General features: G+C 41.0%; 5 protein-coding genes across 10 annotated transcripts in view; 4 read left to right on the top strand and 1 right to left on the bottom strand.

Annotated features, from left to right (window-relative positions):
* The first annotated feature begins 11,665 nt into the window (after positions 1-11,665).
* Positions 11,666-29,402, top strand: LOC137296083 (queuosine 5'-phosphate N-glycosylase/hydrolase-like). Of its 5 annotated transcripts, none has more exons than XM_067827748.1 (11): positions 11,666-11,742; positions 11,976-12,120; positions 13,119-13,244; positions 14,227-14,321; positions 14,565-14,697; positions 16,622-16,771; positions 19,348-19,471; positions 19,782-19,896; positions 22,016-22,086; positions 23,252-23,319; positions 27,783-29,402. In XM_067827748.1, exons 3-11 carry the CDS (start codon positions 13,143-13,145, stop codon positions 27,945-27,947), a joined length of 1,023 nt encoding a protein of 340 aa, XP_067683849.1. In that variant the 5' UTR covers positions 11,666-11,742; positions 11,976-12,120; positions 13,119-13,142; the 3' UTR covers positions 27,948-29,402. The 5 variants fall into 5 exon arrangements, with proteins under 5 accessions (XP_067683849.1, XP_067683847.1, XP_067683848.1 ...); XM_067827746.1 differs by having other exon boundaries at positions 11,668-11,742; positions 11,976-12,127; XM_067827747.1 differs by lacking the exon at positions 11,976-12,120 and having other exon boundaries at positions 11,672-11,742.
* A 2,019-nt stretch (positions 29,403-31,421) lies between these two features.
* LOC137296302 (cyclic GMP-AMP synthase-like) lies at positions 31,422-43,936 on the bottom strand. Of its 2 annotated transcripts, none has more exons than XM_067828068.1 (2): positions 43,586-43,936; positions 31,422-32,930 (listed from the first exon to the last, which is right to left on the bottom strand). In XM_067828068.1, the coding sequence occupies exons 1-2, from the start codon at positions 43,642-43,644 to the stop codon at positions 31,613-31,615; spliced, it is 1,377 nt and encodes a 458-aa protein (XP_067684169.1). In that variant the 5' UTR covers positions 43,645-43,936; the 3' UTR covers positions 31,422-31,612. The 2 variants fall into 2 exon arrangements, with proteins under 2 accessions (XP_067684169.1, XP_067684170.1); XM_067828069.1 differs by lacking the exon at positions 43,586-43,936 and adding an exon at positions 42,475-42,686.
* Positions 43,937-48,047: 4,111 nt separating this feature from the next.
* LOC137297307 (uncharacterized) lies at positions 48,048-49,484 on the top strand. Its single transcript, XM_067829319.1, has 2 exons — positions 48,048-48,166; positions 48,743-49,484. Exons 1-2 carry the CDS (start codon positions 48,048-48,050, stop codon positions 49,482-49,484), a joined length of 861 nt encoding a protein of 286 aa, XP_067685420.1.
* Positions 49,485-55,324: 5,840 nt separating this feature from the next.
* On the top strand, positions 55,325-57,445 carry LOC137297000 (ninjurin-1-like). Its single transcript, XM_067828933.1, has 2 exons — positions 55,325-55,526; positions 56,393-57,445. The coding sequence occupies exons 1-2, from the start codon at positions 55,440-55,442 to the stop codon at positions 56,738-56,740; spliced, it is 435 nt and encodes a 144-aa protein (XP_067685034.1). The 5' UTR covers positions 55,325-55,439; the 3' UTR covers positions 56,741-57,445.
* Positions 57,446-67,648: 10,203 nt separating this feature from the next.
* Positions 67,649-72,089, top strand: part of LOC137296343 (acid-sensing ion channel 1-like) — a 15,007-nt gene continuing 10,566 nt past the window's right edge. Inside the window, exon 1 of the mRNA XM_067828118.1 lies at positions 67,649-67,884. Within this exon, the coding sequence (XP_067684219.1) occupies positions 67,721-67,884 (164 nt within the window). The 5' untranslated portion in view covers positions 67,649-67,720. The remainder of the gene's footprint in view (positions 67,885-72,089) is intronic.

A 72,089-nucleotide genomic window follows, 5' to 3' on the forward strand; every position in this document is an offset into this window, starting at 1 on the left:
GTGACGGTCGGTTTTACAGCAGAAGCCTAAGTATAATATTGGCATCTGGAGACTATGGCAGCCACAAAATGCCATTTAATGTCATTTCCTGGCACACACAGTTGTTTTCTCCAATACCTATTTTACATTCATCACTGAAGTCATTTTACATTCATCACTGAAGATGACTGTGTTCCATTCTGCACTAATCCTCCATCGAAGTGTTCCTGAGGCCCAAGGGAGGCGATATCTCACTTTCACATCTTTAATCTGGGTTTTCTTTCGAACGACACGTCCATGACAATCATTTTCGAATAATTCTCTTTGAATCGTGCACTCGGAGACAGTTTAATCCTACACTGATTAAATCTTGAGGTGATTTCCAACAAAGGAGAAATCCGGCTGTTTTTACCAACTTTAAGCGTTGACGAGTATCCAGTGCAGTCAGTGATCGACGGTGTCCAGTTCTTGGGCGATTTTCTGTGCTTCCACGTTCTAGGAATCGCTTTACCAAGATCCCTGGCAATTTCACTGTATTTTTGGTTCTATCATGGCAGTAATCATATCTTTCGCTCGAATGAGCTTGACACATGAGAATGTCTAAGAATGAGTATGTGAGTTTAGTTTTACGCCGCACTCTGCAATATTCCAGCTTTATTGCGGCGGTCTGTAAATAATCCAGTGTAGACCAAACAATCCAGTGATCAACAACATGAGCATCGATCTGCACAACTGGGAAGCGATCTATTATTTGCGACAAACAGATGGTATATAAAGATCGTTTGATATCATAGAAGACAATCCATGTTCTACATTTATTGCAGATATGCGTATAACGTTATGAATTAGCACATAAATCCATTTCCTATACACTAATGTCGTACTGAAAGTGCAATCGAACTGATATGGCCATTGTGCTTACTTTTGTTCAACCGACCTTCACCTCAAAGAAATTGCCTATTACAACTAATGCAACTACCGATGACCGATATCTTTTAAAATTCCGGATTTTGTGAGGACTCTCCTTGATTCAGCGATCTTTGGTACATAAGTGTGGGATGTAAGTTTGACAATCTGGGTATGTTCTATGTTTTTATTGTTTACATTGTAATTACAGAAGAAGCTCGAAATATTGAGAAGTACCGTTGTCGTTCAGCGTGATTTTGCGTTAGTCATGGCGTCATGCTGCAAGGAAACTTTGATAGTTTTAATATGAATTATCAAATTATTGTTTTGTATAAATTTCTAATTTGCTTTTTCTTTCTACGATACTCTTCTCATGAATATTCTAAACATACTGGGCCACTGTAAGCAATGTTTCCGAAAGTAGTGTAAAATCGGAATTTCTTTTTGTTTACAAGCACAAGCTTTCGAGCACAGCTTTCGTTTTCATACCAAGTATATTTCGCTTCGTTTTACCTGGACCGTTGGTATTGGTGACAAAGACCATTTGTAGTTTGATTGTAAGATGTTTGGGGAATTCAATGATACATTTGTCGCAGCTGACTATGAAATATACATGATGTAATGGGCGTCTCGATACCGGCCTTCTCGAAACTTGATTTTGTAAACACTATTCAATATGGCGGAAAGCGCACTTCGGTGTTCGTGTAAATGTATTTTCGAAAATATCGCAACCGATTCTGGGTTCATCGGCGACGTTTCAGAATTATCATTACTGGTTACATGAAAACTTCATATCAGTGATCATTAATATGTTATTTTTGAAATTCAGTACTCCCAGTAATTATCCGATTTTCACATCTCAAAACACACAGCAAATAACGCTCTGAATCGCGATTTTGTATAGAATCTAGTGTGAAAATGGCGACATTTACAGCGATGCCTATTTTGAAAGGCAATTTTAAGTCTGAAATAATAGTGGATGGTATCAATAAATAGGAAATGTTCCGCAGAATTAAAAAAAACTGTGAAGTATATATATATGTGTGTGGTATATTTAGGGTTTTATTGGACTTCAAAGTGAGGGGTGAAGAGGAAGGACATACATGTATATGCCCCTGTGGCATCCAGGGGGTTAAACATAAACATGACTCGTGTATGAATAATTTACCTTTCTGGTTGCCTCAGGACCATAGTCTCCAGTAGTGCAGGATCGGACATGCACTACTAACCCAAATGAGCAAAATACCTTCATGTGTTCTAAATAGGAATGTATTGTACAATGCAGCGAACTGAATCCTTCCCTGGATATCAAGTTTACAAGCTCCTTGAAAATCTGTCAAACAACATGCACAATACATACTCGTAATTTAAGTGTTTACATGGATTGATTTTTTTCTACTTCAGACCTTGTTACCACACAACAAGCGATATGTATTCGCCAACTGCAACATCAACGCCGACAAAAGCAACAGCAGCAAAGACGTCGCCGACGTTAAAAGATCAGGACACATCGCGGTCAACAGTTGGCGGCCTAGCATCATTTTCCAGCCCTAACTGTCTTCCAGCCGCCGGTCGGAAGCTCCAACGTTATGTCAATGTCAGGCCGGCAAAGAGTCTTTCCTCCTCCACCACTACACAGCGTCAAGCTTGTGTCACCTCTCTACGTGCGGTAAATAAACTGTTAAACATGATTCAGGTGTTATTAATTCTCTTGGGCCAACAGGTTTTGCCTTGAATCTTAATTTAAGCTTCTGCACCCATACCTGAACAGCTCTTGACTTAGTGGTCGGTTTCCATGTATGGGTATACGATCAACACGTATGAACTTCTCATCGTATTTGTGTGTCAAAATGTATGAAATAATTGAAATAATTATTTTTATCAAAATATTGCTTTTTCAGGTGAGTCACAGTCACGTCTACCTTCCCCCAACACCCCTGCCAACTACGCCGCTTCATGTGCAGGAATTGATACATCCATAGACATTGTACTCCATATTCACCTCACTGCATACATTATTTCCTTCATCTCCATATGCTGGTATCAACCCCATCTGTTTTATGTCTAGAGGTGGCACTATCGTCCACTTTCAAATCCTCCATGGATGTCTTGTGCGCACATACTGATGACTCTACAGCTTTGAGCTGTTGAGGGGCCTTTCATATTACATGGCTCACATTATTGCGTGAAATGCCCGCTAACACCTCTTAGTTGAACGATGATTCGGATTGTATTCTCAAGCATATTCTGGGTAACTTGTATTTGAACATCTGTGTGTGACTGAAAAGGTTATAAATTACCTCAACAAAATCAGTCCGTATCCATCATAGTATGAAATGTTATTCATCACATTATGATGTTGACATCACGTTTCCTCAAAGATGACTGAACGCAACAAATTCATAAGGTGAGTTTCATACTGCTCTTAACTGATTTTTCAACAAACATTAAACTTACTGTTCCCAGGAACATTAAAATAAAATAAAATGTCCAATGCTTCAGCCTTCCTTCCAAAATGAACAAACCTGATAAATGTCCTTGTAAATATTTGTTCTTAGCGATTTTGAAATGACACTTAATCAAAATCTGTATATTTACAGGTTGCCTTGGCACAGCCATGCACACCACCTAAACGATGTTCACACCACACCTATGTTGAGTAATAAAGCCCATATTGCTGCAGTTTAATAAATAAGTCTCAAAGACAGGAAATGTTTCCACGTATGTTGCAATTGCATTTATAAACAATATTTACCAAAATCACCATTTATATCGTACATATATATTATCACACGAGAGTATCTTCTCTTATAAAGAGATTGCCTGCAGCCAGCCTTCACCTTACCCACCCGCTGACCTTTCAGTTCTATGTGTGCCAACTTGACCCCTACTTTCTGCTACACCTACATTTCCTACGATCGTGTCGTCCCTAATGCAGGGTGTATAGCTCTGTTCCATACTGTCAAGTAGACAAACGCCAGTCCCAAATGTGATTACCTGTCAGCGCGTATCATTCTACCATCCTCTTTCCTTGTATGTTCAGATCCTATATTCCCTTAACATTGCTCACTACAGCAACTTTCCCCCAACAGTTCAAACATTCACTCTGAACCTAAAATCAGTTGGTCAACACTGTACTCAGCTATATTGAAGCTGTATAGCAGATGAATGATACCGAATATATACAAATAATACTGAGTTTTGTTTTGTTTTCAGATACCAAGACAATGTGGCTTCTCGAACGCCTCTGTCACCTAAACCGCGCGCTTCATGTGGAGGAATTCATTCCCTCTGAAACCCATTGTATCCATGTCTAAGTAATCAAAAGCACTTTCCCTATAAACTATTTTATTGTGTGTCAGCTTAGACTGCTTACCATATCAGATCCACAATTTACTAATTCCCAGGATCACCTCAAGATTACATTCTAATCCAATCGTTTTGACTGTAAACGTTGAAATGATCCACCACGTACAAACCCGAGCTGGTGTCCCGTGAGTACCTACTGATGACTCGGCAGCTTTGAGGTGTTGAGTGGCCTTTCATGTTTCATGGCTCACATTCCTACCTGAAATACCCGCTAACACCTTCTAGCTGAACGATGACTCGACAGCTTTGAGGTGTTGAGTGGCCTTTCATGTTTCATGGCTCACATTCCTACCTGAAATACCCGCTAACACCTTCTAGCTGAACGATGACTCGACAGCTTTGAGGTGTTGAGTGGCCTTTCATGTTTCATGGCTCACATTCCTACCTGAAATACCCGCTAACACCTTCTAGCTGAACGATGACTCGACAGCTTTGAGGTGTTGAGGAGCCTTTCATGTTTCATGGCTCACATTCCTACCTGAAATACCCGCTAACACCTTCTAGCTGAACGATGACTCGACAGCTTTGAGGTGTTGAGTGGCCTTTCATGTTTCATGGCTCACATTCCTACCTGAAATACCCGCTAACACCTTCTAGCTGAACGATGACTCGACAGCTTTGAGGTGTTGAGTGGCCTTTCATGTTTCATGGCTCACATTCCTACCTGAAATACCCGCTAACACCTTCTAGCTGAACGATGACTCGACAGCTTTGAGGTGTTGAGTGGCCTTTCATGTTTCATGGCTCACATTCCTACCTGAAATACCCGCTAACACCTTCTAGCTGAACGATGACTCGACAGCTTTGAGGTGTTGAGGGGCCTTTCATGTTTCATGGCTCACATTCCTACCTGAAATACCCGCTAACACCTTCTAGCTGAACGATGACTCGACAGCTTTGAGGTGTTGAGTGGCCTTTCATGTTTCATGGCTCACATTCCTACCTGAAATACCCGCTAACACCTTCTAGCTGAACGATGACTCGACAGCTTTGAGGTGTTGAGTGGCCTTTCATGTTTCATGGCTCACATTCCTACCTGAAATACCCGCTAACACCTTCTAGCTGAACGATGACTCGACAGCTTTGAGGTGTTGAGTGGCCTTTCATGTTTCATGGCTCACATTCCTACCTGAAATACCCGCTAACACCTTCTAGCTGAACGATGACTCGACAGCTTTGAGGTGTTGAGGAGCCTTTCATGTTTCATGGCTCACATTCCTACCTGAAATACCCGCTAACACCTTCTAGCTGAACGATGACTCGACAGCTTTGAGGTGTTGAGGAGCCTTTCATGTTTCATGGCTCACATTCCTACCTGAAATACCCGCTAACACCTTCTAGCTGAACGATGACTCGACAGCTTTGAGGTGTTGAGGAGCCTTTCATGTTTCATGGCTCACATTCCTACCTGAAATACCCGCTAACACCTTCTAGCTGAACGATGACTCGACAGCTTTGAGGTGTTGAGGAGCCTTTCATGTTTCATGGCTCACATTCCTACCTGAAATACCCGCTAACACCTTCTAGCTGAACGATGACTCGACAGCTTTGAGGTGTTGAGTGGCCTTTCATGTTTCATGGCTCACATTCCTACCTGAAACACCCGCTAACACCTTCTAGCTGAACGATGACTCGACAGCTTTGAGGTGTTGAGTGGCCTTTCATGTTTCATGGCTCACATTCCTACCTGAAATACCCGCTAACACCTTCTAGCTGAACGATGACTCGACAGCTTTGAGGTGTTGAGTGGCCTTTCATGTTTCATGGCTCACATTCCTACCTGAAATACCCGCTAACACCTTCTAGCTGAACGATGACTCGACAGCTTTGAGGTGTTGAGTGGCCTTTCATGTTTCATGGCTCACATTCCTACCTGAAATACCCGCTAACACCTTCTAGCTGAACGATGACTCGACAGCATTGAGGTGTTGAGTGGCCTTTCATGTTTCATGGCTCACATTCCTACCTGAAACACCCGCTAACACCTTCTAGCTGAACGATGACTCGACAGCTTTGAGGTGTTGAGTGGCCTTTCATGTTTCATGGCTCACATTCCTACCTGAAACACCCGCTAACACCTTCTAGCTGAACGATGACTCGACAGCTTTGAGGTGTTGAGTGGCCTTTCATGTTTCATGGCTCACATTCCTACCTGAAATACCCGCTAACACCTTCTAGCTGAACGATGACTCGACAGCTTTGAGGTGTTGAGTGGCCTTTCATGTTTCATGGCTCACATTCCTACCTGAAACACCCGCTAACACCTTCTAGCTGAACGATGACTCGACAGCTTTGAGGTGTTGAGTGGCCTTTCATGTTTCATGGCTCACATTCCTACCTGAAACACCCGCTAACACCTTCTAGCTGAACGATGACTCGACAGCTTTGAGGTGTTGAGTGGCCTTTCATGTTTCATGGCTCACATTCCTACCTGAAATACCCGCTAACACCTTCTAGCTGAACGATGACTCGACAGCTTTGAGGTGTTGAGTGGCCTTTCATGTTTCATGGCTCACATTCCTACCTGAAATACCCGCTAACACCTTCTGGCTGAACGATGACTCGACAGCTTTGAGGTGCTGAGTGGCCTTTCATGTTTCATGGCTCACATTCCTACCTGAAATACCCGCTAACACCTTCTAGCTGAACGATGACTCGACAGCTTTGAGGTGTTGAGTGGCCTTTCATGTTTCATGGCTCACATTCCTACCTGAAATACCCGCTGACACCTTCTAGCTGAACGATGACTCGACAGCTTTGAGGTGTTGAGTGGCCTTTCATGTTTCATGGCTCACATTCCTACCTGAAATACCCGCTAACACCTTCTAGCTGAACGATGACTCGACAGCTTTGAGGTGTTGAGGAGCCTTTCATGTTTCATGGCTGACATTCCTACCTGAAATACCCGCTAACACCTTCTAGCTGAACGATGACTCGACAGCTTTGAGGTGTTGAGTGGCCTTTCATGTTTCATGGCTCACATTCCTACCTGAAATACCCGCTAACACCTTCTAGCTGAACGATGACTCGACAGCTTTGAGGTGTTGAGTGGCCTTTCATGTTTCATGGCTCACATTCCTACCTGAAATACCCGCTAACACCTTCTAGCTGAACGATGACTCAACAGCTTTGAGGTGTTGAGTGGCCTTTCATGTTTCATGGCTCACATTCCTACCTGAAATACCCGCTAACACCTTCTAGCTGAACGATGACTCGACAGCTTTGAGGTGTTGAGGAGCTTTTCATGTTTCATGGCTCACATTCCTACCTGAAATACCCGCTAACACCTTCTAGCTGAACGATGACTCGACAGCTTTGAGGTGTTGAGGAGCCTTTCATGTTTCATGGCTCACATTCCTACCTGAAATACCCGCTAACACCTTCTAGCTGAACGATGACTCGACAGCTTTGAGGTGTTGAGTGGCCTTTCATGTTTCATGGCTCACATTCCTACCTGAAATACCCGCTAACACCTTCTAGCTGAACGATGACTCGACAGCTTTGAGGTGTTGAGTGGCCTTTCATGTTTCATGGCTCACATTCCTACCTGAAATACCCGCTAACACCTTCTAGCTGAACGATGACTCGACAGCTTTGAGGTGTTGAGTGGCCTTTCATGTTTCATGGCTCACATTCCTACCTGAAATACCCGCTAACACCTTCTAGCTGAACGATGACTCGACAGCTTTGAGGTGTTGAGTGGCCTTTCATGTTTCATGGCTCACATTCCTACCTGAAATACCCGCTAACACCTTCTAGCTGAACGATGACCTCGACAGCTTTGAGGTGTTGAGTGGCCTTTCATGTTTCATGGCTCACATTCCTACCTGAAATACCCGCTAACACCTTCTAGCTGAACGATGACTCGACAGCTTTGAGGTGTTGAGGGGCCTTTCATGTTTCATGGCTCACATTCCTACCTGAAATACCCGCTAACACCTTCTAGCTGAACGATGACTCGCTTGTATTCTCAAGCATCACCAGGGTCGCTTGTACTTCACGAACGTCTTATTGTTTTTTCAAAGCTGTTTGCATGAAAAGACTTTACTGATGTATTTCACAGAAGCCTCTTTAAGAATTACAAATTACCCTTTGGCTCAAATCACAATGAGAAGTTACTTTATCATGGTTAATGAGTTGGATGCACTTGTTCCCAGTCATGAGCGGTACTACGGCAAGGTGTTGGGTATATGAACAAAATCGATTGATAAAGTTAGTATGGAAACTGCACTTAAGTATATAAATAGTTGAAAATATAAACTCCCGCCTTTCTACTGCAATTGTGTACACTCCAGTCTGTGATGAATGTCGAAATGATAAGCCCGACAATCTCTGAAAACACATGAATACTACGAAATTCAGAAAGATCACGGTAAGTGACCTACACCCTTGAAACGTTGATAAATAACCTCAATTATCCAAATCTATCACCACAGGGATGTGTTCATTATCACTGAAAAGTATGCTTCATGCTTCTATTGTATGTATTATTTCACTCAACAAATTGTCACCAAGCACAGCAGTTCCAACAATGAACCCTTCAGCTCTTATCTGTCACATCACTCAGTAATATTTCATCTAGAACTCGTCACGTATCTCTGATCCATCATATCTCCCCAACAGGCATTTCCTCCAAGATCAAATCTCCAGGAATGGCCGGAAACAGCGCCATGCTGCTCGCACCTATCAGTAAAGACAACAATACTACAAGCATTATCACTATCAGCACGATGAAGTTAAACATATCAACTTATGTCAAACGCCTTGAATTCAAACTCCAGTTCCTTGTTGAATTCTATATTGCAAGTAGACATAACTGTTGTGTACCCCAAGGAGGATCTCTCATAGAAAAGAATTAACTGTTGCTAACTTCACGTAACAATTACCCTTTTGGCATAACTAGGACATCAGCCTTGTCAGTGCAACCCTATTGTTTGGCAGCGCTAATTACCCATGTTACTATTTGATCAAAGTGTTACATAAAGTGTATTACTGGTTTGTATAGGATGGAAAGGGATATATACAGCTGTAGTAGAGCAATGCTGCCCTTGATGTATAACCCCAAATTTGAATAAGCAGACTAAACGTCAGTGTTTCTCTAATGTGAGGAATTTAATGTCCAGTTTAGTCTTTAAGCCTGCAAAGGATCACATACAGTCCCAAGTCAGTGTCGACTCATTGATCATAATTATAACACTTTATTTGTTAAATTGTTAAAAAATACACTGCAAGTAAACTTACCTTTCGCTAATTTCAACGTGACAATTACGCGCTTGGCTTTAGGACACCAACCTTCTTGTACCTGTCACATAACACAATCACAATATCGCAACCTTATTGTCTTTCAATGCCAATTGCCCATGTTGTGTTACGATTTTCTCAAACCGTCACAATAAGTGACTGTATATTGGTCTCCATCTGGGGAATGGATATATACAGATATACTAGTAGTTGAGCCAAGCTGCCCTGGCTGTATACAGTCCAATTTAAATAAGCACAAACTAAAGGTCAGTGTCTTTTTCTCTAATGTTTAGAATTTAATGTATACTGTAAACTTTATGTATGTACAGGTTTACATAAGTCCCAAATTCTTCCTTCATGATCATTATAACACTTTATTTCGACCTGTGTCAGAAACACGAATGTATACATGTATGTGGTTGAACCAGGCTAGTATGGATCTATTCGTTTTGATATCTAAGGCCAAACATTGGAATTGAAGTTGGGAGTCTTAGAAGTCTTGCACTATCCAAGTCAGTTTCCTGAAAATATTCATCAGATCTGTTAACATTTTTCTATTGTATTTAAAATACAATCGCCAAAGCTGAATTCAGATGTTTTTTCTCTTAGTCCCATGAATGTTGAGAAAAGTGCGTTCAAATGCATTTACTTTAGGGCCCACTGAAAGGGTGACATGCTGTAGGAGATTCAGCAGTTGAACTTCGTTAGTTTACACTGTCAGAGATCTGTACATGTCGATGTTTTTTTAAATCTACTTAAAGCAACGCCAAGCTTATTTCTTTGTCTTTGACTCGTGTTCAGTCTTAATGTTTGCCAAACATGTTGCCTTCTGTACGTATGAGTTTTATCCCATTGTGCTAAACCTGAGTAACACAACAAAAAGTGTTGAATAGACGTCTGTATGCTACATATCGGATTGGTATTTGTACATTTTGTTTAAAATAAAGTTTAATGATTATAAAGCCATCGTTTTGTCAACTTTTCACCGGGTCACATGTCATATACCGGGATCCGTCGGTCGTCAGGTCGCATAACAAGCGTCACATCCTCACTGCTCGGTATCCTTGTGCCGAACCTGTACGAAAGGCATCACCACAGAACTGTTGAATGCATAAAGATACGACTTTATGTTGTACACAAGAGCGTCAAATTAAGTTATCTATAGCCAGGAAATAACTAGGATCTATATAGGATACATTTTTTCAGTGACTTAAGTTTTTATACGCCGCTTCTAGCAATATTTCAGGAATCTCGCACCGGTGGACACCAGAAATGGCCTTCGCACATAGTACCACGTTGGGAATGAAACTCGGCTCTCCTGCATCACAAACGTACACTTTAACCACTAGCCTATCCCACCGCCAGGAACAGTCTGTTATTAAAGTAAAAACTGGATGCACAATGTATCACTGATGTCACAACGAAAGCCCAGCTATAATTAAGCCGCTCCTCCCACACCGCGTTTGTTTTGCATTGGCATCAGTGCATCACACAGAGACGTGTGTGACATGCCAGTGCTTCTAATATTGTTGGAATGTTACTCACACTAATAGTGTTATTTCAAAATCGGGAAGATATGTGAAACATTTTTTATAAGTAATACAAATTCAGTGGGATAGATTAGCAACATTTATTTTTCACATATAGTGGACAAAATTAGTTAGGGATATTTGTAAATTTGGAAAATACGAATAATGACACATTTATTCACTGATACACTGATAAAATATCAGTCATAAAAATACCAATATCTTTAAATTTTGTCCACTGTATAATATATTTATTAAACACCACGGAATGGGGCAAACATTTCTATCGGTGAAATTAACGTTAAAACAAAAACAAGGATTTGTTTTAAATTTTGTATGGCGATTAGATTTGCTTTTGAAAACAAAATATCGAATGATATGATATGTTCCTTGCATTTAAGGCGATACTAAGCGGTAAATATCACAAGAGTGTGTCTAGATTTATCTAGGTTCCGAATCTCTGGTCTCACTAGAGTTCTTCTCAGTTTAAATGGTTACATTCTTACATGCAAAATTGTATATATATTCAGTGACTAAGCGTAGGTCTATAATTACTGTGCCTATTTTTTCAGGAACCTTTTCCGTGAATCTTTTGGTGACTTTCTCTCCTACATTCAAGTGGTGCAGGTTTCTGATCTAAGGGAGACAACTCTGAAACAGGACAGACAACTGGTGATTGTTCAATGTGCTGTATGCTGTGGAGGCAGACCGGCAACTGGTATGTATCAAGACAACTATCTTTATGCGATGCATAATGCATCAGCGTGATTGTGACACCCTTGACGACACAGTCATACTGATGACTCATGTAAACAACGTTCCCAATGACAGTGAAACAGGGTGGTAACAACGCGATCTAGATCAGCTGTAAACATGGTCCCTAGAGCTCCAGGCACGCGATAAGGTATCTTTCCTGACATCGATACGTATCAACGTTATTTTCCATTGCAGTAACACCAGCAGAGGTCGGATTCAGGGTCGACAGCCTTAACTGAGTGCTCGCCCTTACTAGACGTATTCACCAATCAGATCTACTACACACACAACAGTACGACCCTTGGTCTACTAAAACAACCTCACACAGACACTGAGACAGGTCAGAGGTGAGACGACAGATAGCAAACTGATTACAGTCATATAAATAACCTGCTGATAAGGGACCGTTCATAATTTATGGATATAAGGGCTGGGGATGTGATGATTTTTACGGAGAGGCATGAGCTATGTGAATGAACCCCCAAACATTTGTGTACAAATCAAGCGACCCTCCCTGCATGTCATGTCCAAAATCAATAACCCTCCCTCCCCCTTCTAATGATTAATTTCTATAATCTTAAGCATCATTCATCATGTTTTATTGTTTATATGTACAAAATTACTGAACACATGAACCCACCTCACACCACCCCACCCTACCCCCTCAACACACACACACACACACTCACACACACGCCAGGTTAGAATTTGTCAACACCCAATCAAGCGCCCATGCTTGTGATTACAGGTGACCATTGGGATTGGGTGGTCAGGATCACTCAACTGGTTGGAGTATCTTATCTTGATTAACTGCGTAGATCAATACTGATGATGTTAATCACTGGATTGTCTAGTCCGGACTCGGTTATTCACCATATAGCTGGGATGTTTAATGTAATATATGTTTGTAATGTTGAATGGTATCATGTTATTATGACTATTTATGGCACCTTTAGCATAGCTAGCCATTTCATTATTATTTGGACCTTGGAATTGGCACCTTTATCCATAAGTAGAATAGGCCTCAACCCATGCTTGCCATAAAAGGCGACTATGCTTGTCATAAGAGGCGACTAACGGGATCGGGTGGTCAGGCTCACTGACTAGGTTGACACATGTCATTGGTTCCCAATTGTACAGATTGATGCTCATGTTGTTGATCACTGCATCGTCTGGTTCAGACTCGATTATTTACAGACCACTGCCATATAGCTGGAATATTGCTGAGTGCGATGTAACACTAAACTCACTCACTCACTCACTCACTCACTCACTCACTCACTCACTCACTCACTCACTCACTCACTCACTCAATATATTTGTTTCTGCCGATTTCAGATCACAGCAAAGTGTCAGTATTGCATGATGTCAGTTCTCTCACCGCGTGAGTCTGGGAGATTTATAGCTGAGACAAGCAAAGATGTGACTGTCAGTCTGGATGGCATCAAGAAGTGTGCCAAGTTTGTGAGTGTTTTCCTTGATCTTACTTTTGCTGCTGAATCAAGAGTCCAAAGATGTCCTTTGTTATGCTGCAGCAGGATTTTGAACAAACTGTCCCTGGATCTGAAGACATAACTTTCTCTACTTTCAAATCTGGGCTAAATACAAGCAACAACCCTTTTCACATTGTCACTTGTCCTTGTCACTGCTAGAAACTGAATCTAAGGTCTGATCCTAGCTCACGTCATGGTGACAGATACTTTGCACAAGTCACACATATGCAAACAAGACAAGAGACTTATCAATCATAGTACCAGTAATATGAAAGAATTGTATGATCATTATTTCATTTGATGAGTACATTACACCTCTTTTAGAGTGACTATTCCTGTATGTTAAAGTTCATTCATGTATTTGAGTGAATGAGTGAGTATGATTTTATGCCACAATATTCCAGCAATATCATGGCAAGGGATAGCGGAAATGGGCTTCACACATTGTGCATTGTGCCCATGTGGGGAGTCAAACCCAGGTCATTGGCGTTGTGAGCAGAAGCTTTAACCACTAGGCTACCCCACCGCCCCCTCAGTGAATAGAAATATGTCCGTTCATGCACTCAATTCATTTTTCATGATCATGTATTTACATATATGTTTAAAAGCATGTTCCTACCAACTAGTTTTTACTGTTTATACTTCACAAACTAGTGTGTTGTTATCTGAATTAATGTAATATAAAAAGCAGTGTTACCGATCATGATGTTGCGGAACTTGTTTTTAAGGAGACCCCCTGCTGGACTGACATGGATAAGTGACACTGTTTAGGATCGCTTCCCTTTTCTATTTTGTAGAAAATATCATTCACATGAGTTAATAATCGTATACATTAATGTATATTCTTTTAAATATTGTATTCGCTTTTCAGAGTTTTGTTGCGGCATTAATATGTGTATATGTAGAATGCTAATTTTTTCTGAGTGTTGTCTGGTCTTGCCTGTCTGCTCCAGGTGTACGAGGAGGTGAAGAAGACTGGGTATGGGGTGAGATCTTGGAGGGAGAACGAACTCCATCCCAAGACAATGGATGAAGCTGCAGTGAACTGGTATGGACAAGCAGTAATCACAAAACACTCTCCTTTGCTTCCTATTCTGTCAAGGAGGTCTGATAGCCTTCTGGTTAAGGTGTTCAAGGCATTGGTTTGCCCTGAGCTATTGAAAAAGAGTCTTGTACTTTAACTATAATACCTCAGAGCAAAAGTGTACTTCAGTGTACCTTTTTACTGTATATATGGGGGTACAGCCAACTATATCAGTAGTCTCATGACACTGTGTGTTGACTCCCACAGGGTGTTTGTGGCCGATGCTCTCAACTTCTGTTTCTGGTCACGTGACCCCAGCAAGAAGTACTACGTGGAGTACAAGGGCAAGAGATGGACAGGCTACTGGTGTCTGTGTGCAGCTCTCAACAGAGCTATTGAGGTGAGGTCAGTTGGTCCAGAGATGCTACTGGTATCTTGTGTTCAGCCCTCAGTAGGTCTATTGAGGTGAGGTCAGTTGGTCAAGAGATGCACAGGCTAATGGTATCTGTGTTCAGCCCTCAATAGGGCTATTGAGGTGAGGTCAGTTGGTCGAGAGATGCACAGGCTACTGGTATCTGTGCGCAGCTCTCAACAGGGCTATTGAGGTGAGGTCAGTTGGTCGAGAGATGCTACTGGTATCTTGTGTTCAGCCCTCAGTAGGGCTATTGAGGTGAGGTCAGTAGGTCAAGAGATGCACAGGTTACTGGTGTGTGAGTGCAGCCCAAAAACAGGGTTATTAAGGTGAGATAAGTAGGGCAAGAGATGGACAGGCTACTGGTATCTGTCTTCAGCCCTCAACAGAGCTATTGAGGTGAGGTCAGTAGGTCAAGAGATGCACAGGCTACTGGTGTGTGTGTGCAGCCCAAAAACAGGGTTATTAAGGTGAGATAAGTAGGTCAAGAGATGGACAGGCTACTGGTGTCTGTGTGCAGCTCTCAACAGGGCTATTGAGGTGAGGTTAGTATGTAAAGAGATGGACAGGCTACTGGTATCTGTGTGCAGCTCTCAACAGGGCTATTGAAGTGAAATCAGTTTGTCTGCATACTAGCACGCCATGAAGTTGAAGAGGTTCTATGCTGGTACCGATATTTTGCATTGTTTGAGTGTAATTTGCTTCTTGTAGTTTTGGTGATCATGAAATCCTGAAGTGGATCATGCAGACACACTCAGTGGTGTTTGAGAGACTTAAATAAAATTTCCAGGGGTCTTAATTTTCCCAAGGCCAGTGGGGTAGCTGGGTGGTTAGAGTGTTCACTGGTTATGGCAAAGTTTGATTCCTGGATACAATGAATGAAGCCCTTTCCAGGAATATTATTAAAAGTGGTGTGAACTTAAACTCATCACACAATTTTCCTAAGCATAGATTTCTTTTAGCGTGTTTGAAAGAGGTGACTAACGGGCTCAGGTGATCAGGCTCGGTAGGGTTCGGTTGACACATATCATTGTGTCCCAGTTTTGTAGGTCAGTGCTCATGCTGTTACTGGATCATCTGGTCCAGATTATTTACAGAGTGCCACCATATATCTGGAATATTATTGAGTAGGACTGTGTGATGGCAAATATACTGGACAAAAATACTTACGGAATTGTGTAAATTTTGAAATTATGAATAATGATCAAATATATTCCCAATCTGATGAAATATCAGTCATAAAAATATCAATATCTCAAAATTATTTTGTCCAGTATAGATTGTATTGCAATATATTGTGATTCAGGTACCTATACAGTGATGTATTATGATATATTGGGAGCTTAAGTGTTTTACAGTAAGTGACAATAACTGTGCATGTCAGTCCTGTTTTGTACAGAATATGTTCCGAAACATTTATGTCATGGTTCTAATAACAGCAATCTCAAACTTAGGTTGCATGGTCATTGATTTTATTATCTTTTTATACAATGTATTGCATTAAAGTATATGACATTTTGTAACTGAATAATGAAGGAAAAACTTTGTTGTGAATGAAAGTGCATAGATGTTAATTTAAATCATATAGATAATCACAAAAACTTCATTTACTCATAAGATTGCAATGCAATTTATTTGCCAATACACAGCACAAATAAGCAGGCACTTTCCAACATGAAATCTCATGAAACTGAATAATTCAAGATTGTTATCCATTGTTAAAAAATAACATGATCCCTATATGAAGATATATCAAATCTACATATATAAGTACTTGTTTGCTGTTACTAGCATGAAGATGAGTATCTGTTAGCTGTTAAATCCATACCTGAGCACTAGAAAGCGTTTGTATCAGTATGAGTACTAATATGCTGTTGTATGAAGATGAATATCGATATGCTGTATCACCCAGGAGGGTATCAACATCACTGACCCCAACTTTTATGCCAGCGTCACGCAGGACCAACTAGCATCCGTGTTCCGATCGGAGTCGGAGATGGACATTCCACTGTTTCAGGAGAGACTGGAAGTGTTGCACCAAGTGGGCCAAGTATTGATACAGGTAATTACACATATGTAGCACTGGAGTAGCTAAGTAGTCAAAGCATTTGAAAATGACCGGGGTTTGATTCCCCACATTGGTGCAATGTGTGAAGTCCATATTTGGTGTTCCTCCAACATGATATTGCTGGAATATTACTAAAAGTAGAGTAAAACTCACTCACTCACTCACTCACTCACTCACTCACTCACTCACTCACTCACTCACCCACCCACCCACGGTAGAATAGGCCTCCCCTCACTCACCCACCCATCCACGGTAGAATAGGCTTCCAGCAACCCATGCTCGCAAGATAAGATGACTATGCTTTATATGAGAGGCAGCTAAAGGGATCATTGACTTGGTTGACACATCATTGGTTTCCAGTCGGACAGATTGATGTTCATGATGTTGATCACAGGATTGTCTGGTCCAGATTTGATTATTTTCAGACTACCGCCATATTGCTTAAGTGTGGCATAAAATTCACTCACTCACTCACTCACTCTCTCACTCACTCACTCACTCACTCAATCACTCAATCACTCAATCACTCAATCACTCACTCCAGGGGTTCAAAAATTGTTTTTGAAAGCCACTTTCCACAGGGCAAGTGACTTCAAGACAGTAACTTGTCCTGACAAATTTTCCTCTTGCCTTGCCCACAGTGTTTGATGTTAATGTTTACTGGACCATTTATCAAAGGGTGATAAATTTCAAAGAATAATAGCTCTAAATTATTATTATTTCAAAAATATAATAGCTACATTATGAGCTGATGTGAAATGAAATCCAAGTTTAATTGCAGTTTAAAACCATAAGTGGAAATTATCTAGTAGTTCATAGACAAGTAAGATACCATTGTTTGATTGCACGAAATGAAAACTGACTTGTCCCGGGCGTCGAGCAATGGGATTTTTTAACTCACTCACCCACTCACTCACCCACTCACCCACTCACTCACCCACTCACTCACCCACTCACTCCCTGGAAATCACTGGTTAACAGCTGTGCAAGTTGTCTGAGACACCACAATTTGCAAAACAGAGTTGAGTTCCTTGAGCACACCAAATACAATTACATTTCCAGGTTTCTGGACTGTAGGTCCCAATGGTCAGTAGTAGGATAGTCTACCTTCACTTGTTGGCAATCTGTAGCCTATTCTTATATTGCATTGTTACTTATAGTTAAAATATTTTAGATATAAATACTAGTCTTAAATTTATTCCTGTCATAATCTAGTTATTTTACTGTCCTTCGTCAACAGGTGTTTTATAATTTAATTGTGTATCTTGTTAATTTATAACTTTGTGAGTTACAATATGGCTGAGATATTGCTCATGTGACTATGACTCATCACAAGGGAATGTGAAAACTTGTTAGCAAGATGTCTTGAAGGAGCAGTGATGAAAAGATCCTTAACACACTTAAGTGAGTGAGTGAGTGAGTGAGTATAGTTTTACGCCGCACTCAGCAATATTCCAGCCATATGGCGGCGGTCTGTAAATAATCGAGTCTGGACCAGACAATCCAGTGATCAACAACATGAGCATCGATCTGCGCAAATGGGAACCGATGACATGTGTCAACCAAGTCAGCAAGCCTGACCACCCGATCCTGTTAGTCGCCTCTTACGACAAGCATAGTCGCCTTTTATGGCAAGCATGGGTTGCTGAAGGCCTATTCTACCCCGGGACCTTCACGGGTCTAACACAGTTAAGAACAATGTACAGTACATTAATCATAAAAAAATAATCCTTTTCTGGATAAATAAAGACCTCTCTCACTGTATATTGTGTGTCATGGAGACATATATATCCAGTATGCACAAATATACAAAATGTATATTGCACCCAAAGAAACACTCTAATAAAGCCTGTACCACATTCAGAACAAGAAATGTAGCCTTTTCATTGAAAACGTAATTATTACATCTTACAATACAGGACTGTCTGCTACATCATTACTCTACGGAACCATTCTATTTTCTGTAAGGACTGTTGAAATTAGTTGTTGGGCCCGGGACCACTTTTGTAGCTCAGGTAAAACAGGCATAGGTTTATCATAATTTGATCACTGATACCATTCGTCTTTCTCTGAATAATATTGCTGCTACAAGATGTTGGAATATGATCTCCAACTGTGTGGCTGATTATTTACAAAACTGTAATAACAATAATGATAACAGCCCATTTCTCCATGCACAATGCATGCTCGATGCTCTCAAACATTCTGATTATTATTACCCAGGTTAACCCAAGCTGCCTGTTAGGAGCTAGAAGGTTGGTAGTTACATGACTGATCCCACCGAGTACCCATTTTCTGCTGGGTGAACAGAGGCAATTTTGAACATGCTCACTTGCCTAAGGTGAGACCACACGTGTTATGTGCTTCATTGTGGGGCAGTACTGAAGTCCTAGAAACTATCAGGAGTCAAGGTGCCAAACATGGTACACCCATCCAAGGATTCTCCGAGCCCAATGCTGCTAACTTAGCCTGACTTTGATCTGAGCACCATGCACACTACCACAGGCCAACACGAAGGACATAAATGACATAAATATCTCGGTTATGATGTAACTTCTTTTCTGTAACAGAAGTATGACGGCAGCTTCGCTAACTGTGTCAAGAAGTGCAATGGTAGTGCCAAGGATCTTCTCAACCTCGTCGTTTCAGAGTTCCCTCCCTTTAGAGATGAGGCTGATTATAATGGGAAAAGAGGTAAACATTGTGATTCTTAGATTTCACCATTTTCAAAGTGACATTGTGTAGCCATAGCCATGACATGTTACACTGTCAGAGGTGCACACAAAGTATTTGATCTAAACTTCCTGTTGGCCAGCCATGGTGGCTGACTTTGTTGGTTAGATCACTGACTTTGTGTAATAGTGATTAAGTACTCTGAACTATCTTTTTTCCTTTTGCCGGTTTTTGATTGAGTAGACCATGAAAAAATATATTGACATCTTTAGCCTGCTTGAATGCTGTTACTGCATAAGGGAACTACATGTGTTTGTGTTTGTCCTTTCAGTGTCCTTCCATAAGAGAGCCCAGATCCTGGTCGCTGATGTCTGGGGATGCTGCGAGGGAAAGGGTCTTGGAACATTTCATGACATTGATGTCATCACCATGTTTGCTGATTACAGGTAGTGTAGGTCCCACTGTTGTCCAACTCTCTCAAAGTGTTGATAGCATAACAAGCAGCTGAGGATGTGAAAATAAGTGTACTAACAGTATGTTTCTGCAGATGACACAAATCCATTTTTGTTCTTTTCATATCATAAAGTTGCCCCAATAATGGTTTTGCATCGGGTCATGCTTTACATAAAGGTTTTTCGACACTGTCTGCTAAACTGGTCATCATGAATGTACAGTCCCTAGTGACAACGTGAGTGTTTATGTAGAATTCTTGTTTTGTTTGGAAAGCAGTTTGTCTCATAAATGTTTTCTTACTTGTTTTGAGACATTACTTCACCCTTTTTAAATGTGTTCTAACTTCCATAAGTCAGCAGCACATGAACTGTAGTGGTATCAAACATCAAAACAAACAAAACCTTTGTATGTGGCCAAATATGGGTGCAGCTTATTTTGTATTGTTTGTTGGCAGTACACTGGGGAAGCTGCCAATCAAAATAAGATCCAGTCTCAGTTATGAAATGCCTGATCAGCCCAGGGGAGATAATCCACCCTGATAACTATCAATAACTCCCATCACTGCCCCTATTGACAAGTTGTTGACTACCACTGGGCAAGTCAATGTGCAAACTCATGGTGTACTAGGGGCGACCCCAAAATAGTCAGCCTCACCTAGACAATGATACAAATGGAGCTGTTTTTATGTTTTATTTGTATACACGTCATCTGTCAACCTCAAGCAAATTGTTTTTGCTATGTTCCAACCTCATGATCACCGATTTGTTCTACCTTTTATCTTGGCATCCCCCCCAAAACGCAAAATCTGCAATAACAGCATCACACAGTCTAAGAAACAAAATATGCAAACAACATTTTGTGTGTTTGTAGAAATCACCAAGAGTCAAACTTAGATGTTAAAGTGCATTAAAAACATTTTGAAACTACAAGTTGCTTGTTATCATCCTCCACCTTCATGTTTACTGAAAGAGCTTGTTTTGGAGACACTGCCCACCCCTTTTCAGGTGTCGTAGTCATAAGGACATAACTTATTCTAATGTGTTCACTTACTCATTCATGATGCCATGGGTTCAAACTAAATACTGAATGGTCACACAGGTGTCAGCTCTGAATATATTGTAAACAGAGCCAGTTTAAATACCTGGACACAGTGTTTTTAAAAGACTAAAATGGGGATCTTCAAAAAACAACCCCCATCTAATTCTAAATCAGGCAATCCAAATCTTTGACCGTTGATTATAATGGGAAATCATCCAATAACTATACTGAACATATTTTCTATGATATTATTTGAGTGCTAACCATTTTTAAGGGGTACCAAATAAAGACCCAGGTTTCATTCCCCACATGGGTACAAATTGTGACATCCATTTCTGGTGATAGTGCTGGAATATTGCTAAAAGCGACGTTAAACCAAACTCTCTCTTTCACTCACTCATAAGCAGCACAACTCATAGTTGGGCACTACTAGAACATAGCAAACAGGACAACAATCGAGCAACTCCCGAACAGCTTTGTATACAAGCACAAGAATCTTCAATTCTGTCCATTTGACTTTTGAGACCCAAAGCAGCTGCATAAGAAATGGCGCTATGTGTTCATATTAGCCAATGCAGGAGACAATTCTAGCAGTCACTGTGCCTTCAGTGTTTTGGTATCTCAACCATACGGATGGCATTGCAGATTGTGCAATCAGTGGGTATGGATTGGTTCCATCCAGGGATATAGGACTCGGTATAAGATATAGCTTTGCGGTGATACAAAGTGACTATGTGATCAGTGGTATCAATAGCAAAGATACAGCAAGAATGCAAGAATGACAGCCCCATCAAACAACAACATGACAAGATGTTGGAACATCCCCTTTATCAGGACCAACCCAAGGCTATAGCTATAAACATCAAGCAATAGTAGTGGACCTGGCTGAACCATGTCCTCATATCCCAAATGCATATATTGATGTTCATGATGTCGATCACTGGGTGTCTGGTCTTTTACAAACTGCCATCATATAGCTGATTAATGCTGAATGTTGCACTAGACAAAAATAACAAGCACACAAAGACAGTGATTATATCAATGCCCTGAGGTTTGTTCCCCTTCTGCATTCAGGGTACCACAGGTGCTGGTGTACTTCGGAGCTTTGCAGTACTCAAACGCTCTCATGGACCTCCTCCGCAAAGGTATCCAGTTAATACCTTGTCTTGTCATTACTTGCTAAGAGACCTGTGAAGTTCTGGGCACAGGGAGGGAAACTGTAGCGCAAATTGGGTTGCGAAGCATGGAGAATATGACCTGTCTTCTTATGTGTGATCGAAGCGAGCAAAGGTTGGCAACGTACTCCGTTGGCTTTGGATCGAAAAATATTTTTCATGTCAAAATAATGTGTCGCCACCATCATGAAATACACTCACATTTCCTCACTTGGTTGTGCTCTCAGATTTCCTAACCCATGTTTAATAATTACTTACATGAAATATGTTTTATTCAACATTTTAAACATCACTTGTAGTATTCAGATCGTTCTTCGCCTCCATTACCCCTATCAGTTTCTGGTTGATGGAGTCACAGAACAAGAACAGCCAGAAATTTAAAAGAAATGCCACATTGCCTAATTTTATCATGAACCTGTTGGAGGTTATTTGTCTTATCTGTCGTTGCTATTGTTAGATTTTTCGTAACATTTATTCTGCATAAAAACACTTCTGGGGTAATGGGCGAATGAAGCAGGGGAGGCAACTGTAAGTATTCCATATGGAATGATACCCTCCTGTTCCTTCTCTCCTTTGAACTGGAAGCTGGAAGGGGGAATGGAGGCGAAAAACGGTCTGATATATGAGTTACGCTTAAAATGTTGAATAAAAGATATTTCACATGAGTAATTGTTCAACATGGTGTTGGAAATGTGAGAGTACGACCAAGTGAAGAAATGTGTGTATACCTTTGATGGTGACGATATTTTATTTTGACATGAAAAATATTTTTCAAACCGAAGTGAGGAAATATTTTGCCAATCTTTGCTCGCTTCACTCGCATATAAACGGCTGGTCATTTTCTCTTTGCTGCGCAACCCATTTGCGCTACAGTTTGCCCGTGATCCAGGTTAGAATAGGCCTTCAGCAATCCCATCCAGGATTCAAACTCAGCTGACAATATAGTGCACAGCTGTTAGAGTGAGGGGTTGAATCACAGATGGGATTTTCTGCCTTGGAGCATGTATTTTTCATCATGATATCAGATGTATTCACTCACTGAATTCATTGATATTTACCCCTTTTCTGGTGTCCCCACCCCATACATACTGATGCAGCTGTTTAGACCACTAACTCAATGTTCTTGCTTGTGCAGACACGCTGATGAAAACTGGTGACCGCCTGGAGGTTGAGATCCGGGGATGTAGTATATGGGCTACTGAGGTGAGTGGGACAGTTTCTCAGTATCCAGATGTAGTATATGGGCTACTGAGGTGAGTTGAACAGTTTCTCAGTATCCAGATGTAGTATATGGGTACTGAGGTGAGTTGGACCGTTTCTCAGTATCCAGATGTAGTATATGGGCTACTGAGGTGAGTTGAACAGTTTTTCAGTGTCCAGATGTACTAGTAAGGGCTACTGCGGTGAGTTGGACAGTTTCTCAGTATCCAGATGTAGTATATGGGCTACTGAGGTGAGTTGAACAGTTTTTCAGTGTCCAGATGTACTAGTATGGGCTACTGCAGTGAGTTGGACCGTTTCTCAGTGTCCAGATGTGATATATGGGCTACTGAGGTGAGTTGGACCGTTTTTCAGTGTCCAGATGCACTAGTATGGGCTTCTGCGGTGAGTTGGACCGTTTCTCAGTATCCAGATGCGAGACATGGGCTGCTAAGGTAAGTTGGACAGTTTCTCAGTATCCAGATGTGATATATGGGCTGCTAAGGTGAGTTGGACAGTTTCTCAGTGTCCAGATGTGATATATGGGCTGCTAAGGTGAGTTGGACAGTTTCTCAGTGTCCAGATGTGATATATGGACTGCTAAGGTAAGTTGGACCGTTTCTCAGTATCCAGATGTGATATATGGACTGCTAAGGTGAGTTGGACAGTTTCTCAGTGTCCAGATGTGATATATGGGCTGCTAAGGTGAGTTGGACAGTTTCTGAGTATCCAGATGCGATATATGGGCTGCTAAGGTGAGTTGGACAGTTTCTCAGTGTCCAGATGTGATATATGGGCTGCTAAGGTGAGTTGGACAGTTTCTCAGTGTCCAGATGTGATATATGGGCTGCTAAGGTGAGTTGGACAGTTTCTGAGTATCCAGATGCGATATATGGGCTGCTAAGGTAAGTTGGACCGTTTCTCAGTGTCCAGAAGTGATATATGGGCTGCTAAGGTAAGTTGGACCGTTTCTCAGTATCCAGATGCGATATATGGACTGCTAAGGTGAGTTGGACAGTTTCTCAGTGTCCAGATGTGATATATGGGCTGCTAAGGTGAGTTGGACAGTTTCTGAGTGTCCAGATGCGATATATGGACTGCTAAGGTGAGTTGGACAGTTTCTCAATGTCCAGATGTGATATATGGGCTGCTAAGGTGAGTTGGACAGTTTCTGAGTATCCAGATGCGATATATGGACTGCTAAGGTGAGTTGGACAGTTTCTCAGTATCCAGATGCAATATATGGACTGCTAAGGTGAGTTGGACAGTTTCTCAGTGTCCAGATGTGATATATGGGCTGCTAAGGTGAGTTGGACAGTTTCTCAGTATCCAGATGTGATATATGGGCTGCTAAGGTGAGTTGGAGAGTTTCTCAATGTCCAGATGTGATATATGGACTGCTAAGGTAAGCTGGACAGTTTCTGAGTGTCCAGATAAGATATATGGGCTGCTATGGTAAGTTGGACAGTGTTACTGGTCTGGATATTATTATCAGCAGATGCCTCTATCCCGCCAGCGCGACCCCAACCATCGTCTGTGACACCCATCCAGGTTTTAAGTTGTTTCAAAGGCATTTAGAAGTTGGAAGAATCAAACTAAAAGTACTTTATGGTTCAACTTCTTTATTATACAAGGTCACAACGTTTCGAGACAGATTCTAGTCTCTTCTTCAGGTGAGGTGAGGATAAAACATCCTGTACATCAATTAATACAAACTTGTATAGCATGTTACCCATTGTTATCGGTCTACTGTTATGTGTATATATACTACAACCCTTTAGTTTGATCCTCACCTCACCTGAAGAAGAGACTAGAATCTGTCTTGAAACGTTGTGACCTTGTATAATAAAGAAGTTGAACCATAAAGCACTTTTAGTTTCATCCAGGTTTTGTTTTCAGACGACCCACCCTACCTGTTGCTTTTTATAGTGATAGTGAGACTCCATATGCATGGTAGCTGCAGCCTTAATACTTTCAGCATGCCAGTTAATATTTGCACCAGCTGTCGTTTATGATGAAGCTGAGTCTAATTTTAAAATGGGCAATTAAAAAGTGCCCTTTATAATACAATATTATCGCACACTAATTTGCATGAAGCCATATTCTGTTCCAAATACATGTAAGTCGCTTGGACTGGTCATTTCTGCACTAATCTATCTTCAGTAACGTCCTTTTTTCACATTTCCTATTTCCCTACCACTGGAACTCTAGTTAGATCAAACCTAGTTTTTCAGCTATTTTACACTTACGCATATCAATGACATAAACTGTAGAGATAAGCATCTTACAGTACTATAGTGTTTGGGTTCTTGCTCGTGTAGTCAAAAGCTACTTCAAATCCCCAAAATGTGACAGAATTTTACCACATATATTGCTTCCTTACAACATATGGTTTCCCACCACAATGAGTGAGTATGGTTTTACTCTGCTTTTTAGCAATATTCCAGCAATATCATGGCAGGGAAAATCAGATATGCTCTTCAGACATAGAACCCATGTTTGGAACCAAATCCAGGTCTTCAGTCTACCAGGCGAACACTCTAGCCGCTAAGCTACCCCAAAGCCTCTTCCCAACAGGAATATGGGGGAATTGTGATACAAGGTGACAACAAAACTCTACCCTCCCTCATTCCTCCCTCCCTCATTGTTATAGTATACATGTTTAATCTAATTCTATGTAATCTTAATCTCAGTAACATACAATGAAATGAGAATATTTGTCTTTGTGCCTGTACACTTCCATGATATATTACTTTGTACTTCAGTGTCTGAGAGATTCTTTTTTTTTATCAATACATGGATACATTGATACATCAATACACTGATACATCAATACATTGATACATTGATGCATTATTACATCAATACATTGATACATCAGTATATCAGTACATCCACTCCTCTTTGTTATCTTCTTGTCTCCATGCCCCCTTCCCCAGCATTACAAAAATCGATGCTCATGCTGCTGGTCACTGGATTGTCCTGTCCAGACTTGATTATTTACAAACCACCATGTATCTGGAATATTGCTGAGTGCGGCAAACCAACCAACCATCAAACCAACCTTCCCTGGCATTTAACAAGAGGGAATGTCTCTTTCTGTGTCTGTAATCGTCAATTCTCCAGGTCATACCTTTCAAAGGTAACTGGGATCCTACCATGAAAACGTGAACTCAATAATACCCGTGGCCGACCGGTGGCTCTTGTCAGTTATTTATACTATTACTTATTTACTCTGTTTCCATGGCATCATGTGTAATTTGACAGTTTATAGCAGTGGGTTTGTCTTAACCATATCTCTTAAACCAATACATATTCTTTCATGAAACTTTGCATGCAGACAGATCAGGTTGACAACTTTTGAAATTTCTTATTTGTGAAGTTATAATATTTGAATTTTTCTCATTTTGATAACATCAAGTTGTACTTGACTGTATTCTCAGAGTGCCTTTCCTATTCTCTTATTAATTGTAATGGTATCTATTTTAAGACATACCTATTAATGTTTGTAACTGTACATCATGTATAGTACATATACCTAAGGGCTCATTACAAGTCATTATAAACCTGATTCATCTCATATCTTTACCAATTTGTGAACATTTGGCTCTTAAGGAACTGATACTTGTCTCCAGAGGCAACAAACGGGATCGGATGGTTCAGGTTTACCTGGCTGACAAGTCATCACTGGATTGTCCAGACTGGATTATTTACAGACCGAAGCCAAATAGTTAGAATATTGCTGCGTATGGCTTCAAACAACAAGCAACTACAGTCCATTTGAGTCAATATCTCTCTCCCCAGTGAATTGCACTTAACTCAAAAACAAACCCCAACAGCACAAGATGTGCATTTCAGAAATTTATCAAGTGCATAGAATGGTCTGCCCTGTTGAGTTTCAGACTTTAAGAAGTTGTAGACCTTGTAAATTGAAGCCTTAACATCAGCAGTAAACTTCATTATGTGAGATGAATCAGTTGCTCAGTCAGTAGGATAAACTGTCACATGACAAGTTTGCCCATCCCTCTCACTTACCTGGCTGTTACCTGAGCTGTTGCTACACCCTTGTCAGAAATCTTGCAGTATCAAATGAAAATGATGGTTTGTTAAACAACTTTTACATTTTGTTGACAAAAATTATGCCAAAATTCTGCAGAGATGGTGTGTTTTTCCTATTTACTTTGGCAATAGTTTGAGTCATTTCAGGTTATTTGTTTTTGAGTTAGAGGGCAGATCATTAGGGAGATTTTGACTCAAATGGAATGTACTCCCAAATATGGACAGACAGATTACATACGGATATTGTCATGAAGTTGGACAATTCACTATTGTACAACCTGCTGCATCAATAGGATAATATGTTGGTCATACTTGCCACCGTCGGATGACACATGTCCTTCATTGCCTTTAGAGATTGTTTTTTATTGGGGTAAGTTGTTCCTCAGTAATTGTGTTTGTGTTTACAGCTGGTGTGTGAGGAAGCCAGACGATTGAAGGAGGCAGACAGTGACACTGCAGACATTCAGATCAACTCCATCCTCATTGATGAGTTTCTGTGGGACTACAGACGAGCTCATGTTCAGGAAACCGACTCCATCCCGTATCACAAAGTCCGCTGTATTTATTACTGATGAGAAACAGAAGCAATCATCCTGTTTTGCTTGGGTAGCACAATCATGACTCTCCTAATCAATCATACTGGAATAAACTGTCATTGTTCTAGAATAACAAACTGGAATTTGGAACCTGACAAAGTCTCATCTGGGATCAGATGAAATTCTGACCACCACTGCGAATTGTTCATCAGATGTTTAGTTCATTGTCTTTTGTGCAAATGTTTTAGTGCATATACAGGACCAGTGGCAGATCCGGGGTGGGGGAGTTGTGGGCCATGAGGACAATTAGGAGACTAGGAAACACAGGAGGGTCAGTGTATATTTCACCTTTTCTGGTTGTTAACTTATAACTCCTTTTAATGATTTTATTTATTACTACTCCCTCAGCATGCAGAAGGGTAGCCCAGTGGTTAAAGTTTTCAGTCATTACACCAAAGACCTGAATTCGATTCCTCATATGTGTGAAGCCCATTCTTGGGGATATCATTTGAATATTGCTAAAAGTGATGTAAAACTAAACTCAGTCACTTAAACAATCTCTCTCTCAGTTCTGGAACCAAATTGTTTCGGCTTCTTTCCCTTTACTGTCTTGACTGCTGGTCCAGCCACTATAGTTGAGTAGATATCCACCAGGAGGCCATTCTCATCATATGATGGTGAGTTTATGAGTGTTTGTGAACTGTATTGAAAAAGGTATCTTCCCATTATGACTACTCTCAGTTTGACTACTGATGAACATAAACATATGGTGGAGCACCCCTAAACTTAATAATGTACTGTACCTGTGTAGCTGATAACTCTCAGATTCTCTACCCTTTGCAATACGCTCACAAGATTAGAAGCCAAGTGAATCAGGGGTCTTGTGTTCATTCATTGTTTGTTTGATATTTGATGATATTTTCTAGTCAGATTGCAGCTTTGTAGACTTATAGAACAACTTGCTTGTTTTGAAAATTGGAATAATTCCTCCAACTTAATTCAAACTATTAACTGTAGAATGCAGAGACATTCTCAAGCATTTTTACCGAGCATTGATGCTGCGGATTGTATTGTCTGATGAAGCTGTAAACGCTATTTCCCTGAATCAGTTCAAAACCATGACAAACCCAACTGAACCTCATAATTAATTTGGTATTGAATTTGGGACTAGATTTTGAAAAAATCCTCCGTTGTTGTCTCAATTAAGCTAAATTAAGCTAAATACACACATATATAATACTATTATATTTTTAACTCTACCACAGCAATAGCATATGTAATTAGCTGAAGAAACGAGGATGTACCTGGTATATCTGTATGTCTTCATAAGTATTGGTGGAACAGTCATTGTGGTAGAGGAGAGAGTTAGTAATCAAAAAACACTTGACTGGGACAGGTTGTGTATTGGACAGGTAGTCATAATGGTAATGAACCATTCCAAAGCTGTGTTGTCTGTACTCCAAAATGAAAAATAAAATGGTAAAACCATGATCAGTACATCTTATCTTGCCTTGCACCCACCCTTGAAGGTATGAATCTAGATCAGTTTTGAGACTGGTGCGTGTAAACTGTTTCTGGAGATTTCCAAAATTGATCTGTAAGATATGTCAGTGTGTTGAGCCTGCCAGTGTGTTGAGCCTGCATTAGCCAATTACAAACAACAACAAAAAAATCATATTGTGACTTAAAGCTCACATCAGACCTAAGAAGATCAAGTTAGAATTGACTGATTACAGTTTAAAGATCACGGTATGAACCGCTCATGACTGGACTGATCCATGCTATCATATCCCAAATGCATAGATGTTTGCTAATGATTTTGATCATGGGATTGTCTGATCCAGACACGATTATTTACAGACCCCTGCCATGTTGCTGAAGTATTGCTGAGTGTGACTTCAGCAACAAACAAAGCTGGTTAAACATTTACTCAATTTAATTATTGTTTACAGACCAAAATATGAACCACTCACCTTGGTTATTGTTGAAAGACAAAAATATGAATTGCTTACCTTGATTAGGGTTGAAAGACCAAAGTGTTAATCACTCTTTTGTCTACAAACATGAGTTATCTGGTGGGGTTTCAGGATCAGTTAAAGACTGTTTGGCAAAAGGGATGATTTTAACTTCAAAATAGTCAACCTACCCATTACTTCATGTTGAGCAATGTTGAGCATCTTTGGCCTCTGGTCTGGATATTTTGCAACCTTTCAGATATAACTGCAGCAGACTAATGACAAGTTCAAAGAGTATCAAGCGACTCTCTCTTTGATTGATTGCTTTTGTTGCAGGCTTGTGATTTGTGAGTGTGTGACTATTTGACATTTGCGCATTAATTGTCATGCAATATTCATCGTGTGTACTTGCATACAACTCATTTCTACGAATGTTTATTTCAAAGATTCGTGTATATTATAACCTATGTTTTGTGCTTGGGGAAAATCCATCTGGTTTATATTTGATCTTCAGTAACTCATGATTGCCATAAGAGATGACTAACAAGATCGGGTGGTCAGACTTGGCATCATATTGCTGGAATATTGGTGAGAGCTGCATAAAACTAAACTCACTTGTTTTAGGTCAATACACACAATGTCAGTGCCCGTGAGTTTCATAAGAGGGATAGCATCTACGACCAGCTTCATTGGAATTTCCTTCGTCACCTTGGTCCCTCATTTCTTGATGAAGTGATTAACATGGACTTAAAGTTCTATTTCCTGTATTTCAGAAAAAAAGACACTATGCGATGGAGACTCTGTGAGTTGCCAAAATACTTGAATATTTGAAAAACATACTCAAAACAAACAAAAATGCATACATCCATCTTCACTCTTTCACAAAGTGGAGTGGACACGTGAAGTTACCTGGTAGAATAGGCCTTCAGCAACCCATGCTTGCCATAAAAGGCGAGTAACGGGATGGATGGTCAGGCTCGTTGACTTGGTTGACACATGTCATCGGTTCCCAATCGCGCAGATCGATGTTCATGCTGTTGATCACTGGATTGTCTGTTCCAGACTCGATTATTTACAGACCGCCGCCATATAGCTGGAATATTGCTGAGTGCAGTGCAAAACTAATCCCACTCACTCAATCACAAAGTGGAGTGAGTTTAGTTTTACTCCAGCTCTATCACAACAGTGACATCACCAATGTGATTCGTGCATAGAATCCACGTGAGTAATCAATCCAAAACTAATGTTTAAAATATCCGCTCGCCAGGCTTAAGGCTCAGGTTCGATTCCCTACATAGGTACAATGCACGAGGCCCACTCCTGGTGTTCCCCGCCGTGGTACATGTATTGTTGGAACATTGCTAAGAGTGATCGAAAAGGCTATACTCACTCAAAGGAACGACTTGAATGCTGCGACTATTTGTTAACGTGGACGTACCACCGAAATAATTTTGTGAACCGTGGCACCGGATATGTTCTAATGTGTTATGAGAGTTTTCCTATTTCAGATTATTATCAAAATTCTTAGGCATCTTTGCGAAGTGAGAAACACAAACAAAACTGAATGTTTTTACTTGAGTGATTAGTCATTTAGGAATCATGAATATCTTGAATTTGGAAAAGTTGCTAACCTACTGTCCAACCACCAACATTCAATAAAACACTTTCCAATTTTGGACGTCCTTTGGCAGTTCCATTAAGAATACGACACCACTTTCCAACACGCAGATCTTATATATCATTTTGTCAGACGATTCCAGTGTAAGCCGGAATCTGTAAATTAGGTCGGTCAACATCGTCTGTCTTTGGTTCAAGCCACCTGGGTTCGGCGTCCTCCTCAGGACGAGTCCTTTCAGTGAGACTAATAAGAGCTTTCTCGTTCGTCGTCAGTCTCTCCAAAGCGCTTTTATACAGAACAACTGCCTTGGGGTCCAACAGACCAAACAGGTCCAGCCCCTCAATGATGAAGTGCGGCAGGTATCCCGCCTTGGCGTAATGTAAGAGTCTGTTGAGGAGAGACAGGACACAGTCCTCCAGAGAGCTTCTCTGCCACCGTGGTGAATGGTCCACGTGGTGATCCATGTCGAACAGCAACACGTTCTGGATCTGGTAGGGAGTCAGCATCTTCAGACGCCAGTCCTTCTGGCAAAGTCTACAGACAATCTGCAGCGCTTTCGTCCTAATACCTTTGTCTGTGCAGGATATTGATCGAATGATCTCAGCTTCTTTTTGGGCCCAGCAGATTCTCCATCTCATTTCCGAAGCAGCGTTTTCATCAATGTCAAACGGTTTGGACACGAGAACGGCGTTCGACTTGTGTATGTGTATTGCGGGGATGATTTCAACTCTCCAACCATAGTTTCTCAGATCGTAGTACATACAGTACTGACTCTCTTTCAGAACCATCTTCAGACGCTCAAATGGTATGGACTCTTTCTGGAAAGCCTTTTTCAGTATTTTGTGCAACAGGTGATACGTTTTCTTTGGTGACAAGTGGAGTCTGTCTTCAGATCGGAGATGCGAAAATTCATCAAATTCGGTTGAGTCGCGTCTGGGTAGCTGCATGACGACGTATCCCGGTTCCAAAGGCTTCAGCTTCACCTTCTTCAAAGAAAATGGTAAGACGCAAGGAATTTCTTTCTCGGCTGTCGTCCACGGTGGAATGCTTTCAATGACAATTGGGCGTTTGAAATCTAATTCAAATCCGCTCTTCCTGAGATGTGGAACGATCCAGTCAGTGAACTCTCGAACTTCTCGTTGGACTGTGGACATCTGGTCCTGATGAGATGCCACATGATCAGTGATGTTGCTACCCTGAGCAAGCTTCAAAAGAGCTTCCCCAAGTCTGGTCTTCTGGTCCTTCTCTGTTTTCTGTCTGTGGAGTCGCGGAAGGTAAATGTGGGGGAGGTCACCAGATATAGGGTCCTCTTCAAATCTTACACCAATGCTTTCCAGGAACTCTGCTCTCTTCCGGAGTCTCTTGGTCTCCAAACGACGGCTAAATGGGTAAATGCTGATCTCATACGACCGTCGCGGCATGTCTGGTATCAGTAACGGTTTGGCCCTGCAACAACATGGACAATATATTACATATATCTTTAGACATTATGGACATTATATCATGTCATGAACATCATGTATCGTGTACATGACCACCATGAACATTGTATCATATATATGGACACTGCGATCATTGTGGTATATATATGGACATCGTAATTATTATTTCATACAGAGGAACATTGTATCATATATATGAACACTATATACAGTCTTTATTTTGTATATAGGAACATTACGATGTCTAAAATTATGTCCGATGCAGGTCCAGTTTGTACCATATATTCCTTGTATCCTTGCACAACTATTCATTTGCCTTTGTACGTGTTTATGACGATTGCTGTGGATACGCTAAGGGATGATACACCTAGCATCATCCTTTATTGATGGTGGTCCATAGACTTGTAGGGTTATTTATGTTTACGGAAAGGTTTTGTCATTTTTGTTGAAAACAAAGACGGCAATAATGTGAGTTCAGCCAACATTCACAGATCTCCGACTCTTAGAACTATCAAACATGCCTGATTAACGAGAATGGGGCTCGAGAAATTGGCATTTCGGAAGAACATACAAATGTATCTCCAGCCATAAAATGTTTCTGATTTTCAGCAATAACTGGTGCTTTTAAAGTCCAGTGTCTCTACAAAACCTACGAGCGCTATTGGTAATTCATTAAATGTCAATATCTAGAATGAGAAGTAGATACTTAGTGAGTTCTCAGGGGAATCAGGAATGAAAGTTGGATTGGCAGCTATAGTGATCATGAGTCTCAGATTATTCAGGTTAGAAAACTCCAAACATACGACTCTGAACCCTCTTTTTACCCCAGAGAACTAACGAAATCAGAGGAACCTTTGAGCACAACCTGATTCGAATATGGGATTCGCTTTTAACAAATCCTGACGTGGCTCGGGGACGCAGCTCTGGTATCTGTTCCTTCTAAATATTTCACGGGCAGTGATTTCGTTTTCAAAAAGACACTTTCGTGAATTTACAATAACTTCCTGCATCCGTTTCCTTACCATTAGGGACGATGGGGTAGCTGCGTGGTTAAATCGTTCGCTCGTCACACTGAAGACACGGGTTCGAGTCCCCCATATGGGTTCTGTGAAGTCTATTTCTGATGTTCTTTGATATTGCTGGAATATTTCTTGAAACTGCGTAAAACAATGGGACCTCTTAGACCGTATGATAGAGTCGTCGCTTTAAACTGTAATGTTTAAAATAGATGTTTCTTATCATAACCTCGAAACGGTTTTCCCAGCCAAGATACTCCCAAGGTGTGGAGTTATTTTCACCCATTAGTCTATGGTTGCTAGGCAATAACAAACAGTCGTGTCTGTTTCACAGGACCCCAGCGACACTTAAGTAGAGATATTTAGGTAAAAGGTAACACGTCACCCCCTGTTGTCGTGTAGATCGCAATCAGTGACACAATGAAAATTCCCCTTTTGTTGAGTTATCGGCTGTCTTAGAGGTTCTTGACGCTAACATGGGATCAAGTCGAACAGAAAGGAAAATTATGTCTGTTGTCACGATCGCTTGTAAAGAAACGCAATGTAAAACTCGGTTATAACATCTCAGGTTCTACTTATGTGTCTCGATAATATTGAATGTGTTATAACATCTCAGGTTCTACTTATGTGTCTCGATAATATTGAATGTGTGCTCAGTAACCCATGGCCATCGTGTGTGGGGAGGAGGGGGAGAGTGTACGCTACAACATAGAATTAGGAAACACAACCAGTATCAAATACACCCCAAAGGATTATTGCAGTTTCTTGTTTCATTTACAGACACCATGAAACATGGGTGTCTACTTTCATCGCAAATCGCATTTGAACCAGAAATAATGACTGGAATTATGTGCATACAGATCAACGATCAACGGCACCAGACAATGCAGCTTTCTTATACACTGGAGAGCAGCGGTGTAAAGCCACGCTTAAGAGCATTACAGTTGTAACACGGCGATTCCGTTTAGTGCGGGATGGAATCCCGAAGTTCTCGGACGCCTAGGACCTTGGTGAAACCCTAAGATGGTTTTGGTGCTGACAAACCCGTGCACACATCTACCAATGAAGGTCCGGAATGACCTTCAGTAGCCCATGCTTGTCAACTAACGGGATCGGGTGATCAGGCCCGTTGATTTGGTGGACGCATGTCATTGATTCCGAATTGCGTAGATCGATGCTCATGTTGTTGATCCCTGGATTGTCTGGTCCTGACTGGATTATTTACAGACCGCCGTCATATAGCTGAAATACTGCTGAGTGCAGATTTAAACACCAAACAAACTAACATCATACAAGTACTTAAATGTTGCGTATGCTTAAAAGGTTACTTTGCATGTAGTTCACACATATGTGGTAACAGCATGAAACTTAAATCAAACCCAGTTCCAAGTCCCAAATATCAAACCGCAAACCTCAAAGCATCAAAACTGCTAATAGTTTTACCCTACTGACGACCCTCATTCCCATGTCACCCTCCAATCACTTCGGGCAACTGTGAAAAAAAAACACAGTGGAAGCCTGTTACTTTAGTATTCGTTGGGCACATGGTTACAGTCCTGTATTCCCACAATTTGTAGCATGCTGCAGGTATTGTATGAATCGTCACGGACTTCTTAAAAAAATGTACAATACACTTGTTTTTCTCACAGAAACTAAGCAGTGGTAAAGCGAGGGGCAGAATTCCGGGCGACAGGTTCCATGAAGCCATCAATGACACTACATGTATATAGAGGGGTGCCATAGAGTACATGCGGGTGGGAAGGGGTGGGAAAATTGCGACCCTCATACCTTATTGATTTCTAGATAACACTTGCTTGCCTGAGTAACGGATGAGAGTTCTACTCAGGTTCAGTGTTTTACTCAATGCAAGGTGGATCTAAGGATTTAGTCCTTGAGGCCGTGAGTTACACGGCCTGATAAATCGTGCACGGTTGTCAGTGTATTCTATTTAGTCAAGAATGAATGAATGGCGTTCAGATATTCACAATATTTCAACGCTCATATTGTTTACTGAGTTGGGGAAGCCTTTTTGTTAAAGCATTCTTCAGACCATTCTCTTCCCACAGAGATTACTTGTCATATCATCATACGAACCTCTGTTCTAATACGACTCTTTCATGGTGCGAGTGTTCAAGATTCGTGATTGGTTGCCGTCTGATTTAGTTGTGCAGTCAACGACGTTCTTTCAAAGTAATCATTCGTAAGACCTCGGTAATTTCCTTGTGCATCGGGAAAACTAGAGCCTCTTCCCCAACACGAGGCGCAGATGTTTCTTCCAGACAGAGCAGATCCATGAAATAGCGATTCAATGGCGTCTCACTCGCCCTCGTTGACAACAGACAAGCTAGGTATTAAACTTGTGTGTCACATCAACACAAGTCGCCAACTTGCTTAGGTTAGTCAAACTGGATTAAGTCGATGTATCACGCATTCTGAATGGATAGAAAGAAGGGAGATACTTCGAGTTGCGATTATTTGCCGCTAGGGGATTTTATGAGAACCAGCAAATATGGCCGTATTAGAAGAGAGGTTCGTAGGGAGATATGACAAGTAACCTCTGTGGGTAGAGAATGTCTTCCCACACCGTTCCATTTTCCACATGGTACAGTGTGTTTCTGATGTCCCCGCCGTGATATTGCTGGAACGAGACGTAAAGCGTATCTCACTCATTCCACTTAGGCTAAATAAAAAAAGTGAAATGTTTCATTTGTGCGCGTAACATTTTTCCTTCCCTTTCTTTAGTTAAACAATTAATTTTGACTTTACCGTGTCCCGATCATCAATTTGTCCACTACATGAATGAGTGTCTGTTAGAACGAGTGTGATTGAATCTGTCACTCATTAACACATGCATGTAACCTTTCCAAGCTTTATATCTGAGAGAAATATGTATTTCTCCCCCGTCAGTTTTTTTTTTTTTTTTTTTTGCATATACATTTTTTTAAATGTCCTATCGCCCTTTTTTAATGCAGCCTGAGTGATTGAATGCCCTTTTTTATCAATACTCTAGCATTTTTCCACGGGATAGAAGCTTCAGCTTCAAAATTCGAACCGGACCGGTGTATTTACTACAAGTCTACCCCATGGCCACACGTCTATAAAAAGGCGCGCTTGTCTGCCAGTTTAACATGTTTTGATTCAAAGAGTAAGTATGCTTCTGTCCGGTTTTAGCGGAAATCAGGCATCACGGAGCACCAAGGTTGGATTTCCTTGTATCCGGATTCGAACACGGACCTATACCGTGACGATGGAACGTTTTTACCACAAGGCCATCCCAGACCCTTGTTGGAGAACACCTACTATGACCAAGACACCTGGTGTCATCGCTATTTGACACATGCCTAAGACCCGTTCGTCGTCCTACGGGGTACCAACTTAAGCTGCTATGATTGATTAAACAAACCCCTATGGTGTAAACAGTATGGCGGCTTAGACATTGAACGAACCTGAGAGAGAGTGAGCATGTGAATGAGTGTATTTTTACACCGCAGCATCAAGCAATATCACGACAGGACAAACCCTAAATCCTCGTAAGGATGCCAAAGTCGCAAGAACTCGGTACGCCTAGTGTTTGTAAGAGTTCCCCAGGGAGTTGAGATTGATAATATGATGTGCCGTTTAGACTGACATCTAATGATCGAGGGGGAAAAGTAACAGCGCCTTCAGCATGTATTAGTTGCCTTGCGCTATAAATATCCTATAATAATAAAAATAATAATACCATGTGAATGAGTTACAGAATGAAAAAATATCGTATTAAGTGAGCAACGACCCATGATTATTCTTGTCATTTGCAATGCCTTCACCAAAACCTGCATGACTGTTGAAATATTATATAAGCTATTGATGTCAAATATCTTCTTAAATTTACTATATCAACTTTTCAATATTGTAATACTATGTACCTGTATCTACTGTCAATAATAATGATTACTAATAATTATGAGAAAAAATCCAACTCTTGTCCGATTCTGAGTGTGTATACTTTCTTTTTTAGCTGAGTATATTTTCGAAAATTTGCATTGGAGGTAAATATATCACATGACCAACATGTTTCTAGACTTCCGTTTCTTGATTTATAAATTGCAAGAATGGAGTTCCATTCATCAGAGAAACAAATTAATGCATCATTGCCCAAAGACCCGTGAAGATCCGGTTAGAATTGATTTTCAGTTACCAGGGTTTGTCTGCGGTGACTGCGGGATCGGGTGGTCAGGTTCGTTGACTTGGTTGACACATGTCATCGTATCCCAACTGCATAGATCGATACTCATGATCTTGATCACGGGATTGTCTGGTCCAGGCTCGATTATTTACAGATGGCTGCCATACAGCTGGACTATTGCTCCGTGAAATTAAACTCACTCACTCATTGCCCGAGCACCAATCTCATAACATAACGGTGAAGAACAGAACAACAACAATGAAAAACATCCTTGCAAAAACAACCCGTGAAGGTCCCGGGGTAGAATAGGCCTTCAGCAACCCATGCTTGCCATAAAAGGCAACTCAGCTTGTCGTAAGAGGCGACTAACGGGATCGGGTGGTCAGGCTCGCTGACTTGGTTGACACATGTCACCGGTTCCCAATTTCGCAGATCGATGCTCATGTTGTTGATCACTGGATTGTCTGGTCCAGAGTCGATTATTTACAGAGCGCCGCCCTATAGCTGGAATATTGCTGAGTGCGGCGTAAAACTAAAACTCACTCACTCACCCCTTGCACAAACAAGGTCCGACAATCATATTGGTCATATGGTAGCATACATAAACTAGTTAATGGCCAAGTGTTTCTATGTACGAGATCCAAAGGCCCTCGTCATTCTTTCACCGGAGATTAAAGCTATTTGACATTCAATGTTCTAGCGTGGCATGGATTTTCCCTAATTATTTCCACATTATGGTCGGTGATTATGTGGTCTGTGACTCTGAAATAACATGCAAGTTCTGTAAAAGAAGATATTCGGCCTGTGGAGAATTTCAGTAAACAAGAATTTTGCTAGACACTTAACCGAGGACTTCGTGTCACTGAATGGCTATCAATAGTGTGAAACGACTTTACAATGTGGCATTTTCTGTTTGTTCGCATGTCAAGAATGTAATTGCCCAGGTATTGTGACGACGAGAGGGAAGCGATTAAACATTGCACGACAGTAGAACTAGTCGGGGGCAACTGGTCGATATTATCGGGCTGAAATTCGATCGGTCAATGAAAAAACTGCGGAACGTTTTGTCAGCGACTCAAACAATTCGGTTAATGTCGAACAAATAAACTATTCAATAAACCAGAGTTAGATAAATGGTGTTGTGGATAAAAGGGTTTGGCTTGTATAAACATGAAAGAACGGATACTACAGGCAGTATATCAGCTGAATGTTAATGTAACACCAGATTCAAAGTTCTTAACATAAACGTCGACGTGAATATTGTGAATAGAGGGAGTGAGTATGATTTTACGCAGCTTTTCAGCAATTTTCCAGCAATAGCAAGGCGGGGACGCCAGATATGGGATTCACACATCGCTCTCGGGGAACTGAACCCAGATTATACTGATTGTACTGATTATGTTAAGCATTCGTCCTATCAGTGTATAGTGAATATTCATATTTCGGGATAAAGCCTTTGAGTTGAGTCTGCCTCAGAGATGATGATTAAAAATAACCAAATTCATCTGCGGATATTTGTACACAACACCCAACAGTTAGTATTGCGGGGAGTGGGACTGTTAATGATTAAAAAAGAACGCGCCAAGCAAAATACAGATCAAGCATTTTAAAATCCCTTTTCATGGACAAACTCTTCTCAAAGTTTTTAAAGGACTACATCTTGCTCGTCCATTAGACAAGTACTAAGTAAGCCCAATGCACATGACGGGCTTTGGGTAGCCTAGTTGTTAAAGCGGCCGCTCGTCATTCTGAAGACAGGACTTCGGTTCGACATGGTACAATGTGTGAACCCCTTTGTGGCGTCCTCCGCCGTGATATTGTTTGGATATTGCTAAAAAATGGGCGTTGCATGTCGCTACAAACAATAGAGGAGATGCTATCCATAAAACAGTTTTCATGTTCTTCCAGCGTTCTAGTGCCTCTCAAAGACTTGATGCAGATGCCTCTTAAAGGCGATTTTACCTGGAATATATACCCAATTACATGCGCATTGAAAAACAAACACCAGAGCAAACAACAAACAAATAAGGAACATAAGGTGAGTGAGTGGAAATTGATGTACGCTCTATCAGCAATTTACAGTTATTTGTGGCGAGGGGAGCAAGAAAAAAAACACAAAACACAATGGCGATAACACAGCACCTAGCCCAACTGGCTAATGAATTTTCATTGGTTTTGTAAATATATCACGCTTGTTAAGTTACTATACACTTTAATTCATGCAAGATTAATATTATCAGCATATTATCAGCTTAATGATGACTTTCTTGAGCATAAACAAACCATTTCTTATTGTTCTTGGTGGTATTTTTTCTTTAGGAATCTTTTCCTTAGTTTCTACATTCAAATTTCAAAAGAAACTTCACAAAATGTATTTTCTAGAAATAATGAATACTTTTTCTCTGATGATACGTCTATGCATCCGAAATGGGATCCCTACCTTTCGACTCTAGAAAAACTTTAGCAAAGCTCACTCAAACCCATCCATTCGTTAGTGCCAAATCAAGGACGTTAGTGCCAAAAGTTTTGCACGTGCAGTCGATCACGTGATCTTCGCATCGAAGTTTTCTTCATTTGCACGTGTTTGCATTGGCCTAAAGAATTGAAAAAAACCTTTTTAACCACAGTTCTAACGGTACTTTAAATGCCAAGATTGTCAAATGTGCAACGTGAACGTGCCGTTGGCATGTTGCAAGCGGGAAGATCAGTTGTTGAGCAATGGGATGCAGCTGTCGTACTGTGTATGACTAGAGAGGTCGTCTACAATAAACTGGCACTACTTCTGATCGCCCAAGGTCGGGTCGTCCACGTGTGACATCATGAGCAGAAGGCAGTCAAATCGTCCTACGTCACCTACGTGACATTTTTCTGCCAGTTACACAAACCAGGGCTGAGATGTTTAGAGGTCGGCTGTCTTCACAGACCCTCCCAAATCGGTTGCGGGCTGCCAGTTAACATTCTCCACGTCAATGTCGTGGGCCAATACTGACACCGTTTCATCAACGTCAACGTCTGCTGTGGACCCAACGTCAACTCCGATGGATCCAGAGAGACTGGAATCGAGTCGTCTTTAGCGACTCGCTGACGGCAGGCATAAACAAACTGTTTTGTACTGTTCTTGGTGGTATTTTGCCATTAGTAATCTTTTCCTTAGTTTATACATTCACATTTCGGTCAAGTGAAGTATTTCCTGTGCTAGTAACTCTCAGACACATTCTTGAGGCTTGGGTGAGGCAGGGTAGTGTTCTGGATTAACCATGTTAAATGATGTTTAGAATTGTGACCAGTACATATCATATAATTGTTGTGAAGTGCTGGGGCGGTGGGGTAGCCTAGTGGTTAAAGTCTTCGTTCGTCACGTCACGGGTTCGATTCCACACATGGGTGCACAGTTTGGTGTACCCTGTAGTGTCATATTGCTAGAATATTCTAAAAACGGCGTAAAACTAAACTCACACATTGCGGCTTGCTAAACAATCAACCTAAGTCATGATGGAAAGACTCAAAAGCTTGTCTCAAAGAATGAGTGAAGACACTAACCGTGAAGAGTAAAGCAATCCTTTTGTAAACCGGATTCATTCCACAACCAGGTGAATATTGTGGACGATGTTTACCCACATTATTTATATAATCCATGTAATTTATCCTTATCTTCTTCGGGTGGGTACGGATACTTATTTACCACTTCAGTATTATTACCACCCAGGGTGCGAATGGTTGGTTATGTTTAAGAACCCAACACTGTTTACCTTACAAGTGACTGCGGTGAAAAAAAGGCTTTTTATACTAAAGCTGCCGAACACTTATTCAAAGTATAGAATCGTGGTGCGTTGGACGCCGAGCAACATGGTCGTGTTATTGAATTTATCAGAGACATTCCGCTCTTTAATAAAATCTCTAGACGCAGATACAACAATATTTATTAATATATTTTAATCTTCTTAGCCTCTAGGAAAACCAGTTAAATACAAAAGTAAACAAGCCGGCTCAATACCCCGAATCGTGTGGCAGTGGTGTTGAAGCTCTCATGACAAACAGTTATACTGAATATTGAGAATAAGAAATTTCAACACGTCGGGTGTAGAAGCTGGTGCAATAACATCATAATGTGAATAGGTCAATGCGCAGGTATTACCCATTGGATAGTATCACGGATTGCATCATTAACGTAATTTGCATTTCAGTGATACAGATATAATATTATCATTTCTGTACATTCACAGTGTTTTGCCATACAATTCATGTGTACCTTTAATGCAAAAATGATGTACTTCGAATATCTAGGCCCTGTCAGACATAAGTTGTCTCGTGTCTAATGTGTGTACAGAGCAAGAAACAAATGTGCCAAGTCTTAAAACACGTCTTACCTGAGCCAGCTGCTCTCTACGTATCACAAAACTTCAAAAGTAAGTGACATACTCTCAGCAGGTGTTGTAAACCCCCACTAAGCCAACAGACCACCGGACATTCTATCCACACCACCTTCGTACCGCCGCATGGGACAGTTCGAATTTAATTATTTGAGAACAATCCACACGTCAATATTTCCCATCCTTTATACACTACCTACAGGAAATGTGGGGCCAATTGTCGTCAACAATGCTTACGTTCTGTTGGAATACTTACACAGAACTGCAGGCCGGGTGCATTACAAAGCAATGGTGATTAATATCAATGGCATTTCAACGGCGTTTCATTTCGCCTCTGCGTGAGAGCTCGTGCAAGGTGATGCTCTGTAAGCGCCTTTGTCACGCAATGGAGAAAGTTGGGGTGGGAAGTGGGGATATATGGGGGAAGTATAATGTGGGTATTGGGAAAGTAGGGGTGGGAATAGGGTAAGTAGAGTTTGGAATGGGGCAAGTAGGGGTGGTGATGAGGAAGTAGGGGGTGGGGATAGGGATAGTAGGGGTGGGGATGGAGGAATTATGGGGTTAGGATCGGGGTAGGATGGTGTTGGGGAAAGTAGGGGTGTGGAGCTTCAAATAAAGGTGGGAATGGTGAGAGTATGGGGCGGAGTTTGGGGGTATGGAGTGGAGATAGTAGGGTGTGGTGATTGGGAAAGGTTCTTGTTCCCTCGCGTCGGTGGCATAACTGTAAAGGAATGTATGTTTGTCCCATGAAAAGGCACTGTAGTTTCTTAATGTGACTTTATTCGTGAATGTATGATTGTAGACATCTGAAGCACCAGGGAGGAGGAGTATGACTTCTACTTATTCAATTCTTACCAATTATGCGTGAAATTGATCTGTAACTACTTACAGACAACATAAAACAATCAAGAGGGTGTACAGTTTCATGCATATGAACTCTGCAGCATATTTCTGTATGTCGCTGTCAGTATAAAAATTGTTGCTATAGAGGAATCATATTTCAACACATGTTGCTAACTCATCAGTAAAACAAATTAACCATCCCTGTACCCCACTAACAGAACTCTTACATTATAAAGAACATGTTAAATTGAACATGACTATTTACCTGCCGATGTCTTGTTGTCCACTGCGTGTAAGTATCCCCTCCTTGCTACCGATGCACATTCATCGATCTGGGAATTATCGCAATACGGCATGTCAGCACTGCAGGCGTCGCACGCCGCCTACAGCATGACAACGACACTGCGTCCGACGTGACATCTCACCCTGCGAGAAGAGAGTGTATGTGTCACTGTGTCCCACAGCGAGACCCCTGTGCAGCGGATCACACAAGATAAATCACATGTCAGACCCGACCACCATGTCGGTCAGTTGCCACCATTATTACTACTGGCACTCATAGTTTCAATTCCAATACTCATGTCAGCGCGTGCTATATCTGTAATGAAATACGGCTTTTCAAAAGCTCCACGCAGCGTGTATTGTGTGTAAGCATATAAACTACTATGGGCACCTTGAATCGAGTTTCCTTATTCATATCATTGCCACTTGGGTATGTTTGTGATAATTTGTCTTTCAGTGAAAGGTTTGTTAATTGACATAAGAAATAATTAAAGTAATATATCAAATGATTGTGACATTGCTTCCCGTGGATATGACACATGTCGCGATACATCCAATGTGTTGTGGTTGAAGTATATATGGCATATGACGTCGACATTATTAAATCTCCCACTTCACTTTATCATCCTTATCAAAATGTCGAGCTGCAAAGTAATCTAAGCTGATTTGTGTCTGGTCCCGTCCGTCGTGTAAGACGCAGCGATCTGTAATTTAACATGTTTTTTCTGCATTTTTTAAAAGTATAGTTAGACTGAGTAAAATTAATGTGCACCGGGAAAACGGGTTGGAGCAGTCTTGTAAGGGGCTGGAAATTGTGGAAGAGTTGTGCTCCTTGGACAAGCCGGATACGGTGGAAACTGTCTGAACCGGCACTGGCTACCGAGGAAACAAATCGGTTTTGAATATCGGATTGTAGAGCTGAGGTTGTCATTCTCATATACATTGTTGTGTCATGTGGTTATCTCAATTACATTCACATAACTCACTAATTACATGTACAAGTATACCCATATTGAATTAAGATTAACTTATCTTTGTCGGCAACCATGTATTTTCAACGCAAGATGAATTTGTGACAATACACACTCGGCCCGCTCCTTGCCAGGCACCGCATTAGAAAACACATATTTGGGGGGGGGGGGGGGGGTTCATTTCATGCCGAGATACTGAATCGTGGGTTCAAATCAGGGTTCACCCTAATTGTGTCTACAGTGAGTGAGTCTAGTTTTACGCCACTTTCAGCAATATTCCAGCAATGTCACGGCGGGGGACACCAGAATTGAGCTTCACACACTGTACCCATGTGTGGAATCGAACCCGGGTCTTCAGCGTGACGAGCGAACAAGTAATCTGATGAGCGATACCAAACTACTATAGAGGAACATCATGGTAGTAAACCCATAAACTAATTTAATGCCAGTAGGTACTACGACGTATAAAGTAAGACAACATCGGTGATAATTTGCACAAAGTAATCTAATGATAACAGCCTATCGGACAACAGAACGTATGAGGTAATTTAACGACAGTGGGACGTATTAAGTAAAATAATGTCCGTAATATACTACTAATGTCACTAATTACTAAGAGTGAGTGAGGTGAGTCTGACCACCCGATCCCGTTAGTAGGCTCTTACGACATAGTCATAGTCGCCTTTTTGTCACGACCATGGGTTGACGAAGACCTATTCGATCCCGGATCTTCACGGGTCTTCATTACAAAGAAGATGTACAAAAAACACTAATGTATCAGCAATTCCTTGTTCACCACCCCAAAGGTTCCGATGTCGCACTCACACAGCTTCCTGAGTACAGAACAAGTTCCACAACATTAACTACCGACGTCTATGCAGGAACACGACCACTGGCTAATGCCGGCATTGACGCTGAATTGCCAGCTCGTAAGTCTGCCGACAGACTGGCGACATCTAACGTCTAACTGTCATGGTCGCTATTTTGTCACCCAGGTTCTTTAGAGAGACCATTCCTAGTCATCAAAACGACCAAACCACAGAACAGTGATAATTCTGCTTCACAATAACTAGACCGGATCGCTGCTGGGATTATCTTCAGGACAAACACTGCATGTCCACATACAAATATAGATTATAGCTGTTACAATCTGTATTCGTATGAACAGTACTTTTTTGTGAACCATATTGTCACATTGTTTGTGAGACGAACTATTCAGATTGTCACTCGCGGCTGATAAGAGATATTGTACATATTTGAATCGTTTACAGCCATGTAATTCTACCTTGACAATCTGATCACCCGAAATATTCGTCTTCAAGACTGAAATGAGTTATTCTAAATCTGACATCATGGTTAAACTGTATTTTAAACTACATACATCAGCCAGTCAATGTTTATTTATTTACTCTTAGAATAACGACTACATTCGATATTTGAATTCAGTCATTTTTTGTCAAATTTAAAACTTATCGAGTCACACTCTTCACGCCTATTCTAACTCTTCACGCTTGTTCTAACTCTTCACGCCTGTCCTAACTCTTCACGCCTGTCCTAACTCTTCACGCCTGTTCTAACTATTCACGCTTGTTCTAACTCTTCACGCCTGTCCTAACTCTTCACGCCTGTTCTAACTCTTCACGCCTGTCCTAACTCTTCACGCCTGTTCTAACTCTTCACGCCTGTTCTACCTATTCACGCCTGTTCTAACTCCCCTAGGACCTTAACGATTCACATTTGGGTTACAGCTGAAAGCTCTAAAGCGACGTAACCTTATATTCACATACTCATCCCACTACCCCGCGTTGATTTCATCGCTATTAAAAGGTTTTTGAAAATTAAACAACATTCTGTTTTCCATGTCCCTCCCAAACTAACCTGTGTTTTCCTGTATGAGTATGAACAGTTTGATTTTGAAAGCCTATTATCCTTCTGGTGTCACTATGAGATACCAAGAAACATGAATTGTTTTCACTTGGTTTCCTGAACGGCAGTGAGAGTTACACGAGATTATCTGGCCATCTGTCAAACCCGAGAAGCCAGTGAGGAGCGCCCCCTACCGAGAGATCAAATGCCGATAACTCCCCGCGACAATGACGAATGAAATACTTTAATTCCCAAGGTAGAAGCTGGCGAATGTGGTCTGTTCTCCGAATGTGTTCAGTCGGCGTGAGTCACGACAAAACAATGATAATAAGACTCAACAAAGCCCCTTGTCTTACCCTGTAATCAGTTCATACGCCCCGTAGTTCATTGTGACGAATGGGTTTCACGGTGATCTGCCAAGTGGGTTTCACTACAATTTGATCTCAATAAAGCTCAGTAAGCTACCTTTCTCCGCAACAAGCTGATTGGTTTCAGTTTCAGGATTGTTGTGGTTATCATAAGATTATCATAATTTGTAGAAATAAATAACTGACAAATACAAGCGTTGCTGCAAACTGAAAAAAAACCCAGAAAATCACTCTCCTTTCACATTAAGCAGAATGAAAAGAACCATATTAGTATACTGCAGTCTACGTTTATTGACCGATTGTGAACCCATGGAGATGCGGGTTAGAATTGGTTCTCAGCAACCCATGCTATGTAGCGAATACACGGGATAAGATGCTCGCGGACTTGGTCGACACATCGTATCCCAGCAAATCTGGGACTCGAACCCACGATGCGACGTTTCTGGTCTTCACCATGTGATGTACCTCAGACATCAAGGCCACTAATTTATTATACTACCGTTACTAGACAATTTGTCAAAACATGGCAAATTCACTCAGTGTTAAACGGCTAACACAACATTTGTGACGTCCTGGGCGCCATGTGTGCTTCCTAGGGCTGTAACGATGTATTGCAATTAATGAGTTTCCAATAGCAACTAAACGATGGTAGAAACATTAAACTATCGATGCATCGATAGTCATTGCTTCCATCATTGACTTCCATTGATAAATGCTACGCAACATACAGGAAGTTTGGGTGCAGACTTGCAGCTTCGTTGAGTTTACGTTTTAACTGTTTCTTGATCTGGGTTTCAAGTCTCCAAGGTCCCGGGGTAGAATGGGCCTTCAGCAACCCATGCTTGCCATTAAAGGCGACAATGCTTGTCGTAAGAGGCTACTAACGGGATCGGGTGGTCAGGCTCGCTGACTTGGTTGACACATGTCATCAGTTCCCAATTGCGCGGATTGATGTTCATGTTGTTGATCACTGGATTGTCTCGTCCAGACTCCATTATTTACATAGTTGGAATATTTGCTGAGTGCGGTGTAAAACCAAACTCACTCACTCACAATGCCTTGTCCGTTAGTAAAAGAGACTGAAATTACTTCAACTTGTGTTTATGTCATATAAACTATACTTTCATCTGGGAAATTACTTCAAATGAGGTCATAATAGAAGAGAGAAATAAGCTACTGCAATAGTATTTCAATAGTATTTGAATAGTTGGTCACAGGAGACTATTGCTATCTCAATAGTATGTTGCAACAGACTATCGTCATCGCGATAATTGTTTCCCCCTCAATAGCCACCCCTTGTGCTTTCCCTGAGCTACTGGGTATTGAGGTCCACTCTGCTGCTCACGCTGTCATGTGTTCGTGAGGAAATATTATAATACCATTTCTTCAAGGATCACCGTCCACGTAGTGTTATCATTTCTAGGAAACAATGGCCAGTAAGCAATAAATTCTGACACGCATACTGTAGATTATACATGAAGGCAATCAGCTGTAAACGATCATTTGTCTGAGTAATGTTTACCAGTATTGGGATCGACACATCTAGATCGGATATATCAACGAACTTACTCTTTCGTGGAAAGGAACAATTCACATCAATAAATAGCTCGGTGATTTACGTAAGAATATGTATAAGTTGGCTGAAACCGTTTCAAATTATTCTGGGTACGACCACGTCTTAACATTAACGAGTACATGACCTTGGGGATAACATAAGCACACACATTTGAACAATGCCCACTTCAGTTTTCAGGTTAATCTGAGACAGCACCTTAAAGATCAACAGCTAAACTGTTTTGTAAACGTTACGGTTGGTTTTGTAAACAAACAATTCTAGATCAATGACTATTGTCAACATCATAAACCCAAGGCCAGTGAAACATGACCAGAGGGACTTGAGACAATGCGGTGAGGTTGTCCCTGACATCACTCTAGCTTGTATGAATACCTGCGTATACAGCTGAAACGTTCAATCTGTGTGGACTATCAACAGATGATGACGTTGCGTGCGATCCTGTTTGTCGTTGCTGTTTCAGCATCGACGCATGCTTTTTCCATCCATTGTAAAAACACTCTTTTGTCCAGCGGCATGTCTGAGAAGTTCAACGAGACTGTGGCTCACGCAATTCACTCGATGACCGTCCAGGGTCTCAGTATGTTTATCAAGCACCCCTCCGAGGACAACACCATCCCCACCGTCAACCACAACCTCAGAGGCGTGCAGAAGGTGCTTCCATACGCCCCCAGTGATCCTGTTGGTTCAGACTTCAGAACGCACACCATGAACACCATCGACAAGATCTTATCGAACCTCGGCGAGGAAACGGATGGACTAGGCAGCAACTGGTCACCCATAGAAAGGGTCGTGCACAACTTCCACATGTGGGATCTCTGGGCCAGGATTCTAGACGTCTACACGACCATGAAGACACCACCGTCCATTTCCCTCTGTCGCTGCCTCCTGGACACAAGAGGGAACGGTATCTATAAGGCAGTCCATTGGGTCGCCGACCACTACAAGACGGGGACACCGATCACCCTCCTCAACAGACCAATCCCAAAACTTACGGATGCAGCAGCATGGGCAACGTGGAAGAGTCGTCTTCTTCACTACTACAGCCCAGCTGCTTTGACAGACGCTGCTACCTACCTCCACTGTGTTGACATGAGCATGTAGGACACCAACACGACGTGTATCCCAGCTGGAACAGTTATTGGATTGATTCATGTGTCAGCACATCTTGGAATGCATGTTTGTCATGTTTCTCTATCTGATTCAATACCTGAGGTGATTTGTTTCGAAATTTTACGATCATAAATTTGCTCTTTTCATTTATACCTTTAGATTATGTTATCTGTTTTTCATTTTACGAATCTTCTCCTGACATTATATTTAATAGAGATGTTTTGTTTCAAGAATGAATAATGAATCCACTGATTTGATCTGTATTACTAAATTCATACAGACATATATCCAAGGGCTGGATGCTAAGTATTAACTCTTAAAGGAGCCATATTCATAAATATTACAGCAAATAATACCCTTGGCCCCTGTTTCTCACGTTATACCAATAAATCCCGCCATTTCTAGTTTTACCATTGCATCATAAACATAAATGGAGATGACCACGTTATTTAAATTGGGGTATTATAATTTGTTGATGGAACGACAGTTTAAAGCACCCTCTGTCGGTGCCGGTGTGAACAGGCAGTGAGACACAGTTGCACCAAGGCTGGTAGAACCCTTTTTCTATATGATAATCCTTCAACCAATTTGATTCATCACATTTCGAAAACACAAACGGTGAACAGAATTCCTTCACCATTGTTTCAGTTTGTCACAATACTGTCAGGTGAGCTCTGGATAACATATACATATTGAAGTTCTCAATGTCGGGTACATTTGAAGCCAATGTGTTATACGTCAGCTGCCTTGTGAGAAGCTTGAACTCTGCAACCATTTTAACGTCAGAATGTCTGTTGCCATGACTGAAGGGAATATAATGGGAATTTATCCAAACGACATTGGAAGTATTAGTAGAGTACTGCATATTGTACACGTAATATACTTAATGTTAACATGATAAAATGACCACTATATCCACGCACATACAACATAATGGACGATATCGCATGCTGAGTGTGAGGCGCAAGAAGGTTAATAGTGATATGGCTTATCCCACCAGGTATCCATTTTCTGCTGGATGAACAGACAGGGCAGTACTGACAGGACATGTCTTACGAAAGAGTTGGGAAAAGAGATCTTTCTACTTTGAGTGACTGTTATCAATAAAAGAAAATGTCATATACTGATTTTGATGATCACATATATATCGATTCATTCTCTTCACACAGTGGTTACTTGTCATATCTTCCTACGTAACCTCTGTTCTATTACGACCCTTTCATGATGCGAGTGTTCAAGACTCGTGATTGGAGGCAATCAGATTTAGTAGTGCAATCAGCGACCTTGTAAAAGAGATCGTTCGCAAGATCTCGGTAATTTGCGGATGCATCGTGAACACTAGAACCTCTTCCCCGAGGGCGATACTCAAATGTTTCTTCTAGACAGAACTCAGTCATGCCATATTTGTTTCTCCACATTGCTTGCATTTGTCAAGTTGAATCTAGGCCGATGTAACACGTGTTCTGATTGGCCAGAAAAAGGGCAATAAATCTGCTGCCATATTTTGCCGCTAGGGGATTTTATGAGAACCGCGAAATATGGTCGTATTAGAAGATAGGTTCGTAGGAAGATATGACAAGGAACCTCTGTGGGAAGAGAATGATATCGGTTTCATTATTGATGAATTTAAAGTGAAGTTTGTCCAGAATTCGCTAATTAAGTTAACATTACTCATTGATTAGACAACGCTTGAGTAGTGAGCTAATACGGTAAAATGTTAGAATTCCACCTGTTCCGTCAAGATCAGCATTAGAATTAACCTTCAGTAACCCATGCTTGTCGTCAGAGGCGACTAACGGGATCGGGTGGTCAGACGCGCCAACTTGGTTGACACGTGTTATCCTATTCCAGTTGCGTAGAAAGTTGCTCATGCTGTTGATCACTGGAGTTCATTAATTACAGCCCGCTGTCCAAAGACTTTGTGCGGCCTAACAGAACAAACTGAACCCAAACTAGAATTCCATGTGAGTGTAGTTTGTTTAGTGAACGAGATCCCGTTCTCTGTACAATCACGGGTGGTTGTATACACAAAGCGATCAGGCAGCTGATATTGCTCCTAAACTTTCAAGTGTAGAATTAACACGTTTTCGAGGTTTGGGTCGAAATTGGTGAGGTAACAGCACTGACGTTTGGACTCTACCTAGATTTTACACCGTCAGTGATAACCGAGAAGCAGCCCATTAATAATAGACCGCCGTCATATAGCTGAAATATTGCTGTGTGCGGCGTTAAACAATAAACAAATACAGTGGAAGCTGTTAAAACCGACATGTGTCCATTCCGACAAGTTGCCATCACCGGCATGAAATCTCAGTCACATTTCTGGCTTAAACATTTATCAGCTCCCCAATCCGGCACATGGTCTGAACTGGAATATTTCTTCAGTCCCAATGAGTGCCGATTTACACAGCTTCCACTGTACAGTTTCGAATGGGATAATGCGTTACAGTTATCTAAAAGAAGCGGTCGTAAAATATATTTGGGAAGGAAAACACCTTGAACATGTTACCTAAAGTATATATTCAGCTCCTTTTAGGTCTAAATGTGAAATATGTTTATCAGTAGATTGTAGGTTTAATTCCCGTCATTTATATTGAAAGGTTTAAATTCGTGGATTTCAGCCATCAGGTCTTACTTGGACAAAATGAAACCTATTCAGCATACGGTCATACTGGAAAGAATGCCCAGGTTGAGGTCCTAGTGGGAAGAGGTAAACCATCTAATAAGCTACTAAGAAATCGCAAGTAACGCCTTAAATAATGGTCAATGTTCGTGATATATTTATTGGAAGAGTTTTGCTTTGTAGGTTGCTTGCTGGCTGTTCTTGAGGTTTCCACGTGTGAATATTGTTCTGTAATATTGATGGAAGCGTTGTAAACTCACACCCACGAAATGTCGGTTGGCACCTGACAGCAGGACAACTTGCTGAAGTGACCTTTCTTCCCGTTAAAGTAGACATGGGAGTACTCTATGGTTTAAGCACTTTTTCGTCCAGCCATTGACCCGGGTTCGAAAGTGCAATTTGTGCAGCCAAACTAGTGGTTGAAAACAAGAGCAACTGTCCATTCCTTAGTGGCAAAACTGTTCAAGTCACATCTTGAAGCGACTCAGTCGTTGTGAGTCGGCTCTCGGGACAAGCGCAGAGCCTCAACTCCATCCCTGATCCGGGTTAGAATTGATCTTCAGTAACCCATGCTTGTGGCGACTAAAGGGATCGGGTGGCCAAGCTCGTTGACTTGGTTGTCACAGCTCATAGGTTCCCATTTGCGTAGATCGGTGCTCATGCTGTTGATCAATGGATTGTCTTGTCCAGAATCGATTGTTTACGGACCACCACCATATAGCTAGAATATTGGTGAGTGCGGCGTAAAGCTAAACTCCGTCACTCATCCCTTGATACAAATACAGAGCTTAATACTTTGAACTATGGACACTGGTGATTCCGAGGTTTCAACCAATGAACGTTTTATTACATCACCAGGAACTAACCATTGTCTTAGATGGAGTCTCAGTTTTTAAGTTAGCTTGATAACGATGTAAGAACCTACATCGAAACGTCGCTCTGTGCAAGAAATACGAAGCTGTCATCCATAAAGTTGCATGTTTCATTTTTGAGTCACCAATTTCTAGAATGCAAATCAAACAATTAACAGAACAATGTATCGTCTAATTTTATGGGCATTACTTTTTTAATTGGAGTTGATGAAGGATGATGGCAATATTTATGAATATACAAGTTCTTTTATTATGTGAAGGCGGCATTTCAACATAGATTCTAATGTCGAGATTCTTGAGAGGCGTGTAGAAGTTGGTATTGAAGCATACGACAAAATATAGAGATGACAACTTCTTGTTTATTGTATGCCACAACGTTTCTGAGCTATTCCTTGCCCCTTCGTCAGGTGAATTGATGAATAGATTTAGAAACGTTGTAACAGACAATAAACAAGAAGTTATCATCCATATTATTTCAAATTGTCTTTTACTGATTCTAGTGTTGTTATCAAGCGACTGATACGTTCCCACGACCCACATACCATTAGAACATCGTCCAATGGTTAGTACTAAGCAGGCTGGGTCGTCCACTTCAATACGGAACTGAAACGTGGTTTCTATCAACTTGTGGAATGACTGAAGAAAAATGGCAAGTTGATGTCAAGGTGCCAGCTCCAACAGCTGTTTCTTCCCTATTATTCCTACCAAAGCCGCAGTAGTCGCTACTATCTAAGACGGCATTAGTGCCCTCGGAATTATGGTCTCTTGAAATAGGTGTGAGTGATCTCTGAAGAGTTTCAGCGTTACGTGTACACCTGTTGCTCAACATACGGCACTGGGCGGATAAAGTCAGACTGACTGAAAGATCCCTTTTGCACAATTTCCTCGCCATCATATCACACGATGACATTTCACCTCCGTGGCCGTCTCTTCACTTCGTTTATGGTATCATATACAGCGACTGACCCAGCAAACAAATATATGCTCAATGGTAGCAATTACCTGGATTTTGTCAAATGATCTTCTGAAATGATGTTTGTATTTAAAACAGGAATAAGAGCTTTTTGAAAATTGTTAGAAGAAACGTAACGTAACCTTATTCTATATGGTTTGATTTTATTCAAAATCTTCAAGAACAATGACAAATTCGAGATAAATGACCACTGATGTTCACTCATGTGTTGTAGTTTAATTGCATATGTGTTGTTCTTATGGACTGTTATTCGTTAATGTACCTTAAAATATTTCCCTTTCCAGCAAGATATTGACACTGATGTCATTTGGTGTTTGTGTGTGTTGCAGAGATGCACAACAATCCCAGTTGGACCAACAAACTGACTTGTGCTACAAGAAGAAACTATGTAACTGGAAATCTATTGATGAGATAAATTGATGTCACACATGCCTTAGTGTATATGCAGAACAGTTTGCCCACAAATTGAGTTAACTTTCTTTTTCTTTCGACAGATTTCTGTCGGAACTTATGTTTAAGTGCAGAAATATACTGGCAGAATATCATAATTTTCACAACTATCACTGTGTTTTTATTGATTATTTCAGAAATATCACCCAGCGAATACTGTGTATAAAAACATCTGTATTTGTGTTGAAACATTCGAATAAGTAGTAAATCAATTACGCACTCCCTTTGACAGCAAGAGTAACTCCTATTAACTGACAGGTGGGCGAATGATAACAGATTTCCAACATAATGTTATTGTCTTGAAAATCCAAATGAGCGAAAGAGAGAAATTAATAAAAATAGTTGTCTTTTCAAGCTTTTATCACATAATGTATACAGTACTGTAGTTCATGTAAACCGTCACAAATATGATATTGCCACAACCAAGTGTCCAGTGCAGATTACAGAAGTAGCATCCTGGCATTCACATGTGCGGGGGGGGCCTAGTGGTTAAAGCATTCGCTCGTCACACCGAAATAAATGCTGAAAACGATAATATACTTGTCAGAGTGTTGTGCGTGACTCTCTCTGTGTGTGTGTGAGAGAGAGAGAAAAAAAAACAGAGAGAGAGAGATGAGGGGAGAAATTACAAGTGTACACACTGCAGTTAAGGGACGTTCACGATACGTCCCCGATAACACTTCGCCGTTCACTACCCCATAACCAACCACTGCTTGCCCACGATCGAGCAATCCTGATCGATGTGTAGTATATTGCGATACGTCATTTGTCAGATAAGACTTATACTTTGTAGGTATGGGGTGAAAGGTGGAGACGTCATGGGAACAAGGTCAGGTTTAAATTTACCGCTCACTGAAGGATCAGCGCCGTGATAGTGTTAACCAGTTTTAGATGTAATACAGGCAACAGGTCCATAGTAGCACAACTATGGGAGGCTATAAAACAGTTATACACAGACGATAAACATCTACATGACGTTACGGAAACAAGAATAGAGTGTATCTCAGAACTTCATACTTCGCATATGAATGAATAACAATCTACAAAACAAGATGGCAGAACAAACACCCAGGATGGCTAGTACATGGAGCATGAACAGGAACGAGGCTACTCAGGTAGGTATGAACTGATGTACTAAACTGTATTTTCAAATTATATCGTATTGGGAACCGATGACATGTGTCAGCCATGTTATCAGCCCTGATCCCGTTAGTCGCCTCGTCGACCTCTTGCTTGAGATCAATTCTAACCTAGATCTTCATTGTCTCAGAACTATCTGTCTGGCTTCTTTTTCATTTATTATAGATATTCCTGTTTTGTTTCTGTCCAAATAACATGTCATCGTATCCCAATGGCGTAGATCGATGCTCAGGCTGTTGATTACTGGATTCTTTGGTGCAGACTCGATTATTTACACACCACCGTTACAGAGCTGGGATACTGTTGAGTGCGGCGTAAAACTAAACCCATGGCCACTCACTCATTTTATCAAGATGATATTTTGTTAGTGAGTAGGCATTTAATACACATAATATCACATAATATCGTACAATATCACATAATATCACATAATATCACGTTTAGAAAGTGATTAAATGTAGCATATGTTATATTTGGGATTTCACTTTCTTGGTAAAATACAAATTTGTTGTAAGTATGTTAAATGGTGTATTCATACCTTTCGGCCGTGGGAGCCGTGCGAAATAACACTTATCAGAGAGATACACAAAGGCCACTACTCTCTGTACGATTTCCAGTTTAGCTGAAGCCGTGACTGAGCGGGTTTGGGTGTTGACCTTTAGGAGCCTGATTCTGACGATGTGACTTCGAACCCCAGTCGGAACTCAAAACATCAAAAGTATTAGCATATGATTGTTTAGACTCGCTTATTTATAGACTGACGCCATATGGCTTAAATATTGCTAGTGCTGTGTTTAACAACAATCAGATACACAAACACTCACTCTCAACTGTGTTTCAGCCTGTCGTGTCAGCGACTTCAAGAACGGCATACGCCACCCGGAAGACTGTAGCGCAAGGCATGCTGGACTTTGCTCTTCTAATGGCGAACGCATCCCAGCTGAAGGCCTTGCTGAAGTCAAAAACCGTCCCCCATGACGCCACGTTCATTGGTCTTTTGTTCCTGATCGCAGTGTCAATAATACTACAGATCATCACCGGCATCATCATTGCTGTCCTCGGCTCCATGGACGTCCACGACGAAGCCGCTCACATCCGGGCACACCGACTCAACAACTCCACGGTGGGGCTTATTCTTGGAATAACTATCACCAATGTGTTTATAGCTGCGTTCGGTATGGAGTTATGATATTCAGGTCAACCAACTGTCACGTACCATAAGTGCTATTAAACAACAGTAATATATAAGTGGAACTGGCCATTTGAAGTCTTTGAATGGCATTTACAAGAGATACACATAAGAATGAGGGCTTTATGGATGTCAACTCTTTACTATGAGGAACACATTTCGGAGACTATCGTTACTCCTTCACTCCTTCATCAGGTGATGAAGGGTATGAGACAGGGAGTACATATATGTACATATCGACTACTTTAATACGAGGAACACAACGTTTATAATATATCCTTACTCCTTCATCAGGTGATAAAGGGTATGAGACAGGAAGTACACATACATAATGTACATATCGACTTCTTTAGTGCGAGGAACACAACTTTTATAGTATATCCTTACACCTTCATCAGGTGAATGAATGGTATGAGACAGACAGCATGTACAGGTATATGTTCATGTATGCTATGGCTAATTAACTTTTAAATGCAGGTTTACATTTGTACTTTGCCAATCACATGCCAACACCCGTTAACTATTGCCTTCCATTGTTTAGCCTAAATCTTTGTTGTCTTATTACTTTTGTTGTTCTTACATGTACATATATACGCTCTGGCCTCATACCTTCCATTCACCTGATGAAAGAGCAAGCATATATTACGGAACATTGTGTTCCTCATAGTACAGAAGTTGACGTCAATAAAAAGCTTTATTCCTCATCTATTTGAATTACGCTATGTGACTACAGCTAGCATGTTCACAAACGAAATGGACAGTAACTGTTATTCTTTTGAAAACAATGTAAAAACTGCAGTTATTACTATCTGGGAGGGTATGTGACTTCCGATGTCACTTGAACATTCTGTTATTATTAGATCTTAAAGATACATTAGGCCTTGTCTAGTATACTGTGTGAACTATAGTTCAAACAGCGTACAGCATTTCTAAAATGAAACAGTATTTAATTTTATACACGGATTTAGCTACTTTATACTTTCTGTAGGGTTTACCGATAAAGATACGTTCTGGCGTGTAGCAAGCCATTTGTGCCTGTAGCTCTGATAGGATGCAAGGCCCTATATTTATATAGTACTGGGGACTTGCCCAGCCTATTTTTCAAATATTTTGTGTAAACCCGGGTATTTTTATTTGTAGCTACGCCTGAGACATTACGTCGGAGACGATATAATATTGCACGCATGCACGCATGCACGCATGCACGCACACACGCATGCACGCATGCACGCACCACCTGTTCTCACTGTGCTTTCAGGGTTAGAATGTCAGTCACACATGCTGGTGGTAAGTAGACATCTAACAGAATGAGTAGCCCAGCGCAGTGATCTAGTTGACCGCTTTACCTGATCGATCCTTCAAAAAACAATCACACATGCGCACTCAAATGCATTTACGCATATACGCACTCGTGGCTCTGTAAAGTGATCCTTCCCTTGGCAACACAAGAAACAAACAATTTTTTGGTTTGAATAAATACCAGTTCATCCCGTTCTAGCTTTCTTAGCATCATGCGCTCAGTCATCTATTCTACCATTGAGACTCTAACAAGTTGTAGATTATCCCTGATTCTACCACGTAAAGTATACTGTTCAAACCACTTGTAAATCTATTTCACTCACTCACTCAATTTAACGCACACATTCTCAATGGTGGTAAATCATTGTATATTACACGCATGCGTTCCGAGTGAGTGAGTTAGTTTAGTTTTACGCCACACTCGGCAATATTAAAACAATATAGCAGCGGTCTGTAAATGATCGAGTCTAAGTCTGGACCAGACATTCCAGTGATCAACACCATGGGCATCGATGTAGGCAACTGGGACACGAGGGCATGAACAAGCAAGACAGCAGTCCGCATTCGGGATGTATTATGTACACAGATTATAAGTTACACTAATTAAATCACTGACGTTGCAAGAATTCTAAACGAAGTCAGCTTAGCATTTTGCATGAATAAATTGAGGATAGGATGGCAGCCAATTATATTCTTCCTCAAACATTTGTCTTTGCAGAGAGCTATTGTCGCACACAATAGGACCTAGCGTGAAGGGCAAAGCGATGCTCAATCAACAACTAACGTGATTGATTGTACAATTTCCTGTAGCAATAGCCGCCATCTTAATGTCGAGGATGCTTGTACAAGGACATCAAGTAGATCAGTTTACACCGTCCTTGTCTGTTCTCACCGTCATAGCGGGTGGCGTTTGCTAAAATCACCCAAAAGGATGTTTAATTTCATCAACCAAGTCAGAAAGTAGATCTTCTTGCGTAATTACCGGCAATAACAGTAGACACCCGGTTGGCAGTGATATCAACATACTGTTGATAAAGGCGTGGTCCGGTGTTCCAATGAAAAAAATGGGTGGTGGTTAAATGTTAAAGAAATCTGCGCTTACATATGTAGATGTGTATTTGTGTGGGCAGTTTTACTCAACTGTGTACTGACTCAAAGACGACCAGTGTTATCCTGTTAATACCGCGCACAAGACGGGTTAGTAATAACAAATACCCGTATTAAAATTTTTGAGTAGACAACAAACGCACCAAGGACTAAACATCAAATCAGTGACCTTCTGTTTTTATATTAGGCCCTGTATTAACAAGACCACCTAACCGTTGTGACGGGCGTCCACCTAGATATTATGTACACCCAGTTGCTAGTGTTTGGCGATCAACAGGTAGCCACTTTATAATTATATAAGTGTATGTGTTATAAGTAAAGGGTGACGTCACTGATGTTTCCTCCATATTAAGATAACACTAAGCCGCTTATTAATTCCATGATTATACTATGGACTTCGCATAGTGCACCCACGTGGGGAATTGAACCCGGGTCTTCGGCGTGACGAGCGAACGCTTTAACCACTGTGCCACCCTCCCCTTTCTTCAGAAGGCATGTCACCATGAACTATGAGTTATACTGTGAAGATTTTCTTATTCTGCGCACACACGTGTCTTGCTGTATCATTCTATCATGTATCTCCGTCCCAGCTGTTTCTCGGTATCATGTTGTATCTATGTATCATGTTGTGTTTCCGTATCATTTTGTATCTCTATATCCTGTTGTATGCCTGTATCATGTTGTATGTCTGTATCGCGTTGTATCTATGCTGTATGTCTGTATTATGTTGTATGTCTGTATCGCGTTGTATCTATGCTATATGTCCGTATTGGGCTGTATCTCTATCCTATCGGATCTATGTATCTTGTTGCATGTCCGTATTCGGTTCTATCTATGTATTCGATTATATGTCCCTGTTGGGCTGTATCTCTGTATCCTATCGGATCTATGTATCTTGTTGTATTAACGTATACGGCTGTATCTCTGTATTCCGTTACATATATGTATCTTGCTGAATCTCCGAATTCGGTTGTATCTCCGTATTCGGCTGTGTTTTTGTATCATGTTGTGTATCCGTATCCTCTTGCACTTCTGCTTTTATTTACATCTGTATCCTGCTGTATCTATGCATATTGCTGTATCACCGTATCCTGTTGTATCTATGCATTTTGCTGATTCTCTGTGTCCTGCTGTGTCTCAGTATCAAATCTCCAAATGTTTATGTGATCGGTTTATAATCCAACGTAATTACGTGTATACATGCCTTTTAACACGTGCGTGACTACAAGCGTTTTTCAACTCAATCACACATTATATCTCAACGTTACACTGTCAGGATAACATCTCAGACAGCCCTTCTACGTCATACAATCGAAACAAGCCTATGACACAAGTTCCACTTCCACAGCCACTTGACATGATGGAACATGAGCAATGCCTGTCATCTTGTAATTGGTAAACAGTCGGGGTGGCACTCTTCAGGACATGGTCGATATCATGTAACCATTCCACTGTCACTGACAGACGAGGGGTTCACATGTCGTGCGTGATGATGTGACGGCATGCGTTGTCGGCAGCATGCATTTCAGATGTCCCTTTGTACCCGGAGCGTAAAGCAACTGTTCCGTGATATTCTTTGAAACTGTAAAACGTCTGATATTTCTTTGACTTACTGAAACTACTGTCTGAACTGATGAGACTATTCAGGTAAGTGGCTTTGTTTTGTCACGACTGTAGTGCCATGTCAGAGCTGATGTTGAAACTTACATCTTATACTGGGCACTCTGCCAGTATTTTGAAAATCGTTTGGCACTATTCTATAAAATATTGTCTTTTTCATTTGAAAATAGTGTGGCATTAGTCTACAAAATATTGTGTTTTTATGCACATTCCATGCCAGTTCGGGGCGATGGCTCGCCTTGTGGTCAAAGCGTTCGCTCGTCACTCCAAAGACACGGGTTCGATTCCCCACCTGCGAAAAATGTGTGAAACCCACTTATGATGTCCCCCGCCTTAATATTACTGGAGTATACTGCTACATGCGGCGTAGAACCAAACTCACGCACGCACTAGATGCTAATTCACGGGACAAAATCAGTGTATTGTAGTGAACAGTTCCACGAAACTATATTTTGGATGTAAGAATTTACATTATCTTGATTTGTTCTTTGCTAAGCTGATATTTTCATATACTGAAAAGTTTTCTACGTTTGTATGTATATGCCCCCTCAGTAATGGGTCTGCAAATGGTTTTTAGTTTCCGTATGTATGAGGGAGTTGTGGGGTGTGTGTGTGTTAATCACATAATATTCTGTTTTCTATGTTGATAGCATAAAATAAGCAGTAAATTCGTTACATAAATGTTGGATCGCTATGGGTAGTATGCCTCTACAATTCAAACCTCGGGATCTTAGTGAGATTACCAAGATCATGCATGATAATTCAAGAGACATGTTGTCGTGGAGATTTGGGATTCAAACTCACCCTCATCGAGATCTACCATAACAAAGGGCTACAACTCCACACAGCAAGATAGGTCGCCTCTCGCCACACAGGGGTACATGTATGAACGTAACATACGCCTCAAACAGAAGATTGTATTAAAAATTCGAGCCATCAAATATGCATCTGTGACTCTTGATTTAGGTCTGGTAAGATGCAAATGAACATCAATAATTCTATGATTATGAATCAGGGTTCATTAAACACATGCTACAATTGATAAATATTCCTGTTGTTTGGAGAAGAAAATTCCAGAGTCCGTCAGCAATTAGTTTTACATTCAAATAGCTCACGCATCCTTCATCCCTCGGCTTTTCAGTTATGAGAGGGAGTTTGATCAAACCATGGCAACCACGTAATTGCACGAATTCCTGCCTGAAGTAGGTTCGTACAGACTGAACCCTTCAACACACATCACAGGTATTATTAGAGAATATGAGTTCCTTGTCGCAATTGCAATACAATAATGCCGCGATATTACCGCTTTATCACACGACACCGGAACTGAGCTTTGGGAAAGTCCCTTTATCATCGCATTGTATATTTGTTTGTTACTTGACCCGTGGCCCTTTAGAATTGGTCTTCAGTGGTCATAGCCCGGGAAATCCACATTTAAGAAAAATAGAGTTCTAAATGGTATGGCTGAACCGGCAATGGGCGTGGATGCATGACTGTATGAATGTGGCTCTCCCGGCAATGGACACGGTTGAATGATTGTATGAATGTGGCTCTCCCGGCAATGCGCTGTTAACTAATCTGTATTACTGTAAATAATAGGTATAAAATATTGAAATATTCATTATGTAAAATTGAAGGACTTGGTATGTTTATGTGCATTAAGATATCTATGTGTTGATAAAAGAAAGGCGTTTTTCAGATTTCAACAAACAAAAAATAATATTAGGTATCTGAAATGTTCATCAGAATCAATAATTATTAATTAATCAATTAATATTATGGTCCACTTGGTCTGTGTACTAGCAAACAGGACACAGCAATGGTACGAAAAACGAAAAAGTGTTCGAGTACCTACGTGAGGCACCTAGTTTGTGCGATCTGGCCTTTCCTCTATGATCCGTTCAGTTTGAGATTGCCGCCCATGCATAATGCAGTCCGCAGTGTTTGAGAACTGTCACGATCTTTTTCATTTCCCCTAACAGAAAGAAGAAATATCAGAATATGGATTCACACATCAGATATCTGAAGTAGCACGCTATAGACGAGGACCTCTTTCACATGTAGTAACACAGACTAAGTTGGGGAACTGTACAAGTCAATGACAAATGATCTTAGTGAACTATTAAAATGATATTATATTGATTGTGACGAACATTTCAGATATATAATATATATCTTATTCTTTCTTGAAGTCGCCTGTCAGTGTTAACGAAACACATGACAAGTGGCTGAAACAGTTTTAATCTATTGTGATAAATGGGAGACCTTTATTTGAAAAAAAAACGGTATTGATTCTCTTACTCATTGTGGCTTTGGTGACTATTGGTTTATTACAAAGGTAGCTTGCAAGGGCGGGCACCTCTTCAAATTCCATGCTTGTCGTGAACACAGGCGCTCGTGCCATTGCATGTATTAAAAAAATTAAATATGAAAATTTTGAGATGACACCGACGTGAAATGTCTCGATATGTTGTACTGTGAAGAGTTTCAAGTCGGGGCTTGTCTCAAAATGTTCACATATATATTTTTAATACACGCTATGGCACGAGCGCCTGTGGTCGTAAGGGACGCGGTCAGACTCGCTGACGTGGTTGAATGGTGTCATCATATCTCATTTGTGTGGATTGGTGCCCATGATGTTAGTCACTGGCTTGTCTGGTCCAGAGTCGATTGTTTGCAACAACCCAGTATTCTTACTTAGCTTACTAGTATACATCTTCTAGATAAATGACAGCAGTTTACATAATCGAGTTTGAACCGTATATAAAGCAGTGACATCATGAGGATCGATCTACACAGCTGGGACGTAAACCAAGTAAGAAAGACTGGCGTCACAATCTCAGTAGCCCATAACGACAAGCAACGCTTCTTGAAGGGCTATACAAACACCTATTCCTCTGCTTTCGCTCAACGTAAGGGCAACCATGTATAAATACCGTTCATTACTGCATTGCAAAGGCAGTTCAAGCAGTGTAAAGTGATTGTTCCCGGTAAAGTACATGGCCCATAATTTCATTCACAGTACTTTTCATTATCCGTGATGTTAATCGTCGTACATACAGTCGAACCCCGTTTACTCGAACCCCGTTTACTCGAACCCCGTTTACTCGAACCCCACATACCCGGAAACCCAGCCTTCCGGACGATGTTTATGTGAAACGAAACATACGTAAGTAATTGTAATCGCTTAATTGTACACTAAGCGTCAACAGAAACGTTACCCTCCTTCCTCAATGACGGAAGTATCTATCTTCAACTGTGCGTGGACATCCACTCCTTCATCTGTCTACGGAGACCCTAGTCTCTCTGTAGCGCTGAATAAGTGTTATAACCGTGATACGGTGGCATCCGAGGACGTTGGAACAGCATTTCATGTCGACCCCATTAGCCACATTCCAGTGGCCGTTTCTCTCTCACACATTAACAATTTCAATGTGTTTAGGAAAATGACAGTCCGGCAAACCGTACATGCTTAGCATGGCAAAGGTACATGCTAGTTTGTTACACACCTTCGACAACTATCTCCTCCATCAACTCATCCTTCATAGAGAAGTGGTGACAGTAATTTAAAAATACCTTATGATCTATCAATTCATTAGTCATCAACTAAATCCCATGAAGACAATCTCCATAGTCAGGTTCGTTCCAGTACCGTCCCACTAACCGATCTTAGCTTAGACCAATCTTAGCTAATTACGCCATTTTACAATCGTCTTACCTCAAAAGCTACACCCGTTCCACTAACCGATCTTGGGCTGATCGTAACCAGTCCTGATCCTTACGATTCGATCCTACCTATGATCAAAACTATTTCATGCGAGAGAGAGAGAAAATGCGAGGCACGAGTTATCTCCCTTCGCATAGTCTAGCAGACGATGGCAGTTGTATTGAATTTCAGAAATAACGTATTTAATGATCACTGATATCGGTTTTTCATGAAACCACTAACGATAATGCTGAAATGTTGCCTTTTTTAACCTTGAATCGGTTAGGATATTTGGGACAATACACTTACACGGACGCCTTGATATATGAATAGTGTTTACAAAATCACGTTTGGCGAAGGCCGGTATACACTCCGGCGCAGTGATGACTTAGCATAACACTTTTTGGCATGTGGCAGAGTTACTATGCTGCCTGCGAAAACAGTTTCGAAAAATGCATTACTGAATTGCCCATACATTTTAAAAACAAATTACAAGTGGTCTTTCTCACCAATACAAACTGTCTGGATAAAATAAAACGAATGCTGCTGGGTGTAGACTGCGCTTGTTTCAAATGTAGAGCTAAACAAAGAAACATTCCGATTTTACACTATGTATCGTCGTGGTATTTAAATAACAGAGTCGGACCAGACATACCAGTGATCAAAATCAAGAGTATTGATCTGGGAATCGGGAAACGATGACCCGTGTCAGCGAGCCTGATACCCGATCCCTTTAGTCACTCTTAAACATGGGCTTCTAAACGTATCGCCACGGATCTCTCACACGCTATCTTTTCAACATGGTATGGTAGCCTATAGATCTAAACGTCAGCTAGTCAAGGCGAAAATCCAAATTCGCTTTCCCAGGTGGGTAGAATATGGCAAGTCCATTTGTGGTGTCCTCCGCCGTGGTATTGCTGAAATATAGCTAAAACACGGTGTGTATCCTTTCTCACTTACTAACACACCTTTAGCCTATTGATCAAAACGTCAGCTAGTCAAGGCGAAAACCCAACGTTGCTTTCCCAGGTGGGTAGAATATGACAAGTCCATTTGAGGTGTCCTCCGCCGTGGTATTTCTGGAATATAGCTAAAACACGGTGTGAATAACACACCTTTCAAAGGCCAAAGAGCCATCAATATACTTCAACTATACTCGGCACCTAAACAGTCACGCTGTCTCACATTATCATGACTAACCATTCTTCACATCCACTGAACGCTATCACTCACCTTCCAAACTATCTCCACTAAGAGTTCTCTAACAACAACACACTCCTTCACCGAAATACGATAGTGTGCACTCACGCCATCATTCGTTACCACTGGTTACGTTTCCGTAACCTGCAAGAAGCCCCGTCCCCATCAATGAAACTTAGGTGCTAAAATACGACAAACCAGTCCGTATGCACATAGTGATTGATTATTGATGACAATAATCTCGATTAGGTGCCTGAGTCTGAGGGTGTGGGTTCGAACCCTTGGTGGGACTCAACCCAACAAAGTATTCGAATCTGTACTTTACTGAGAAAGTGTAATCTCAATTATATAACATGTTAAATAATATCGACTACTTACCAGAAATCAGGTCAGTATGTTAGCGTTTGAAACCTCAAACCGAAACACCAGTCTCATTCACTTATCCAGACAATGACCTACTTTTATGGATGACTCAAACTTGATAAGTATTTTCAAGTACCTGAGCTAACTGCGAGTTTCAAAACAATATACTGTGATATATCATTAATTAACTTAAATATTTCAGGAGATGTTGAGTGGATGTTTTGGCTATATGTTTCACGGGTATTTCATATGCTATTCAGCGTGTCTTAGTTCTATTCAGCTGTTCAGAAAATTAAATGTAAAATTGTCTAACATTAACTTCTGGGTAAAATAAAGTTTCGTACGGTATCAACCTGTTTCAATCAATCTAAATGTGTTAGAAAACGAAGCTTATGTACGTGTACGTTCTATTTGAAAATACATTTTCGCAGTAAAGGACAGGTTCTAGTATTACTAAAGGATGAGTTCCGTCCGGGATTCGAACCCACACTCTCGGGTTCAGGCATCTTTTCCCAGCATACAAAGGTCAGACCCACTCAGCTACGGCGACTTGCACATCAATAGTAGTCAGTTCGTCTCTACGATACGATTAACTCCATGATCGAAGTTTACATAATAGAATAATGGACAGTAGACGTTTTCACAGTCCTTCCTATGAAATACATGGATTACTGAAGCTTTAAAATCAGTGTAGATAACGATTTAAGTCTTTGTGTACCAAAGAATTAATATACCAATCAAACACCCATCAACCAGGCACGTCGAGATGAAGGATGTCTTCTGTACGAGGCGGCGTTGAAGCCACCTTATTCGTCTACGAAATTTCCCTGCTATCAAATTACCCAAACGAACACCAACATCGACTTTTACCCAGCAACCCAAACACTCTCAAACATTCGCTTCTACCAAATACCTCAGCAGCTGTAAACACCAAACAGTCCCACGTTCTAGCAAACACTACCAAATTTCACTAAACCCCACTTCAATCACACCCCACTCCCACCAAACCTCACTCTAACCAAATCCTGGTCCAAATAAGCAACGCTGCACGCAAACTCTGTTCCAGCTAAGGTCCACTACAACCAAGCCCCACTCTTACCAAACCCCAATACAAGCAAACAAACCCCACCCCAACCAAACCCCAGTCCGAACAAGCAGCGCTCCAAGCAAACCCCGTTCCAAAGTAAGGCTCGATACCACCAAGGCCTACTCTAACCAAACCCCAGTCCGAACAAGCAGCGCTCCAAGCAAACCCCGTTCCAAAGTAAGGCTCGATACCACCAAGCCCTACTCTAACCAAACCAAAACCGCCTATCCTCCGTAACACACCATTAAATCATCAACCAACATCAACACGCAATTCACTTGAACACACACTTCACAAAAATAGACAGTCGCATAATTAAATACACATGTTACGTCTAGCAAGATAGCCGCGATATCACGGATTTAAATCCGTCTATTATCGCAACAACGTCACCCTCTTAACATTTACATGTATTTTGTCAAATTCGATAACAACACAACGCGTGAATTATTAATTAGTTTTCGTCCTGTTCAAACCCGCGTCAGTGTCGTGAAGCCAGACAGATGGTCGATGGCTGTTGACAATCATTGGTGACCACGATACAGGAAGAACATGAAGTGTTCAAATCTCTGTGTCAACACATTGTATTTGCCACAGAATGAGTGTACACGCAGACAAGAGCGACTCAAGTCCGGTGCTGTCAGCCAGGGCGGACCCTGAGGGGGGAGGGGGAGTTGCGGAGACGGCCGTCGTCGAGGGAGTTGCTGATAACGAAGCCTATGTTCCAGACGCCAATGGTAAGGAACGGACTGAGAAGCAAAGGTAAGAGACGTTTGATTCTTTATTCTAAACTCAGGTATAACTGTTTGCATTACCTATTTTAGGGTTGATTTTCATCCCAAAAACAACAACAAAACAACAATCATGTCTGGCAATGATGTTCAATTTACGAATGTGTCAATCAAATGAAACTCGAGGTTATTTCTTGTGCAGCCTGTCTACAACTGATTTCTTGCATGGCGATCTGAAAGTTAGTGAGTGAGTATGGTTTTACGCCGCTTTTAGCAGTGTTCCTGCTGTATCACGGCTTTTAAATTTCGAGTTAATATCTAATGCAGAGAGCTCATGTGTCACTTTGTTGATGTTGTTTTTGATTATGGAATGTAAATAGAAGCACAACAACCATTACCACAAATGTAAACAAGGTCTGTAGGCCGTGGTATCATTCCGACGTCATCACTAAGCCGTCTATCAATAATACTACAAAGCATTGTATCATAAGTCACGTATGCTTGTGTTGCGGCAACGTTAAACGTATGTCACACAGGCATGGTATCATGTGTAGATTCAGAGATTTCTAACACTATAGCGCCCTTGGTTTCAGGGATCGTTTAAAGTGTACATACTTCCTGAGTAAAGGATAATGTGTTTCACATTTTACAGAGATGAGTCATGATTATGGTGGAAGGTTCTAATGTGTTTATTGTATAACGTTTATGGATGAACGTACAGTTAAGTCATTACCAGTGGGACGCTTGTTAAAGAACTCCGTCTTTTAATACATATACAACAGTCGTCTATTCAACTCAACAAACGCCGGCTGATGTCTCAGCATCATTGACAACAATGGTTTATGAGGACATCACTATTTATCAGCTAACTAAATGTCATCTTTTCACCATTTGAACAAGAGGTTGTGGTGTTTTGATTTTGTGTCGTTTTGTTTTGTTTGTTTTGTTTGCTTTTTTTTGCTTTTTTGGGGGGTTTGTTGTTGTTATGTTTTGTTTTTGTTTTTGAGTGGGGGGAACTTGTTATCACTATACTCTGACTGGAGGATGTGCAACAACGGATGATTCAGCCATGTACAATATGGTAGTGCCCAACTGATCTTTACTGTATTCTAGTGTTAACAGTGGTAGACCGTAAACGAATCGCATCTCAAAATATGTTTCTTTTAAAATTGTTTCTTCGAAGACGAAACCCGTATGTCAACACACTGACTATTTTCCGAGTTACTTTGGCAACAACGAATGGTTGAGCTATTTGTAATCTGTAACCAACCCACTAATTGGAACTATTGTTGCCTCACTGAGAAATGCACACATGCACACAAGCACCATGTTTAATTTGAACTGATAACCATCGTCAGCCAATCGGTGATTAGCCGATGACATCAAAAGTTACAGCAGTTGATAAGCACGATCCAGGTTCGAGTGCGTAATGAAATTGGACCATCTTCTCGAAAACAATGACATGCAGCTCTGGGAGGCCCTAATTGACATGTATCGTTCTGCCTAATCTTCCTGTTTATCACGTTTCAAGATTAAATAAGACTGTTATTTTAATAAGGGTGTAACAAATTATTCCCGATTTCTTGGCTTAGCAATATCATTATGATGACACATCTTCGTTTGCTGAAGAAGATCAAGTTCAAGGTTAAGTGTAAAATGTGGAATCCTTTTAGTCCGAATTAGACCCTTGAAGATCCAGATTAGAATTCTTCTTCAGTAGCCCATGCTTGTGTAAGAGCGACTAACGGGATCGGGTGGTCAGACTTCTTTGACACATATAATCGCACCCCAGTTGTATTGGCCGATGTTCATGCTGTTAATCACTGGATTGTCTGATCTGGACTTGATTATTTACAGACCGCAGCCATACAACTGGAGTATTGCCGAATGCGGCTTTAAGCAACAAATAAACAAACATTACCGCATAACTGTTTGTTCCAAGCAGACCTCTCAGGATCACGGTCCACGCTCCACGAGTTCATGACTCTGTGCGTGTTGCAGCTTTCGGATGCCAGTACAGGTGGAACTTTGCGTTCACTCATCACGACCGTTTCCTATGTTCGATTCCCCACTTCAGGTACAATACGTACAACCCATTTCTGGTATCCCCCTTCATTGGAATGCTCAAATATTAACACATGCAGCGAAAACCCAAACCACTCACTCTCTATTGACTAGTCTCGATTGACCTCTCAAGACAATGGTCTAATATCCAAACTCTTGTCCCGAACTAGGACAGGTACCAGACATACGGTTTTGTTTGTGGAAGCAAACTGTATACTGAGATAAACGTATAGTGTCGTTTAATAGTCGACTTTGCATTATGAAGAGTGAAAAAATATCGAAAGACGGAAAATTAATCGTTCCGACGTTGTGTCTGGAAAATCTTGAAATTCACGTGTTTTCCTGACAAATGGAACATGACGTTTTGGGCAAGGAATGTACACCGGTTGGTTTCTGTCTACTCTAGAAGAGACTGCATGCTGCATTCACAGAATGTTTCCCATCCATTACATTGCAACAAATATGATAGGACATGTTGCGATGTGATAGCATCGAGTGTTTTTAGAAAGAACGTATACACATCGTTATCAAAAGCACGAAATACTTGAAACACCAAGCAGAGCATTATCAGCAGCGCTTGGAGAGATACTTTACAACACACTGCTACAAACAGCGTTGTGCCCTGAGTGCGACAGAGAAAGTTGAATTGTAGGTGGAACTGAACGGTATTCCAGGTTTATCAAGGTCAGTCTTTCTAATTCTCATTTGTCCCTAGGTCTTTTCATTGAGGCCATGTATAAAAATATTCTTGTTTTTCATTGTCGCCCGATCCCAGAATTCGACGCGACCCTAATACGATTTTTCATTTTTTTCATTTTTTCATTTTTACACTTGAGAAACTTTGACTTTTGTTTTCTTTTTGAGAAAAGGTATGAATGTCCACAGAATTATAGGGGTTTTGGACACACAATAAAAGAAAATGTGCAAGTAAAATATTTGTTTTAAGAAAGTAAGGAGAAATATTTTCATGTGACCCAACTTTCCACATCACGTCTATTGCTGACATCAACAACCGATGAAAAACGGGGATGAAAATCTGGCAAAGACGTTTAATCAACATATCGACTATACGACAATGTGAACAGCTGACTCCTACTGAAGACATCTATTGACCCATAGACTTACAAGTCTCTAAAGTAGTAATTAATACTTTAAATGAAATTTTCTAAAAATATAAATAACATCAACACGTTCACCATCCAACAGACTGACGACCTTAGACGTATTGTCTGTTTGTCTAGACTTGGCTTCCTAAAGGATAGATATACTGTACATCCATGGGCCTGAGCCTATGGGCAATGCTTATTGTTTCGCTGCTTGTATTGATTTTGAGTGAGAACAGGGCACCATGATATGCGTTCTTAAAAATATTAGACGTCACTGTAAAAGATTGCCACGTCTTGTCCATCGTCCGAAAGAAAGAAACGCAAAAATATATTTGGACAGATTTCAGTTAAGATCTAGATGTCCGATTAAGGGTACATGTAGACAAGGAAAAAGGTATTGCAAGCCCAGTGAAACGCAAACTCCATATAGCCATTTAGATTCATATTGTACTTATGTTTTTTTAACCCTTCGGTCCGCCATACATTGTTTTTAGACATGCATGTGCAATGATCAGAAAAGCATCGAACAATGCTTGTACCCGTTGAACGTCATTAACAAAGGATGTTTTAGTAAACTGTTCTATTAATTATTTCTTTGCTGATAAGCAAATATGGGGTTCTATTTACTGTGAACTGTTCAGAGATGGCTTGTTGTAGCTGTGAATGAGTACCTCTTTAGGATGAGAGTGCCACAATACACCCGGTGAGCCTAGAGGCAACAAAAGTTGTATATTCCAAGGGAGTTGAGATTGATGATACGATGTGAAGTTGTGATTGAGATTCACCGAAGGAAACACATACCAGCGCCTTCAGCTAGCACTAGTTGCATAGATGTGTGCGCTATATAAATATCCTGTAATAAAAACATAATATTTATTATTGGTATCCAGAATGCTGGTATATCACTGAGGGGTGCTGCAAGCGCCATTGCTAGCCTTCCATCGATTGTCTGCCGAATGGCCAGAAAACCTAGGCAAGCTAATGACTTTAAGGGTTGTCAGTGTTTGACCACCATTAACAACTCTTGGATAGGATACAGACCCTCACAGAATCAGTAGACTTCATC

This window comes from Haliotis asinina, chromosome 9 (assembly GCF_037392515.1).
Source record: "Haliotis asinina isolate JCU_RB_2024 chromosome 9, JCU_Hal_asi_v2, whole genome shotgun sequence".
Classification (NCBI taxonomy): domain Eukaryota; kingdom Metazoa; phylum Mollusca; class Gastropoda; order Lepetellida; family Haliotidae; genus Haliotis; species Haliotis asinina.

Excerpts from the sequence above, each read along its gene's own strand:
- LOC137296083 (XM_067827748.1), top strand. The coding sequence starts at position 13,143 with ATGATGTCAGTTCTCTCACCGCGTGAGTCTGGGAGATTTATAGCTGAG. Across the intron at positions 16,772-19,347 it reads TGGGCCAAGTATTGATACAG|AAGTATGACGGCAGCTTCGC; the intron begins GTAATTACACAT and ends TTTCTGTAACAG. Across the intron at positions 22,087-23,251 it reads CATGGACCTCCTCCGCAAAG|ACACGCTGATGAAAACTGGT; the intron begins GTATCCAGTTAA and ends TTGCTTGTGCAG.
- LOC137296302 (XM_067828068.1), bottom strand. The coding sequence starts at position 43,644 with ATGTGCATCGGTAGCAAGGAGGGGATACTTACACGCAGTGGACAACAA. Across the intron at positions 32,931-43,585 it reads GGACAACAAGACATCGGCAG|GGCCAAACCGTTACTGATAC; the intron begins GTAAATAGTCAT and ends ATGTTGTTGCAG.
- LOC137297307 (XM_067829319.1), top strand. The coding sequence starts at position 48,048 with ATGTTGCAACAGACTATCGTCATCGCGATAATTGTTTCCCCCTCAATA. Across the intron at positions 48,167-48,742 it reads GCTCACGCTGTCATGTGTTC|CTTGTATGAATACCTGCGTA; the intron begins GTGAGGAAATAT and ends ACATCACTCTAG.
- LOC137297000 (XM_067828933.1), top strand. The coding sequence starts at position 55,440 with ATGAATAACAATCTACAAAACAAGATGGCAGAACAAACACCCAGGATG. Across the intron at positions 55,527-56,392 it reads ACAGGAACGAGGCTACTCAG|CCTGTCGTGTCAGCGACTTC; the intron begins GTAGGTATGAAC and ends ACTGTGTTTCAG.